At 44.5% G+C, this 72,089-nt stretch overlaps 1 protein-coding gene across 1 annotated transcript; it reads left to right on the top strand.

The window, feature by feature from the left end:
• The first annotated feature begins 1,321 nt into the window (after positions 1-1,321).
• On the top strand, positions 1,322-20,205 carry GPR37 (G protein-coupled receptor 37). The gene is made up of 2 exons (XM_053405867.1): positions 1,322-2,949; positions 17,780-20,205. The coding sequence occupies exons 1-2, from the start codon at positions 1,927-1,929 to the stop codon at positions 18,596-18,598; spliced, it is 1,842 nt and encodes a 613-aa protein (XP_053261842.1). The 5' UTR covers positions 1,322-1,926; the 3' UTR covers positions 18,599-20,205.
• The last annotated feature ends 51,884 nt before the right edge of the window (positions 20,206-72,089 follow it).

The raw sequence follows: 72,089 nt of genomic DNA on the forward strand, positions 1-72,089 counted from the left end.
TGACCATTAGGTCCAGTCGTGACCGACTCGGGGGTTGCGGCGCTCATCTCGCTTTATTGGCCAAGGGAGCCGGCGTACAGCTTCCAGGTCATGTGGCCAGCATGACTATGCCACTTCTGGCGAACCAGAGCAGCTCACGGAAACGCCATTTACTTCCCCACCAGTGAAGGTAGACCTATTTATCTACTTGCACTTTGACGTGCTTTCAAACTGCTAGGTTGGCAGGAGCAGGGACCGAGCAACGGGAGCTCACCCCGTCGCGGGGATTCGAACCGCGACCTTCTGATCGGCAAGTCCTAGGCTCTGTGGTTTAGTAGGAAAATGAGAGTACCCCTAAACATTTTTTAAAGAAAAAAAGCACTGGGTGATGACCTATTTTGGATAGCAGTTCTTATGTTGGGGGGGTGTAGAACTGAGTTTTCTGTGACGCAATTGGTCAGTTAGCTAAGTATTTCTATTTATTTACTTGATTTGGGGGGCAACTACCCCCTGGCTAAGCCCATGGGCAGCCTCCTCAAATATTTTATGGGGGAGGGAGTCGAATGCCCTAAGTCTACATGTCATCTTCATCCCTGTTCCCAGGAGAGCATCCGCCCAAGAGAGAGAGAGGAAGAGAAATAGGCGCCATGAAAAGAAACGCACGCGAGGCGCCTCTGGCTCGCTCCTCTTAGGATCTGGGGCGAGAGGGACAAACGCCGCTCGCCCCGGACCCCTGGGGGAGAGGCGCGTGCGCACTGCCGCTCGCCTCTCTTCCCGCCCCCCCTTCTCTCTTCTCGCTACAGAAGCCACCACAAAGCGCGCAAGGAAGGGGAGCTCGCGTGAGCGCTTGGCGGAGGAGAGCGTAAGCCGCCAGGGGAAGCCGTGCGCTCGCGCCTGGTAGCCCGGAGGCGGGGAGAGAGAGAGAGAGGGAAGAGCCCAAGCTAAGAAAGCAGAGCCGAGCAGCGTCTCCCTCAGAGGCTTCCCAGAGCCGCGCACGGACAGCAGCAGCGGCGGCGGGTCTCTTCCTCTCCATCCGCCCAGCCGCTTAGACTGGAGGGAGCAGCAACACGTTGCTGTGGGCGCCGCTGCCAGCCAACTTGGCGCCGCTACCCGAGGCAACTTTGCGGGCGCCGGTGGGGCGGGAAGCCGCTCTCGTCTCATTGTTCTTTTGATTCTGAAATGCTTCGTTCGGTGGCCGCCGCAGCTCCGCCTCAGCTCCTTCGCCGGCGCAGCCGTGGGGCTTCTCCTCCTTCCCAGGCGCACGGAGCGCCTTGATCGCGCGCGCCCCGGCGACCCACTCGTGTCTGCCATCAGCTGGGAGCGGCGACGATGGAGCGCTTGGCCCCGGGGATCGCGCCCCGACGGCGGGCCAGCGGCTGAGGGCGATCTCGGGAGGGCGCGAGCAAAACGCCCCCAGGCAACCGTCGCTGGGAAAGGCGGAGCGCGGGGTGGCTTTCCGTGCGCGGGTCCAGCAGGACCGTCTGCGCTTGCAGTCTCCATTCGCGATCGGGGTTGATGCAACTTTTGCAGACCTGTCCCGAGAGGCTGCAGGAGGGGGTGGAAAACACACCTACCCACCCCTCTCTCCTGGGCAAGGAGATTTCTTTCTTTTAATTTTCTGGGTGAGGTTGGGCTCTTCTCTGTCTCCAAATCGTGGATACATTTGCTGAGGACATGAGTCGAACTTGAAGCCTGTGCAAACGAAGGAACCGTATGGTTTATTATCCATCATTCTCCGGATCATTTTTTTCAGGTCAGCTCAGTGCTGTTTTTCTAGACCCTTGTTCTCTTATCATGGCAGTGGTGCTCATCTGAGCGTTGCTGGGACTGGAAAGGAGTCCTGAGTCCAAGTTATGGGTGAAATGGGTGTGACTGGCAGCTCCACCAGCTTGGGCAGTGGGTGTTACTAAAGGAGCACTGGAGGGCACCCAGCTCCTACCCTAAACCATGCAGCTTGTCAAGACAACACCCCTTGGCTTGGCTTGGCTCCTGGGCGCCCTGTCTGCCTTTGCCCATGGAGTATCGCCCCAGGTGCCAGTGAAAGGAGATGGCCTTGATGTTGGCAGAAAGGGCAGGGAGTGTGGATCGTGGTGCCAGGCAGCCACTCCACTGCCCTGGCGAGTGGTGGCACCCAGGACTATGGGTGTCTCCCCTTTGGGGAGTGTTGCTCGGGCTTCCCTGCAGAAAGGGCATTTAGCCAGATCCAAGGCTACAGCTTTGGGGGACTGGGGTCCCTTGGAGAATTATGATCGTGCCAGGGGCTGGACTGCAGCAGAAACTGGCCAACAAAGAACTCACCCACTGAAAGCCACACATCAATCCAATGGCCCTTTGGAAGGAGGTGGCGAGAGCCAGCTGAATAAAGACCTTTCTGTAGTCTTGGAGGTTGGGAGATACTCTGATCTCCCTGGGGCACAGGTACAGAAGAAGGAAAGCAGTAGAGACCCAGGAAGCATTCGTTCCAAAAGGCATACAAGAAGCAAGAGGGGAGCTGGGCAGCCCCAGGACGGAGGGAGATCAGGAGAAGTCAAGGCTCTCGCAGATAGTCTTGTAAGGAACTTCAGTGACTCAATGGACAGCCAGATGACTCCTTCTCCTGGGCCAGAAAATGATTTCCCCCAGGCGTTGCCTTTGAATGGATCCACAGCTGGCTCTTTCAGGAATGGTACATTCCGACCAGCCCGGGTCAAGAACCCTTTCTACCCGCTGACTGAGGAATCATATGGTGCCTACGCAGTCATGTGCCTGTCGATAGTGATCTTTGGCATTGGGATAATGGGCAACATGGCAGTGATGTGCATCGTGTGCCACAACTACTACATGAGAAGCATCTCCAACTCCTTGCTGGCCAACCTAGCCTTCTGGGATTTTCTCATCATTTTTTTCTGCTTGCCTTTGGTAATCTTTCAAGAGCTCACCAAAAAGTGGCTGCTGGATGATTTCTCTTGCAAAATTGTACCGTACATCGAGGTAAGCACAATGAATGCAAGAACGTGTAATCTCATTTTTCCTGTTGCTCTTTGATGTCCCATATTTGCTGACAGTTAGTTAAGAATTATCCCTCTCCTGGGGTGAGACTTCTTCCAGGAACGTTCTGTTCACTCCCATCAGTTGTTCTTCATAACCTAATGGTTGGATGTTGTCATGTTTATTTGGAGACGTGAAATATTTCTGCTTGCTTATTTATTTGACTCAGGTGGTGCTTAGCGGCTTCATAATTCTTCCGCCCACCTTTGACTAGTTCAGCGAGAGTATTTATGTTTTGAATTGCTGTAGTCGTGTTGACTTCAATGAGATCAGCACCTTGATTGTAAGCTCATGATGTGAATGTAAGTCGATTGAAGTTGGCTCTGATCCTCGTGCATGGGGACTTCCTTCTCTGCTGCATGTAAGGATTGCTACCTGCACTCGCTTAGGGCTTTTAGTAAGACAAGCTGTGTTTGGAAGATGGGATAACAATTTTTGGATGGTGCACCCCCTACAATTTGATTTCAAAAGCAGATTTGAAGTGGTTGGAATAAACCTTACTTGGAAATATATGTTTTACGGCTTTAAGTTGAACTGACCCCCCCACATAAAAACATTTAGATCGGTGTTTAATAGGCTTAAATCCAAATATTCCGCTTTAATTGATGGGCTGGGCTACCAAAACAAACCACACTGTTAAAGGATGCCAATCCTGCACTCATAATAAAAAGGAACATAGAATCAGGGTACATCTAATTCAAATACATGCATGTATTCACAAGTGTGCATCAACTAGATATGAAAGTACTTGATGTTCAAGAAGCCACACATAGTGTGGGGAGAGAAGTTGCCTATAACTCTTGCTCTTGCCAGATTTACTGCCGAAGATGAAAAATATTTTCATTGGAAAGTAATGGATTGAAGGATGTGGCTTGATAGTCAGAAAACCATCAAACTGATGGATACATTATTAATGTAACTGGTTAGTTCCAAATCCCACGCTTCTGTCTTCTTTTCTTTAAATGCCTCAGGTTCCACTTAAATCCTTGCTTCTTGGCAAGAGCACAGATACTCTGCCAGGCCTTCAGCCAGCTGGCCAGAATCCTACCACCATTCAGGTTGTGTGTTTTATTTATTTACTGGGGTGCGCACACACACACACACCACACACAGACACTAAAGCTGGCTGATAGTGCTGTAGAGTAATTCTGGCAGGCTATACTACTCTGTGTGTGAGAGAAAGACAATATCCATCTACCATATTTTTCGCTCTATAAGACGCACCAGACCACAAGATGCACCTAGTTTTTGGAGGAGGAAAACAAGAAAAAAAATATTCTGAATCTCAGAAGCCAGAACAACAAGAGGGATCGCTGCACAGTGAAAGCAGGAATCCCTCTTGCTGTTCTGGCTTCTGGGATAGCTGCGCAGCCTGCTTTCGCTCCATAAGACGCACACACATTTCCCCTTACTTTTTAGGAGGGAAAAAGTGAGTCTTATAGAGCAAAAAATACGGTAACCAACAGCAGTGGGGTAAGTGAAGATAAAAAACCCCCACACTTCTCATTATATTTTAAGAAGGAGGTCCTGTTTGTTAAACATGAAACTATTCATTGAATTGTATTTAAATCTGACTGGCATGGGGATGGAAGAGTGGGTGTGAACTTTCTCTCTTTCTTCGCAATCCTGTTGTACTGGGAGGCGCACCGGCATGAAAATGCAGTGCCCAACAACTTGTAACTGTCACAGCTTTGATTTGTGACGTATAAATGCTCTCCTTTAGGGTATAGCCCTAAACTGCATCACTCCTCATACAACACAGCTGTATTGAATAAATGTATCCCTTTTCACTGTGGAACCAGAGCTGTTTATAAAGTTAGATGTCCCAATAACAACTGCCAGTGTTCCTTTACTGTAGGTCTAGTCATTGTCAGGCAATCGTCAATGAAATCCATATCTGGATTTTAACTGTGTAGTTGCTACGTTTGGTTTTGTTGTGGTTTCTTCACCGTAAGTCAATTCTGGGAGGATCTGTGATCCGGAAAAGCAGCACAGAGATTGTTTAAATGAGTGGCATGAAATTGTAAACCTGCAACGATGTGGGCAAACTCTCCCCTGTTCCTTACAAGGTCAGTGTTTCGCTTTTTTATTTTAAAGGTGCATTTATGGTATTAAGATTGTAAGATATGGATGGGGGAACCTGTAGCCCTTCAGATGTTATTGAATTCCAGCTCCCATCAACCCAGCCAACAAGACCAATGGTGAAGGATGATGGGAGTTGTAGCTGAGCAGTGTCTGGAGAGTTGCAAGTTTTCCATCTCTAAGAAAAGTCCCAATGGATCATGCTGAGGACTTATATCATATCATTCTGTTTCCAACCATGTCCAACCAATTATTTCCAGGAAACCAATGGATATGAAGCCAACTGTGTATGTTGGATGACGAGTACCTTATTTACCTGTCCTGACCCTATTGCCAATAAATATTTATTAGATGATCAACATTACAGAAGAGAGTAAACTATCTTTTCCCATTCACTTCCTCTGTATCATTCTTAATTACAACATATCCCTCTTTGTCCTCTGTTTTTCTAAAGCTGGTTTGGGGGGGAAACCCCATGCTAAAGCAGAACTGGGCTTACTGTGCCCCATTTAGGTATTAGAACAGGCTTCCTCAACCTCGGCCCTCCAGATGTTTTGAGACTACAATTCCCATCATCATAGAATCATAGAATCATAGAATCATAGAGTTGGAAGAGACCACAAGGGCCATCGAGTCCAACCCCCTGCCAAGCAGGAAACACCATCAGAGCACTCCTGACATATGGTTGTCAAGCCTCTGCTTAAAGACCTCCAAAGAAGGAGACTCCACCACACTCCTTGGCAGCAAATTCCACTGTCGAACAGCTCTTACTGTCAGGAAGTTCTTCCTAATGTTTAGGTGGAATCTTCTTTCTTGTAGTTTGGATCCATTGCTCCGTGTCCGCTTCTCTGGAGCAGCAGAAAACAACCTTTCTCCCTCCTCTATGTGACATCCTTTTATATATTTGAACATGGCTATCATATCACCCCTTAACCTCCTCTTCTCCAGGCTAAACATGCCCAGCTCCCTTAGCCGTTCCTCATAAGGCATCGTTTCCAGGCCTTTGACCATTTTGGTTGCCCTCCTCTGGACACGTTCCAGTTTGTCAATGTCCTTCTTGAACTGTGGTGCCCAGAACTGGACACAGTACTCCAGGTGAGGTCTGACCAGAGCAGAATACAGTGGCACTATTACTTCCCTTGATCTAGATGCTATACTCCTATTGATGCAGCCCAGAATTGCATTGGCTTTTTTAGCTGCCGCGTCACACTGTTGGCTCATGTCAAGTTTGTGGTCAACCAAGACTCCTAGATCCTTTTCACATGTAGTGCTCTCAAGCCAGGTGTCACCCATCTTGTATTTGTGCCTCTCATTTTTTTTGCCCAAGTGCAATACTTTACATTTCTCCCTGTTAAAATTCATCTTGTTTGTTTTGGCCCAGTTCTCTAATCTGTCAAGGTCATTTTGAAGTGTGATCCTGTCCTCTGGGGTGTTAGCCACCCCTCCCAGTTTGGTGTCATCTGCAAATTTGATCAGGATGCCCTTGAGTCCATCATCCAAGTCGTTGATAAAGATGTTGAATAAGACCGGGCCCAAGACAGAACCCTGTGGCACCCCACTAGTCACTCTTCTCCAGGATGAAGAGGAACCATTGATGAGCACCCTTTGGGTTCGGTCAGTCAGCCAGTTACAAATCCACTGAGTGGTAGCATAGTCAAGACCGCATTTTACCAGCTTCTTTACAAGAATATCATGGGGCACCTTGTCAAATGCCTTGCTGAAATCAAGGTAGGCTACATCCACTGCGTTCCCTTCATCTACCAGGCTTGTAATTCTGTCAAAAAACGAGATCAGGTTAGTCTGACATGACTTATTTTTCAGAAATCCATGCTGACTATTGGTGATCACAGCATTCCTTTCTAGGTGCTCACAGACTGTTTGCTTAATGATCTGCTCCAGAATCTTCCCTGGTATTGATGTCAGACTGACTGGGCGGTAATTATTTGGGTCCTCTCTTTTCCCCTTTTTGAAAATAGGGACAACATTTGCCCTCCTCCAGTCTGCCCATCCCCGACCACTGGTCCTGATAGCTAGGGATCATGGGAGTTGTAGTCCCAAAACAGCTGGAGGGGCGAGGTTGAGGAAGCCTGTATTGGAGTTTCCCCATGAATCTGGTATACTTGGAGCAGTGTTTCTGAGCCACCCGATTTAAGAGACTCTGATGTTATAAGTGAATAGAGGCTGGACAAATTGCCAGCTTTGACCCTCTTAAGTAAGCGAGGTTCCCATCCTGCTTTGTGGGAGAGATCGGTGTTCATTCAGAGAAAACTCCCATGAATGACCTATGTTCTATAGCCTCCAGAGTGTACAAAGGCAGTAACCTAGCGCACTGTTGCTCAACCCATGCTCATGTTGCTGCATGCTCCTGTGCAGGTGAAGCAATTGGGTTATCGCTGGCAATTTAACTGTTGAGCCAAGTACTTCTCATCCTGCTGTGTTAAAAGAGTTGTTCTCTGAAGTCCAACCCGTATTTCATCTTTGAGGTATGATTGCCATTTCTCCCTTCCGGCTAGTTCCCATGTCATCAGTAATATATGGATATTTTTATCATGTAGGTGGGCTCAGTCACCTGAATGCTTCCCACCCAAGCATCACCGGTGGCCTTGAAGGAAAAAGAAGGCTGGTAGGCACGATCACCTGAACTCTCATCTTATCTATATGCTCAAAAGATCCATTCATTACCAGTATGTCATGGGTGCTGGCTGAAGGGGAGAAGCTTTGTGGTGAGACCACACTCAAATCTTTATATCAGTCAGCCCGAATCAGTTCTTATCAAGGAGTAGACTACTAAAATGCAGCCATGCAATGTTTTCAAAGGTCTAAACAAAGATTTATGAAGAGTTTAACCAAGCTTGCCCCAACCTCTGCAGTATTCATGCCAAATAAATTATGGATTTCATGTTCGTTTCATGCCACAAAATCATGAAGATTTATTAAGGCCTTGGGCTTCTGGCATGTTTCCAGTATGAATCTTTAAGCTCCACTTGGGACAAGTTGTTAGGAACATTTGGGTGTGGTCTATTCTGTTGCATTAGTTTCGTCAAGTCTCTGGACCATAAACAAAAGCATTTTGCTGTGAGAGGAATTCTCTTTAAAGACTTAAAATCCAATTTTATGTTAATTTGCCTTTAGCTAATAAAAAAAACCACACACAATGGAAAGCAGCTATTTAATTTCCAGTGTTTTCTCCTGAATTTATTCCCAAACTTTAATTTACTATGGAAACAGTATTATTCATATGCTGCATTTGCATTTTTCATTTGAAATCTCTTTTGTTAGTGCTGTAATGGGAAGTCTGCTTAAAAACAAAACAACTGAAAACTGTATACAGTTTAAATTGTGTATACCAAGTAAAATGACCATGCTGTTTGGAAAATGTATTGTTTGTGTTCTTCAGACAGTTTGCATATATTGTAAATTAGTAAGGGACTGCAAGAAATTGCTTCTCATAGCTGCAGCCTTGATGCATTTTCTATGGAGGTGTGCCCTTGATTTCTTTGGGAGTATTCCTGTGGAATGAAACTTGCAGCCTTAAATAGAGCCAAAAAATAACAACAACATGCAACATTTAAGCTGCAGTCGTGGGTTAAAGCCTCAGCGCCTAGGACTTGCCGATCGAAAGGTCGGCGGTTCGAATCCCCGCGGCGGGGTGCGCTCCCGCTGCTCGGTCCCAGCGCCTGCCAACCTAGCAGTTCGAAAGCACCTCCGGGTGCAAGTAGATAAATAGGGACCGCTTACTGGCGGGAAGGTAAACGGCGTTTCTGTGTGCTGCGCTGGCTCGCCAGATGCAGCTTTGTCACGCTGGCCACGTGACCCGGAAGTGTCTGCGGACAGCGCTGGCTCCCGGCCTATAGAGTGAGATGAGCGCACAACCCTAGAGTCTGGCAAGACTGGCCCGTACGGGCAGGGGTACCTTTACCTTTACCTAGATCCAGGGAATAATTCATATAATAATAATAATAAAAATAAAAATAAAAATAAAAATAATAAAAATAAATTTTATTTATATCTCAGAGCGGCTAACATCAAATGTATAACACATTAACATAAAATCAGACAATCAATTAAAATACATCCTCAAATCAGATCAGGATCAGAATAAAATCCAATCAGATGGCAACCCGCAGATTAGGGTTGGGGACCTTAAATGCTCACCAGGCCCAACTCTTTGTGCTGAACTTATATGGGCCTGTGAGAAAAATATAGATTGCAAACAGGTACAAATGGTTGTGACATGTTTTCACTCTAAAGGTATTATGCTATTCTGATCGTGTTTGGTAAGGTAGTTATTTACAGGCCACTTCCACTGATAAAGGCCCCTTGGCTCACACTCACGCAAATTTAAGTGATCTATAAATGACTCCTTTGGTGAGAGTTTTATTGATGCTGAATACATAACAGTACTTGTTAAGAGGCACATCTCCTAGTAGATGGATCAGATTATGAGCCTGCAAGTTAACCAACCAATTGCACCATAAGCAGGTGTATTTTACTTAGGGAGGGTCTTCACTAATCCAAATTAACAATACTGCGTTTTCCCCAGTGCAGCCATTTGTGTTTTAATTACCCATCAGTGCAGCTGAGTAGGTGCTAATTATGCAGAAAATTAGTAATGAATACATGCAAAAAAAAGTACAAAATTTTATATATCTTTCTGCGCTATATATTGTTAAAATGTTCTTTGCAATTGCAGGCAACTCCCAATTTACAGGGGGTTTACATTGCAAGGGACCACATTTTTATGGGAAAGCGTGTATATTTGAAACGCCACTGAAAAAGCTTGCGGACACCCCATTCTGCCCTCCCCCTGCCCCCACTGTCTTCCACCCCTTTTATGACATTTTGGGGTCACTTCCAGGTTTGGTGGGACACACATATCGAAGCGCCTAAAACGGTCGCTGCCTGTATTGTTTTCTTCAGATATCTTCTAAAAGTCTGGTAGTTGTTTTTCTCTTTGACATCTGGTGGGAGGGCATTCCACAGGGCGGGTGCCACTACCGAGAAGGCCCTCTGCCTGGTTCCTTGTAACTTGGCTTCTCGCAGTGAGGGAACCGCCAGAAGGCCCTTGGAGCTGGACCTCAGTGTCCGGGCAGAACGATGGGGGTGGAGACGCTCCTTCAGGTATACTGGACCGAGGCCGTTTAGGGCTTTAAAGGTCAGCACCAACACTTTGAATTGTGCCCGGAAACGTACTGCGAGCCAGTGTAGGTCTTTCAAGACTGGTGTTATATGGTCTTGGCAGCCGCTCCCAGCCACCAGTGTAGCTGCCGCATTCTGGATTTGTTGTAGTTTCCAGGTCACCTTCAAAGGTAGCCCCACATAGAGCGCATTGCAGTAGTCCAAGTGAGAGATAACTAGAGCATGCACCACTCTGGCGAGACAGTCCATGGGCAGGTAGGGTCTCAGCATGTGTACCAGATGGAGCTGGTAGACAGCCGCCCTGGACACAGAATTGACCTGCACCTCCATGGACAGCTGTGAGTCCAGAATGACTCCCAGGCTGCACATCTGGTCCTTCAGGGGCACAGTTACCCCATTCAGGACCAGGAAGTCCTCCACACCCGCCCACCTCCTGCCTCCCAAAAACAGTACTTCTGTCTTGTCAGGATTCAACCTCAATCTGTTAGCCGCCATCCATCCTCCAACCGCCTCCAGACAATTCCTTGCAACCAGTTATACAAACAGAAGCAGTGTACTTCCTTAGTCCACCTTCTAACTTAAATTGCTTTGTGTCTTCTTCTTCTACTACTACTACTACTAATTTATTGTTTATACCCTGCCCATCTGGCTGGGTTTCCCCAGCCACTCTGGGTGGTTTCCTACTCATGGCACCTTTGTAGTGTGGGGAGGACTGGAGCATAGTTACTCAGTGCTCCACAATACTAAAGTATTTGTTGAAGTGGTTCAAAGCGAATTTGGCGGAGAAAATTGGATTGGGCTTCCAGTACAGGTCGGCAAGTTGTGTGTGTCATAAGATCGATAGGTACACGGCTAATGTAGTTGGCTAATACTACGTCGCACATTTTCTTTTCTTAAAAAGCCTGAAGTTCCATTTAAATCCTTGCTTCCTGGCAAGCATTCCAAGTGTTCTGCCAGCCAAGCTTTTGACCAGCTGGTAAGATTTGTTTTTGATCATTCAGATATTAGAAAGGCTTGTGTCTCTCACTGTTCATTTCCCAGTTCCCTCCCTGCATCTTAAAAGATGTGAGTGCGGAAAAAGTAACAGCGGAGCTGGCTCTTTGTGATCCACAAATACTTGTATCGGGCTTAAACTCTGAATGTTGAGATTTCAAAACAGAAAGGGATTTGTCTTAGACTTGGCAGAAAACAGAGGTCAGCAATATTTGGGGAGTAAAAAAGCTACATTTGTTATCTCTGTGCTACAGAATTAGTTCTGCCTGTGCTGGCCTTGGCATTAAGCTCCCTTCTGAGTTTACATAGTATTGGACGGCAGGATTGCTCTTTAAATTTGAGAAGGAACATCGGAAGCTGTACATAGGAGTCCAACCAGCGATCTATCTAGCTCAGTGTTATCTCCCTAGGGTTTCAGACGGTGGTCTTTTCCCAGCCTTACCTGGGGATTCTGGGAATTGAACCTGGCACATTCTGACACGCAGAGCAGATGCTGTATTACTGCCCTTCCTGTAGCACAAAAACAGCAAGGCAACAGTACCAATAGCATCATGATGCTAGTTTGAAGGAGCTTGTATGCCAACAGCTTGCAAGACCTCAGTACGACTTCTGACGCCAACTTGGCAAGTTGGTCAAAGCATCTACGTGCAGCCAGTCCACCAACAGAATCCCTGGTCTTAGGTGCCCTGTAGATGTCACTCCAGCTGTGTGTAAGCTACGTGCCAATTCTGTGGAAAAGATGGCCCGCCCCACATAGTTGTATCATACAGACACAGCTGCAAGTTGCAGCACGTCTCTGTTAATGGGAAAGCAGCTCCAACGCTCTTGAAGAAAAAGAGTTTGGATTTCATATCCCGCTTTATCACTATCCGAAGGAGTTTCAAAGCGGCTAACATTCTCCTTTCCCTTCTGCCCTCACAACAAACACTCTGTGAGGTGAGTGGGGCTGAGAGACTTCAGAGAAGTGTGACTAGCCCAAGGTCACCCAGCAGCTGCATGTGGAGGAGCGGAGATGTGAACCCGGTTCACCAGATTACGAGTCCACCGCTCTTAACCACTACACCACACTGGCTCTTGAGGCCACGTCTAACACAAATGCGATATCGAATGAACTGGGAAGGGGCAATTCATAGTACAGACCAGGGGTCCTCAACCCTTCTATCCCTAGGGCCAAGTTGAGATGGCTGAAAAGACCCACAGCTCACAAAATGGTCACAGTCACAGAATACTGGCACGGAGGTAGATTTTGGCATATTCAGTTGGCAGTTACTGACTTCACTTTCTACTGATATCTAATCCACCTTTGGAAATTTACTTTACAGGCAAGGTGTTCCATAGTGCAGCTTTCCTCATGCTTAACTGCAGACATTTGCCCTGTAGCTAATGTGACTCAGACACTCCATTTTAGTCAGAAGCTGCTGATCCAGAAACTATAAGCAGAGCGAGCTTTTTCTTTTATATTTTCCCTTCCTCACATGCTTCTTACCAATCTCCTGTAATTTCGTCTCCTTTTCTCCTTTCCCACTCAGCTTGCACTTTATCCTCACCCTCAAACTGCCAGATTCTTTCATTCCTCCTCCCTGTTCTTTTCACATTCACTTCTTCCTCCTCTAGCACCCTTCTTCCCTTATCTCCTTCTTTCCAATTCCCAATGTATTTATCAATCTTGTTGTTGCTAGTAGTATAATAATAAAAATAACAGGGGCCATTTCATCTCACTTGCCAGTTTCCTTCAACACCTCCACTGACTCTTTTCCCTTAGAGGAGGAAAACCTTCCTTTCTGTCCTTCCTCCCTGGATTTTTCTGCCTCCCAGACACCTTCACTCAGCATTCAGGGGGGTTCTGGTGCTGGCATTGGCTTGTTACCATGTAAATATGTGGTAAAAAATTAAGAAATGGGCCCTGAAACACATGTTTGTCCTAGGTCTGAAAAGGTTGAAAATAACCAAGTTTAAATCAATTTATTTTGTTTTTGTAAATTACCAACTACTCTGTCTTTTCATAAACTGTCTCCTGTTTTCACTTGTCCTATAGTCAGTTCCCAAAGAAACCATTGGAACAAATGCTAATTTAAGAGTGGACCAATCTATCTCATTCTTGTGTGTGTGTGTGTGTGTATTCACAGTTTTATTTTGTTGATATTTTACAGTTATGTGAACTTTCTTGAATAACCCAGGCTGCATTCATATGGCAGTTTATTCTGTTTTCGTGGTGTCTCCCTAACTGTAGGGACTCTAACGGAAGACAGGGCAAGTTTAGTGCTCATTTTTTGCTTCCACAAAAGAATGTTTGCAAATAATATGGGGATGAGTGCTAATCTTGTACTATATTCCGCCAAGGTAACAGCTCTGTAGTTAACAACTTGATGCAAACCGGTCTTTCTTGTTTTTGTAAAAAAATATGGAACTTTGGGGATTCCTAGACCGGGGGTCAGCAACCTTTTTCACCATCCCTCAGACCATGTGGTGAGCCGGACTATATTTTTGGGGGGAAATGAATGAATTCCTATGCCCCACAAATAACCCTGAGGTGCATTTTAAATAAAAGGACACATTCTACTCATGTAAAAACACCAGGCAGGCCCCACAGATAACCCAGAGATGCATTTAAAAGGACACATTCTACTCATGTAAAAACACACTGATTCCCGGACCGCCTGCGGGCCAGATTGAGAAGGCGATTGGGCCGCATCTGGCCCCCGGACCTTAGGTTGCCTACTCCTGTCCTAGACCTTTTCTGCCCCATTCCTGAGTCAGGGGTGTTCTAATGAAACATTTCTCTTGCTCTCATCCAGCGCTAGACATTTCAGAATCCTGACTATATTAGGGCAGCTTTATCTTCAAGCGTGATCTTAGGAGTTACAGGCAAGAAAGAATTCAATACAGGACATTGGGCTGGCAGAGAAGAGAGGGAGCACCTTCTCTATTCCCAGCCTAGAAATCTAGCAGGCTATTGCAGAAGAGAGCAGCGTCTAACTTGCCTCTTCTGCCAGCAGGCTAGTAATTTCTGTGGACTTATTTACAAGGCTGTGTTTGAGGCAGGTGGGTGGAGTCACTGCACATAAGGCATTCATAGGTCCCGGATTCTGTTGCTTTAGCAATACAGTGGTACCTCGGGTTAAGTACTTACTTTGTTCCGGTGGTCTGTTCTTAACCTGAAACTGTTCTTAACCTGAAGCACCACTTTAGCTAATGGGGCCTCCTGCTGCCGCCGCGCCGCCGGAGCACGTTTTCTGTTCTCATCCTGAAGCAAAGTTCTTAACCTGAAGTACTATTTCTGGGTTAGTGGAGTCTGTAATCTGAAGTGTATGTAACCTGAAGCGTATGTAACCCAAGGTACCACTGTAAAAAGGAATGCAATATAATGAAATGATGACAATAATTAATACAGTTTTTTTAAGAAAACCTGCAGTTGATAAGACTTTCTGTACTGTCACACAAAACTTTAATATGGGGCACAGCAATAGTTAGTACTTACTTCAGCACTTACATCAGGTCACTGGTATATCACTCACAATGTGTCTTTTGAAGTGGGTTAAAAAAATTACCGGTTATCTCATTCTGTCATAAGAACTACTCAGTGAGGTTTTAAGCAATTGTTCAATTTGTGTTTCAGAGCCCAGAGACTGAAACTGAGAGATGATTGAAACTTGGCCTTGATGTCAGTTGAGCTAATAGTTAAATGTATGGGAATATGCTATTAAGAATTTACTGGTTTTGAAGCCAAGGTTACAAGACTTAATTTTTTCTGTTTTAGTAGCTCCGTGATGTTGTAAAAAAAAAAAACCACAACCAACTTATTTGTTAGCTATTTTAGCCCTGGCCCGTTCTTTTGACCTAAGTTTTACTACCTCAGAATGAGGGCATATGTTTTCCCCTTCTCAATTAAACTACACATTTGGTTTGTGTTTGCTAAGCTTTTTCCTTCGACTGTATCCCTGACAGTTTAACTCACCAAATTAATAGATTTGCCTACCAAAAAAAATAATATTTACCGTTCTTCAGCTGTGGCATAATTAAGTGTGTCTCTCATTGCAGGGCTCCATGATTCTTGAGAAGAAATATCAGAATTGCTCAGTTGAGCTAGAGTTTACCAGGTTTTATCCTAAGTGCCTCATATTTCGCAAGGATATTGACTTTTAGCAATCAGATATGCCCATTAAATGCTGAAGGCCAATGTGTGGGATACATTTCTATAATTGCATATAATTACACACTCTGTCCTTGCGGAACTTTTTATGAGATGTACATAAACAAGAATATTTCAAAATTATGATGGGATTCTGCCTTCCTTTTTAAATGTGCCTGCTATAGAATCTTAATTATCTCAGCAAACATTAAATAAGCAAAAAATTACAGTCAGCTGCCCAATATTTTAAGGGTGTTCTTTTTTAAAAAACTGATGTACTATGTGGATGCTGGGCTAATTTATAATAAAGGCAATCCTCTGGGGGAGGGGGAGAAGAAAAATCTTTAGCAGTTCCTGTTTGTATTCCATCAAAGCTCCAGTGCATCTTGACAGAGATTTATTTTAAAAAAACAACCTTCGGAAGAGCCACCTTTCAGTATTAAAACCTATGGGAAATTTGCATAGAGTAAACCAGAAACAATAAGAGCACATGCAAAAGGTCTAGGCCTGGGTGGTGTATCAATATATCGCTTGAAACCAAATTGCGAGAGTGGTTTTAGAATTTCCGGTCACGCAATGTATCGAGAATCCCCAACACGTCACAGTGACCACCTGGCAGCCTGCAAAGGCAGTTTGCGTCTCCTGAGCCTAAAAGTTCAGGCTAGCATAGGGTTACCAGACGTCCCTGGTTCCCGGGGACAGTCCCCGGATTTGCAAATCTGTCCCTGGACAAATTCCATCCCTGGAATATCCCCAGATTTGCAAATCTGTTCCTGGGAAACGTGGCAGCGGCAGCCTCAGCAGCTTGGAGCCAGCCCAGTAGCACAGTTGGCTCTGGCTGGCTTCAGGAGCTGCTCACTGCCGTGGCGCCTGCCATTTTTCCTCACCGGAAGTCCCCCTGTGATGTGTCTGGTGTGCATATTATGTGTCTTGCGCGATCTCCTGTTCCCTTCCCCCTTTGTTTTGACTGATCGGGGGAGGCTCGGGAGTGGCGGCCGGCCAGCCATTGCCCAGTTTTTTTAAAAACTGTGCATTTATGTTTCACAGGGTGCGAAAGAAGGGCTTTGCACCTTTATAGAATATACATGTATGCTTGGGTCCAGGGTCTTTTGCCTCACCATCCCCACTACTGACTCCTTGCTGCTACTCAGCTTAAAAAAAAAAAAGTGTCCCTGGATTCATTGAAAAAAAATCTGGTAACCATAGGCTAGCAGTGAGGTTCGGGCACCGTGTTTCCATTTACCTGCCAGGGACAAATACAAAGCGCACTAGCCCAATAAATCTCCAGAGCAAAGGGCAGGAAGTGGCGCACTCAGGGACGGAACAGTGGCTCTTGGTAGCTGCCGCTTGTATGCTGAGAGATTGTTGCAACGAGCCATGGCTGGCGGTTTCAGGGAGGCCAGAGGCTCCACAGTGCCCTGCCATGCGGTGCCGCAGCTGATGCTCTCTGCCATGATCTCTTAGATGATGCTGGCATTAGTCTGTCGTAGTTTGTATGTTAATTATGCCTGTTGAAGGATATCTATATTTCTACAATAGAGAAATAACTGGCTTGCGGGTCAGGCTAGCAGCCATCTTGAAATCTAGTACTGAATATTGTGTGCCTTTAAGTGAGGGGTAGCCAAAGTGGAGCCCTCCCGGTGTTAGTGGACTTTGTTGTTGTTTAGTCGCTTAGATGTGCCCGACTCTTCGTGTCCCCATGGACCAGAGCACGCCAGGCACTCCTGTCTTCCGCTGCCTCCCACAGTTTGGTCAAACTCATGCTGGTAGCTTCAAGAACACTATCCAACCATCTCGTCCTCTGTCGTCCCCTTCTCCTTGTGCCCTCCATCTTTCCCAGCATCAGGGTCTTTTCCAGGGAGTCTTCTCTTCTCATGAGGTGGCCAAGGTATTGGAGCCTCAGCTTCAGGATCTGTCCTTCCAGTGAGCACTCAGGGCTGATTTCCTTCAGAATGGATAGGTTTGATCTTCTTGCAGTCCATGGGACTCTCAAGAGTCTCCTCCAGCACCATAATTCAAAAGCATCAACTCCCATTATACCATACTCTCTTGGCCATACTATGATGATGCTGATGATAATGATGATGATCTTATTATGTGTACCCTGCCCATCTGGCTGGGTTTCCCCAGCCACTCTGGGCGACTCCCAACAGAATTAAAAGCACAATAAAACATCAGACATGAAAATTTTCCCTAAACAGGGCTGCCTTCAGATGTCTTCTAAAAGTCAGATAGTTGTTTATTTCCTTGACATCTGATGGGAGGGCGTTCCACAGGGCGTGCAGCACTACCGAGAAGGCCCTGCGAGTTGAGACTGATGGGAGTTGAAGACTGGAGCACATCATATTGACTGTCTCTGCTCTCTATTAAGGTGCATATTTCAAGTCCTCGTTCATATTTAAACTCACTTTTGTATTTCTCCCTACCCAGGTGGCGTCCCTTGGAGTAACTACCTTCACGTTATGTGCCCTCTGCATAGACCGTTTCCGTGCTGCCACGAACGTGCAGATGTATTATGAGATGATTGAAAACTGTACGTCAACAACCGCCAAGCTGGCTGTTATATGGGTCGGGGCTCTGTTGCTGGCGCTCCCTGAGGTGGTTCTGCGCCAATTGACTAAGGAGAACTCTGAAGCCAGTGGGAGCCCTCCTGTGGAAAGGTGTATGGTGAAGATCTCTCCCCACTTGCCTGACACCATCTACGTTTTAGCCCTCACGTACGACGGTGCAAGGCTCTGGTGGTATTTTGGCTGTTACTTTTGCTTGCCTACTCTCTTTACCATTACTTGCTCTTTGGTGACGGCACGGAAAATCCGAAAGGTGGAGAAGGCCTGTACGAGGGGAAACAAGCGACAAATTCAGCTGGAAAGCCAGATGAACTGCACGGTCGTGGCTCTGACCATTTTATATGGTTTCTGCATCATTCCTGAAAACATCTGCAATATTGTCACCGCCTACATGTCCACGGGGGTGTCTCAGCAGACTATGGACCTCCTGCACCTTATTAGCCAGTTTCTGTTGTTCTTCAAATCCTGTGTGACTCCGGTTCTCCTTTTCTGTCTTTGTAAACCATTCAGCCGAGCCTTTATGGAGTGTTGCTGTTGCTGCTGTGACGAGTGCATCCAGAAATCCTCAACCGTGACAAGTGATGATAATGACAATGAATATACTACAGAGCTTGAACTCTCTCCTTTCAGTACTATACGTCGTGAGATGTCCACATTTGCCTCTGTTGGGACTCACTGTTAGCTCACCCTTTTGATCAACACGCAGGTCCAACTTGCAAAAATCTGTCGGGGTTGTTCTGTTGACTTCAGTGGGATCCTGGGTTTTGCAATTTGATTTGATTTCAACATAGTTTATGTTGAGAAACGAGAAGCAAATGGAAGTCCTGTAAGGCCGACTGTAAACTGGTTTGCATATTAACATATTTGCTTTGAGAAATAAGTTTTAATCACTAAAAACAAAGACGTACTGCCAATGTGGAGTTATAAATCATTTCATATATGGTGCTAGCGCTCTGTGTCTGAAGGGAAGGTAGAAGCCACTCCTATGTATCATTTAATTTAATTTTCTGCTAGATATTATTTTGGCTGCTAAAACAAAAAACTACATTGAGAATGATCCAGCTTATGGTAAGCGTTTCTGTTGTCCCAGGGAATGGTGCATGAAGCCATCACCTTGGTGAAGCTATGGAGGTCTGATTCTAAGTCAGTTCCTGGATGAACGACCGTGTGGGAACCATACTTACGTTGCCTTCAGTTCCATGTTGGAAAAAAGATGGGAAATAAATGAAGGAGAGGAAGAAATAATGCTTGAATCCTAATCACAGTTAACCTAAGAACCTTCACTGAACACAGTGAAGTTGCTTGTGCGTAATTGTGCATATGATTCTGCAGTTGTGCCATCGGTTCCCCTGTAGCAATTAGTGGTCGACAAATACTAATAATCCCATTGATTTCAGTGGGAGAAAATGAAGCATATTCTTAAATCTCCTTCAGGACTTGAAATTGTTTAACATAGGCTGAACCAGGCACATTGTTTTCCCTATCCCCCCCCCCAAAAAAAACCTAAGTTTTATGGAAATATATGGTTTGAAGTATTTAAGAATAGTTTGAAGCCCCTTTTATGGGACATTAATTGGTTATTTTAAAAATAGTATAAAATACTTGAGTTTCATACTTTGCTGAGCAGCTTTTTAACGGCTCTACCAAATTATTTCCACAATGAGGAAAGCCGTCATTTGTTTCTTTGCATTAACTGCAAAACTGAATGAGTCATAATTGCATAGCACTCTTGGCGATAACTTGTCTTGATAGCAGAAGGCTGCTTCTCTCTTCCTATATGAGTAGCAATTGTTTATTTTTATTTTAAAACAGCACTAGTGCAGACTATATTTACAAATGTATGCCTGGCTTCTTGGTGCCTGCCCTTCTCTGGATACCTCTAGTTGCACATTATTGCACTGAATTGGAAGTCAAGAGATATCTGCACAGTGGCTTCCCAATCTTGTATATCTAAAGGAAATAACCTGCGTTATTAAAATGAATCCCATAATTTTTCAATGTACAATGTACAGTCAGAAGATTTGATATTTCTACAATGGGTATTTCCTTTCTAACACATAGATGTAGACTAAGTTATTATGTTCTGTTCAATCTATGGAATTTCCACTCCCGTCAGGGTGTATTGCCTGTAATTCCATTATTTTCTTTTTACAGTTTTTTTTTTTTTACACTAAGGGTATGTCCTCAGTCTGTGTGTATAATTCCTGCTGTAAGTGATGGTGGTGTTGTAGGGGGTGAGATGTAAGAATTTGCTACAGAATTAGTGACAATAAATTTGAAGGCTTGCAATGTGTGGTGCATAATTTCCGCCCTTCACTCCCGGTTTTCATTAAAAACATAAATTGAGTCAAATTTCAGAAAATTTGATAGACTGTTTTGCTGGCTGTCTCATGTCTTATGCAAAATCTCTACTAAGCTGGCACCATCTATTTACTACTACAATGAAGAGAAATGGAAAAAGTCAGGGGTTTTTTCATTCAGTAACTGGATACAACTTGAGTGGAATACAAGCATTCCACCTGTGGGGGAATAGTGTGGCAGACAGAAAGATCCCCTCTCCACTCTTCTGTGTGCTATTCTGAAAGTTCTTCCAGCCCCTCGAATCCAATTTGGGGGGCATGCGGGGAGGCGAGATCCATTACACAAGACTTCTGATGGGGCTTGTTAGCTGAATTCCACCTTTTATATTTGGGCCATCTTGAAGTATATATATATATAGAGAGAGAGAGAGAGAGAGAGAGAGAACTTATTGAATTTGTGAATAATACACCTATCGTTTCCATGAGATGCGTTTAATGTTCACCTGGCAAGGAATGGGGTGGTGGTGTCATTGTCCTTGGTCCTTAAGATTAAAAATGCAAGGTTTTTTTGAACTATTTATGTTCCTGATGCACTTCATTCATAGATTTCTTATTCAATCACTTCCAGGTGTGCTAAAAAATAACTAAAAGGACATGACTTAACAGCAGCAAGGAAGCCAGAATAATGTGACTCAAAATTAGGCAAAACTAGGACAAAGTTTTACAAAAGATTGCCAGTTTTTTTTTTATTTTCTGCAGCCTCTTAAAGGACAACCAGGCACACAGCAATTAAACTGGTGTAACTTTTACACCTTAAATCCATGCCGGAAAAGGCTTTTTTGTGTCGCTTCGCCGTTAAGAGCAAAAAAATAAAGGCCACTTATTGTTGAATTCAGTTGGTAGTGGAAAAAGATAAAAATGGGTGAGGTTGCACAGTCAGCAAGAGGTACTTGAAGCATAGTATCATGTTTCATGAAGCTTGGGGCTCGGGGAGGTGGTGAATACGGTCAGTCCGACTTTCTTCTGGGCAAGCCAAGTCAGGCCATAGCTAAATGGTAGAGCACCTGCTTTGCATGCAGAAGGTACTGGGTTCAATCCCTGGCATCTCCAGGTAGGACTGGAATGCTCCCTGTCTGAAACTTGAGAGCCACTGCTTGTCATTGTAGACAACATTGACTCCATATAAAGCAGCATCCTATGTTCCCATGTCAGGTTTCTTTAGCAGAGGGATTTCAGGACCACGGACAGCTCTTGGTGGGTCCTGCCTGCTGGAGCTCTGGGTCCTATTGCAACTAACGGAGGAACGTTGCCTCTGCAGACATCTGAAGCTATCTGAAATCTTTTGTAGGCTTTTGGATGCCTGTTCTGTAACTGGCCCCACCTTTCTGAGGGAGGTGCTGGCTTGGTTTACTAAAGGGTACAGTGGTACCTCAGGTTAAGAACTTAATTCGTTCTGGAGGTCCGTTCTTAACCTGAAACTGTTCTTAACCTGAGGTACCACTTTAGCTAATGTGGGCCTCCCGCTGCCACCGCGCCGTTAGAGCACGATTTCTGTTCTCTCTCTCTCTATATATATATACACATTTTTATTAATTTTTAACATACTAATTATCATTCATACAACAAAACTCATCTTATACAATAATTTTTGGACTTCCGTCAACACCTCTGATGATTTTCCATTCTTATCACTTATTATGCATTTCTTAATTTCATATTACCTTTAATTATCTTTAATTAAAAATTCTCATCTTTTTTGCAATATTTCAAATAATTCACCTTACACAACTTCTTGCAAACCTACTAGCGTAATCTGTTCATCACAATTACTTTTCAAATAGTCCATAAATTTACTCCAGTCTTCTGAGAATCTCTGGTCCCTCAGGTTTCAAATTCTTCCTGTAAGTTTATCTAATTTTGCAAAGTCCATCATTTTCATCCTCCATTCTTCTTTCATCGGTAATTCTTCTTGCTTCCAATTTTGTGCCAATAATATTCTTGCTGCTGTCATTGCAAGCACGATTTCTGTTCTCATCCTGAAGCAAAGTTCTTAACCTGAGGTACATTTCTGGGTTAGCGGAGTCTGTAACCTGAAGCGTCTGTAACCTGAAGCGTCTGTAACCTGAGGTTCCACTGTATTTGCCTGTATCCATTGGCTTCTGTGAGGTTGTTGGGTTGGAGGTGCTCTTTGGGACCCATATTATGAGTCCAAGGTTAGAACCATATCCTCTGGCAGATAGGGGATGGGAGAAAGTACAGAAGGTTTCCCCCTCAGTGGAGCAGCCTGTACCTCAGCCTCCGAATCTCTCTGGGTATTAGAGGCCCCTAGCATTGGGGGCTATGATACATAGATGCCATTGTACAGTAGTACATATAGCTATAAACACTTCAGCGGTACCCAGGAGACACATATTTAGGGCAGGTCTGTACTTATCTGGAAACTGACTTGCTTAGAACAAGTAGGTATACATGTGCCCTCTTAGATGAAACATATATGTTACACACCATTTCTTATTTCCTGTTGTCCTTTATGAAGTTCAATGATGCTTTTACTTTAAGTCCTATATGTCTTTGTAACAAAGACTTGGGATTGTTTAGGTCCCCCAGTGCTATTTGAATCACATTTTGGAAAGAATTCCTTAAGGAGGAGAAGGAGAACCTGTCACCTTTTCCTAATCATAATCCTGCTATTGTCCGCTGATGTTGTTAGAATTATTATTATTATTTTAATATGGGTGGGATATATTATCCCCACTACAATCTGTGAGAATTGGTTGTTTCTAAGGTGTGTTAGCACTTAATACGTGTGATTACCTGGTTTAGTCCATAAAATTATTTTACCCCAAATTAAAATTGGTTACCGTATTTTTCGCTCTATAGGACTCACTTTTTCCCCTCTAAAAATTAAGGGGAAATGTGTGTGCATCCTATGGAGCGAATGCTCTCCTGGCTTCAGCGAAAGGAACCCGAAGTCTATGGAGCTCAGCGCGAGGTCCCGCTGAGCTCCAAAGGCTTCAGGCAGCTACCCCTGAAGCCTTTGGAGCGCAGCGGGAACTCGCGCTGTGCTCCAAAGGCTTTGCAACCTTGCCGCCGCTCCCGGACCTGTTTCCCTGCCCCAGCCCTGCGGCTACAACTGAAGCCAAGACAGCGAGCGGGATCCATCTTGCTCGCTGTCTTGGCTTCTGCCAAAGCTGCACACAGCCTCTCCCGGCTGGAGAGGTTGCGCGTGGCTAAATAGGAAGCCAAGGCAGTCAGCGGGATGGATCCCGCTTGCTGTCTTGGCTTCTTTGCTCTTTGGGGCTGGGGGGGAAATAAGATTTGTTTTCTTGATTCCCCCCCCTTAAAAACTAGGTGTGCCTTATGGTCCGGTGTGCCTTATGGAGTGAAAAATACGGTACTTTTTAAGCTTGATAATGAGACAACAGTTTCAACAAGTGAGAAGGTAAATTACCAAACTGCTGTGAACTGTTAATACTAATGTTTCCTCAGCTAAAAATATTTGTGTTGGGAGTCTATGCACGGCTTGTTTCTCTTGCCTCCTTGAGCACCTTTGATTTGTTCTGGGTGAAAAGATTTTCTATTACCCGCCCCCCCTTAACGCATGATGCTTTTAAAAAAAATGAAACGAGAAACCTTCCCACTTTTGCACACTCCATTAATTAGAAAGTGCACAAAACTAAGATCTTAGGCTCATTACCCAATTTAGTTACAAGTACATCAGTAGCCAAATTGTTTTCCACCTTAGTAAACAGGGAAAGTTTAAAATAGTTGAATATTGCTGAACCAAGCTGTCCCTTAATTCAGCGAGGGCTGTCCATCCAGGAGGGGAAGTTAATGGCAGATGCTGCAGATGGATATCACAAGTTGCTTGGAATGTACCTTCAGCCTTACTTACTCAGAGTAGTCAAAGTGGGGCTCTCTAGATGTTGGATCATAATTCCCATCATCCCTGACAATTGGCCATGCTGGCTGTAGCTGAGGGGACTTGCGATCTGACAACAGCTGGAATGATATTGGCTACTATTGTCCTAGATAGTTGAGGACTCAAGACTGCTTTGTGCAGCCTCAGATTGGCAAAAAGCAACAACAACCCAGGAGAGCTTTAAACTTTTGAATGTGGGAAGAGAGCTGATTTAGGATTTTGGCATACAGTGGTACCTCAGGTTAAGAACTTAATTTGTTCTGGAGATCCGTTCTTAACCTGAAACTGTTCTTAACCTGAGGTATCACTTTAGCTAATGGGGCCTCCCGCTGCTGCTGTGCTGGAATGAAATACTTTCAAAAACCGAGGTTCCAAGGTAAAATGGCCTAGGTATTTCTTAATTTCACAGTGGAACCTCGGTTTCTGAAAGTATTCTGTTCCAGAAGATCGTTTGACAATGGGTGGTCGGCAAAATCCATTGAAAAAATATGCAGCAGAAGGCATTCGACTTAATATGTGTGTTCGAAAATGGAAGCAATTCTGGGGTTTTGACGTTCAGGTTCTGAACTGAAGTTCCACTGTATCAGCAAAGAATACAAAACAAACAAACAAAAAACCCATGAGGGGGGGAGAGCAAGGCAGTCAGGAGAAGATTGGGGTGGAAATGCAATAAACAAATAACACTTTGGTTGGTCCTTGGAAGAAGAAGAAAAAAGTCTTTGAAAGAAACATATAAATAATTACAAATAATTGCTTCCTTGGTGATTACTGGCAACAAAGTAGTTAACAATGCTAGCATTTAATTCTGGTACCACTGACATTTATAGATGAATGAGTGTAATTCATGACTCTTTCAGTCCTATTGTTCCACTTTTCCAGGCTCAAGGCAACATTATGAACAGCGCAGAGCCTTGAGAATCGAATTTTTGCAGGGAGAGGGGGGAGCTCTCCCTCCCCCTGGGGAAAGTTTCTATGTAAAATATGCGGGTTTTTATCAATATCATCAGTTCATTTTAATCCTGTGGCCACTTAATTTGTTTAGGAAATCTGCTCTCTGTTAATACTATCCGAGAGCGGTTACACTGCTGTTTTTTTGCTGGGCAAAGTGACCCCCAAGTTGTGTCGTGTTTCTGGATCCTATCCATACTCTCCTACAAAGCTTGAAGTCAGCAGACTCAGTCAGACAGAAACCACATTTAATCCCTTTGATCACAGATATTAAAGGTGACTCTTTCGCTTTGTAAAATGGCCAAAGAAAAAAGATGGGCAGCGGTGTTATTTGTTTATTTATTTTATTTATTTCATAAAAAAATTTAACTGCTTGCTTGTTTTTTTTAAAAAAAACACACCTCAAAACGGTTTACAAAGAGAAGAAAGCAATAAAATTATCAGTGAAAAACCCTAAACAACTCTTTAAATCAATCAAAACATAAAAGCAGCAATAGAAAAACAGATTAAAACATGCATTCGCGTTCTACATGTCTGAAAAACACATTAAAATGTATCCAGCCTACGGAGGCCTATGGAATTGTCCTCATCTGAAGTGTATGCTGAGCTTAGGAAATGAACCTTGGAAAACTGGACGTGATTCTGTTCATGTTCACGTAGCTAGGAGTGGGTATATTATATGGGTTTACTCAGAGGGTCGTCTCACCCTGCAATCATCATCTGAGGCCCTTCTTCATGTGCCTCCTCTACAAGAGGTCCAGAGGGTGGCAACACAAGAACAGACCTTTTCTGTGGTGGCTCCCTGCTTGTGGAATGCTCTTCCTAGGTAGGGTTCCCTGGTGATTTGGTTACATATCTTTAGGCACCAGACAAAAACATATTCTTCTTCTCCCAGTCCGTTGGCTAATCAGCCAATCTATGGCCTTTTAAACTGGGGTAGGGGAAAGAGTTATTATATTCTTTTGTTCCCATGTTATGTATTTTTGCGTTTTTTATTGTAAACCACCCTGTGATCGTCGGATAAAGGGTGGTATAGAAATTTAATAAATAAAATAAGATAAATAAATTTTTAAGACACTAACCTGGGCATTCCTCTCAGCAGCACCTTGTGATTTCTGATGCACCTTTTACACTACTCGACCATAGGCACATCTTGCCATCCCAAGAATTTTAGTAATCAATAGATGCCATCTCGTAAGTGTTTGATTCCTTATCATCTTAAAACAGTGGTAGTAAACCTTTGGCCTTCCAGATGTTGGATTTCCATGATATATGACCAGCATGACCATTGAACAGGGATGATAGAGCTGTAGTCTGGCAACATCTGGAGAACCCCAACTTAAAGTAAAGGTAAAGGGACCCCTGACCATTAGGTCCAGTCGTGGCCGACTCTGGGGTTGCAGCACTCATCTCGCTTTATTGGCCGAGGGAGCCAGTGTACAGCTTCCTGGTCATGTGGCCAGCATGACTAAGCCGCTTCTGGTGAACCAGAGCAGCGCACAGAAACGCCGTTTACCTTCCCACCAGAGCGGTACCTATTTATCTACTTGCACTTTGATGTGCTTTCAAACTGCTAGGTTGGCAGGGGCAGGGACCGAGCAACAGGAGCTCACCCCGTCGCGGGGATTCGAACAGCCAACCTTCTGTTTTTGTTTTTTTTATAAGATATTTATTAAAATTTTTAGAGGTACAAAAAGAAAAAACAAAAAACATTTTAAACAAAAAGAGATAAAATACAAAAAATAAAAAATAAAAATAAAAAAGAAAGAGCAGAGAATTAAAATCCATTAAGCAAAAAACAAAAACAAAAATCAAGGAAAAATACAGCAAATCTTCTCATTACTTATCTTTCATTAGCTTATTTCCCTGACCTCCTCACACCTCCCTTTTTTGTATTCTAAGTCAATTATCCATTTCAGCAAATCCTTTCCCTCTTTTCAAATTTTTGTCCTGTAAATTTATCTTGATATTAATATAACTTTACTTTCCCTCCTTTCACCAATTAACAGTCTGTTTTTTCCTAAATCTTTGTAGCATTTCTACTAAAATCACATAAATTCATTCCAACATCATTCTAACATTCATTAATTTTGCAATGTTTCTGTAAATAGTCTTTAAATTTCTTCCAATCTTCCTCCACCAACTCTTCTCCCTGGTCTCGGATTCTGCCAGTCATTTCCGCCAGTTCCATGTAGTCCATCACCTTCATCTGCCATTCTTCCAGGGTGGGTAGATCTTGTGTCTTCCAATACTTTGCAATAAACGAACGGCCAACCTTCTGATCGGCAAGTCCTAGGCTCTGTGGTTTAACCCACAGGACCACCCGCGTAACTTAAAAGGACTATCTAGTAATAGCTATTTCTAATCTGGAATCCTGTAGCCAATCATTCTATTTTCTCCAGCCTGTTTTTTCTTGAAAAAAGGATGGTGTACTGCATCTGTACAGTATTTTACAATTTTGAGTAGCTATCATACATCACTACTTTTCATTGTTCATATATTAAGCCTCTTGTTAGCTCAGGGTAGTTATTTTTGCTTCTAATAATTGCCTCCTAAGTGCCTTCAGATCGTATCTGTAATTATGCCATCAAAGTTTATTTTGCAGATAATCTAGACAATAAGACTTTAAGTTGGTATGTAATAGCCAGTAGTGTATTAGCTGCAAACCTTTATCTAGAGTCCCTCCAGACATCATTTGTGCATTTATGATGATTTGTGCTCATGATTGAATCAGAGTGGTTATATGCGATCTGTTTTCTTTTGCATCTGCAAAGTTTTCAGGATGGACCTACTGCTTTGAATCCAGTTACCTTATGTCCTCTAGCTTCCTGCTGAAATCCTGCAGCTTTTCATACCACAAATGTTGAAGAGCGGGTTTGGTGGTGATTTCGTGGTGCAAGGATGTCTTGCAGATTGCGATAACGAGGAAGCATCACAGAACAACCAATAAAGTGGAATGATGTGAACGGTCCAGTATAAATCCACTATTATTATGTCAATGACATCTGGCAGAATAACACTTAAAGTAAAGGGACCCCTGACCATTAGGTCCAGTTGTGACCGACTCTGGGGTTGCGGCGCTCATCTCGCTTTATTGGCTGAGGGAGCCAGCGTACAGCTTCTGGGTCATGTGGCCAGCATGACTAAGCTGCTTCTGGCGAACCAGAGCAACACACGGAAACACCGTTTACCTTTCTGCCAGAGCGGTACCTATTTATCTACTTGCACTCTGATGTGCTTTCAAACTACTAGGTTGGCAGGAGCTGGGACAGAGGAATGGGAGCTCACCCCGTCATGGGGATTCGAACCGCCGACCTTCTGATCGGCAGGTCCTAGGCTCTGTGGCTTAACCCACAGCGCCACCCGGGTCCCTTATACACTTACCCCCCCTCAAAAAAAACACAGCCCACAAAAAAACCCATCAGACGCACAAGTCAATGTTATCTGCTCTTTTGTTGTCTTGCAAAGGAATCCTGCTTGAGATCTACTAATGAGAACAAATGTGGTTGATAGTAGGGCTTCGCATGGGCCTCCCCAATCCAATTCCAGGCCCAGCCCAGATCCAGACCTCAACCCACTCCAACTGAATCCTGTGTCAACCTGAATTGGCCTGATTTGATTCAGGATTCAGCCAGAGTGATTGCACAACTGCAGTTGATGGGTGCGTATTAACGCTACTACGTCACCACTGTGATTATTATTGCATGTAGAAACCATAACAAAATGTGCTGGTCTCCTTATATGAGCTCTCACTAGCTCATTTCTTGTTTCTTTTCCCTGCCCCTTTCTCTGACATTCTCTTCCTCACTTCTGGCTACAACTCCCAATGCGTTCCTCTATCTTCCTTTGCTCCTCTGCATTCTGTTGCTCATTCTTCTTCCACTTGGCCTCTGTTCTCATCTTCTCTGCCTAAATAGTGCTGCTGGTGGAAGGTAGTTCAGCATTGTTGTTTAGTCGAATCCGACTCTTTGTGACCCCATGGACCAGAGCACGCCAGGCACTCCTGTCTTCCACTGCCTCCCGCAGTTTGGTCAAACTCATGCTGGTAGCTTCGAGAACACTATCCAACCATCTCATCCTCTGTCGTCCCCTTCTCCTTGTGCCCTCCATCTTTCCCAGCATCAGGGCCTTTTCCAGGGAGTCTTCTCTTTTAATGAGGTGGCCAAAGTATTCAGCATAGTGCCCCTCATTTATTTAATATGGCACTGGCTGCTACAGCCATCAAACTGTCTATCAGATTAATTTTAAATGATATTTCTGAGGCTATCGCACAGCTCACCATTTCCTTGCCACAAATCCTTATCTTCCTTGAGCTAAACTACTGGTCTCCTTACTTCGCATTCATTTGCCACAGCTGATTTCTCTGTTTGCCTCTTCGACCCCCTCAAACTACGAACGTGAACTCAGTGAGATATACGAGACACTGTCGTGGAAGTTATTGATGATTAAATTTTTGATCCTGCAATGAGCAGCGATGAAAGTCTGGTTCTCTTCCAGCCAATTCAACCTGCTGGGTTGTCAGTAGATTATTTTGATTTTGAGTTGTCTTCCCCAACCCCCTCACCCCATTTCTGAAAAGCCACCCATCTCGTTTTCCCATAGAAAAAATTCTGCTTGAATTGCTATATCGAGATGCTTGTTAGTGTAGAATAATTTAAGGCACACAAATACTGTACATCCTGACATGAAACCAGTCAACTCTGTCATTCCTCCTGCTGTCCTGTGCCACAGGCAATTTCACTGTTTCGTTGCTGTGGCACAATGTCACAGCACCTTTCGGTTTTGTCTTCATTTCCCTCCGCAGTTCACACATTCAGGTTATCTGACCAGCAGAACAAAACAACCAAAAGCATGCTTTTTGTTGTTTCGTAGTCCAGTCCTGTGGGAGATGGTCAGGATGCAAAGAAGGAGAAGGCAGCTCAAATAATATTAAAGTGCCACTTCTCAAAGGCAACCAAACAATTAAACCCCTGTGTTGCAAACAATTATCAGTAATATCCAAGGCAACACAATGACCAAGTACAACAATGTGATGTCAATATAAACTCTATATAATCTATACAGAGCATTGAACAGTATGAAATATATGAAATGCACTCTCTGCAAAACCAAATAAACAGAAATCTTATAAATCTCTGAAAGTCATAAAATATGCACTCTTGATGGATTCTCTTGAAAACATAGAACCAAATGAAAATATTATAAGTCTCTGAAAGTCTTTGTAGACTATGCAAGTCTCTGAAAGAAGCAATGGGTCAGATTCTTATCTGGTGAAAACAAGCCGTATAGCTTTTGTTTTATGATGTCCAACATGGCCAAAGTAGTCCGCAAACAGACATAGTGAACAGTGATTCTGGAAATATCCACTGTTTCGTGGAATTCTTCTTCAGCACAGCAGAAGGATACAGAAATGCTTCATAAACTGCAAATGAATTATTGAAACGATGACCTGCATATGCATGGTAACTTACAATAACTCAAATTATTATAAGCTGTAAGCATGAGCTATAATGTCAATTCAATATGAAATAAAACCAAAAGTACATACCCCATCTATATGGTGAATGGAATTGTATAACAACAATTGCTATGGAGTAGTGGTCATAAAGTTATGTAACCACTGCTACTGACTGCATGTTGCAAGCATCTTCTCAAAGGCAGCCAGACCTAGGATAAACAAATACCAAAGCTGCAAGTAGCATATGATGGCCCTTTAACCCAGTGCTGCTAATCAGGATGAGGTCAAGCTTTGGGTTTGCGCCCCGAGGCCCCCAAGCCCTTTCCCAGGAAATAACTTCATAAACTGGACCGAAGCCAGCAAATTAGAGGTGGGGCAGCCCCCACAATGAAAGGAAACAATCAAGAGGCAAGGAATGGGATTATACTGTGTATCCGAAGCAGAAGGGCAATGGAGGGTGATGAGAATATCAAATACAGTTCTAAGTGGAGGCAAGGGACACCCGCAGAGAAAATGAGAAGGAATAAGGTAACCTAGGACTAGGAAGCCACAGGTGGGAAGTGGGAGAAGGGGGGGGGGAGGCTCACAAAACGAGGAAGGTTTGTGGAAGGTCTGGGTGGGGGTGGGGTTGATTTTAGGGAGCTGAAGAAGAGATCGAGAACCTAAGGAGAGGGTCAGAAGGAAGCAAGGACAGGGCAATGATGAGGGCAATGGTGGGCATAGCTACGGCCTTGAACAATGTACCAGATGATAGTCTCAGCTCAGTTCGGCAGGACGAAGTGAGTGCCCCACCCCCGTCGAGCTGCTGCATCTATAGGTTCCCAAACAGCTAAGCGCGACCCCGGGGCCCAACAGACAAGGCTTGGGCCACGCCCTGTGGGGGTGGCTTAAGGCATAGCTGTCAAGTGTCCCTTATTTGAAGGGACAGCCCCTTATTCCAGCGCCATGTCCCGCTGCTGTCCCTTATTGATGGATGTCCCTTAAATGTCCCTTAAATGATGTCCCTTAAATTTCAAAGGAAGCAGCTCCCCTTCCTCCCTCCCTGCCGGCCAGGGAGGAGGGAGGCTCCAACTGTGTTGCTTGGCTGAGGTGCTCACCCAATAAGAAGTCTAAGAACGACTGGGGGGTGGAGCTTGCATGCCTTGTGTGTGGCTAGTTAATGCAAGCTGAGGGGGTTTTTGAATGCTGGATGCCATTTTGTTGCACGTGCTGCTGCAAACTTTGCAGTGCAAAGCCAGGCTGGGGAGCCATCTTAAGTTGAGGCTGCATAGGCCTTGTGGTGCATGTGATTCAGATTCTATTCAGTTGAACATCTGGTTACAAAGTTGGTTGGACAGTGTTCTCAAAGCTACCCAGCATGAGTTTGACCAGACTGCAGGAGGACAGGAAGACTGGAGTGCCTGGAACAGGTGAGGCTGCAGGTCTCTTATTTTGGCTGCTGGTCCCTTATTTTCAAGGCTGCTGGTCCCTTATTTTCAAATCTGTAAGTTGACAGCTATGGCTTAAGGGTCCCGAGCACAACCAGGACCCTCGATTTAGGAGAGTCCCATTTGCTCTGAAAATGTAACCAATTTGGGTAATAAGTGGCAGCTCAACTGAGGGCTGCTTTCCCATCAGTCTGAGCTGTTCTGTCCTGTGCCTCTGGAGAACCTGAACCATTATAGTAGTAGTAGTAGTAGTAGTAATCTGGCTGGGTTTCCCCAGTCACTCTGTGGGGCTCCCAAGAGAATATTAAAAATGCGATAAAACATCAAACAATAAAAACTTCCCTAAGCACGGCTGCCTTCAGATGTCTTCTAAAAGTCAGAAAGTTGTTTATTTCCTTGACACATGATGGGAGGGTGTTCCACAGGGCGGGAGCCACTACCTAGAAGGCCCTCTGCCTGGTTCACTTCTCACAACGAGGGAACCGCCAGAAGGCCCTCGGAGCTGGACCTCAGTGTCCGGGCAGAACAATAGGGGTGGAGACGCTCCTTCAGGTATCATCAATTGCCAGGAGACATTTCCTATCCATAACTCCCATGCATGACTTTGATTTGTTTAGTAAGAGCTGTTCGACATAGGAACGGTCTCCCTCGGGACATAGTGGACTCTCTTTCATTAGAGGTTTTTGAGCAGAGGTTGGATGGCCATCTGTCATGGATGCTGTGGCTGAGATTTCTGCATTGCAAGGGCTTGGACCAGATGATCCTTGGGATTCCCTTCCAGCTCTACAATTCTATGATTTATTTCACTCATGAATTTCTTCCCACTAAACATCTGGGAGCAACTGAACAAGAAAGAAGAACCAGCAAAATAATATGTATAAAAACAATTTCAAATAAGACCGGAATAAAAATCTCTGATTAAGAGACTTGTTGGAAAAGGAAGATGGAAGATAATAGATGCAGCATCTATCTTATACGGTAGGGAATTCTAAAGGGCAGATGCTCAACGCTCAAGGCCTCTTTCCTGCATTGTATGGAATGGAGGTCCTGATGAGATGGTATCTGCAGGAGGCCCTATCCCACAGAGCTCAGCAATCAGTTGGCTATATAAGGGGCAACAGGTTTTTTTTAGCTATTTTGCTCTCAAGCCGTACAGAGCTTTCTATGCTGCTACCAAGACCTTGAGCTTAGTCTGGTAGTTAATTTTATCATGGTATTTTTGTGTGCATTTTCACTCTAAACCACACTGAGAGCCAATTTTTGCTTTAAAAAAACAACAACACAAGGATCACAGATACAGGAAGGAAGGAAGGAAGGAAGGGAGGAAGGAAATGCCAATTCCTTGGTCTTATGAGGTGGAAAATAAAAAGATCCCCACACTTGTCTAGTTCAGATGGCTCTCTCTCCTCACATTAATTCACACACACTTCTTTCTTTCCTTCTTTCTTTCTTTCTTTCTTTCTTTCTTTCTTTCTTTCTTTCTTTCTCTCTCTCTCTCCCTCCAACCCAAACAAACTCTCATTCTCAATTAGGCTTGTATAAATACATTTGGGAATAGAGGTGAGTGACACTAGGGCAGAACCATTATAGTAACAAATCAATATGTGGACCTAACTGACAGCTCTGAACCAGGCCATAACAGCAGCTGTTGGCCCTGTGTCACCACATATGAAATGGTTATGTAGTCTTAAACTGAGGTGTAAATTATTTCTATTATTCACTATGCATCCACTTGAGTTTTCTGCCTTATTTCAAGCACTCAGGTGGGATACGGTATGAATAATGATCAATTACACTTATGGTATTCGTTCATTCTCTCTCCTTCAGGCTGCAGAAGGCTACAAAGGAATAACTCATCAGCTCCTAACACAAAATTCAGCTGAAGCAATCTTTGAGCATAAGGGAGAGAAGGTTCCTAATAGAGGATTGGGCAGCCTAAATCTCAAATACATCCCAGCTCAACCAGATTATGTATCTGTCTGGGGTTTTATGTAAATTATGGGAAATTGGGTCCTCCCTTAAAGAGGTGTTTGCGGTGAGACCTGGCAACCAAACCCTGTGTTGTGGGTGGGTAAGATTGGCTAGCTACAACACCCGATTGGTAGGTCCCTTGATGCAGGGTTTAATCAGGCCAATGGGACACAGGCTAAAACGGATCAAGGGACCTGTATATACCTATGCACGTGACCCAGAGCTTCCTCTTTCAGTGCATGAATCGGAACACCTGCCCACCTCTCCCTATATTTAGGGCTTTGCGCTTGACTTGCTATGCCATCATGTGTCGTCTGTCATTGGGACTGGGGCACGGCAGGAATTTCCCCCACTTGGCTGGTGCCATTTGGGTTTTGCCTGTCACATAGCAAATCATCACAACTTGTAAGGTTGTGGATAGGCTCTGGTTCAGGTGATAGGGATGGCTCTTGCCATCCCTATGTGAAGGGTATTCCATTAAAGGAATCCAGGGACTCAATGGTTTGGTCAACCCTGTGGGGGGGTTGTGCCCGTGCCTGAGTCCAGGGGGACATCTGGGTGGTGGACATAGCCTGTTCCTGGCTTTCCACCTATCTGGGTGTTCACCCTTGGCTGACCTATGCTGGTGCCCTGAATCAGCGCTACCTGCAACAGTGCAGGGAGCTAGTCGAACCAGAGCCTATGCAACCACTCACTTGCTGTAATCAATAAAGTTGTGGCCTAAATTCTGCCAAAAACCAAACCAAAATTTGAGTTTTGTCTGAATTTATTTAAGGGGGAGGTTTAAAGGTCTGAACACGCAAAAGGAACTGAAGTCTAGAAGAATCCAGTGACACATGCCTAACTATCTATCCGAACTGTTCTCTTTGAATTTGTGAATTTGTAATATCTCGCCGTGCCTCTGTGATGTGCCATGCTAGGCCTCTCCTTGCTTACTGTTATGTCTGGATATGTGGAGGTCCTTAAACATGAATGCCGGTCATAACCAAAGGCTATAAAGCTCTGTTTTGATTTCACACTTACGGAATTGTTCATGTACTTCTCATATGGCCAAAAGGAACAGAATCCAGAGTTCCACATTGTGCCTTTCCTGCTCTCCTATGTCTGTAGCGTGTTTGGAAATCCTGTTATCTTCACTGTCTTACTGGAATGGAGAGAGCTGGAGTAATTGAATACTGGCTAACTTCCTGAAGATGAGTAAATGTCCTACATTTGCCACTACGTGTTTACAATCCGTACTCCTCTTAGGTTTCAATCCCACCTTACTTTTGAATATATACCTGTTCCCTGACCATTTCCTTTAAAATTGTTTTAAATAGCAATTCTCCGCTGCATTGCTGTAAGGATAAAGTCACTGCATCTGCCTCTTACCAGGGATGTGTGAATATTTCGATTTCAGTTGTTCTTGGTTTCTTCTTTCTCCAGGATTAAGTTCAGTCTGCTGCATTTCCAAATGTGTTTGTGGTTTTTTTAAAAAAGAAAAGTCTGCATGAATATTCATGCATTTTTGTGTACATTTTGTGGTACATAATTTTGTATATTCAATGCTTTTTTAAAAAAAAACGTTTCCCCTAATGCAATGCATTTTCTATTTCATTTTCAATACAATGCACATTTTGTGTGCATTGCAATACACATTTTGTGTGTGTGTTTCCCCTGATGCATGGTTTTTTGGGTATACATATGGTGGTTGGAGAACTGTATTACAAAACTGTGAATTTTGCAAGGTATCTGCATTTTGTCACACACAGGAGCCAACTGCTAGGGGCCGTAGGGGCTTCAGCCTTCGCAATAAAACAGCAATAATAGGAAAGAAATCTGTGTTTACTTATCCAGACCGATAATAATAGCATGTGTCAGCGCTGCCCAAGGTCCCAGCTCACACAAGACCAACGCTGCTTCTTCCTCAAGTAAAAAAGTCTTTATTGAAGTTCAGTTTCATTTCCAGACGCGCAGCGCGCAACGCTACGTCTATGCCTTAGACCGTAGAAGTTCCATCTGAATCTCCTCCCCCCTGACACCAGCTTAAGATTCTAGCCTTACTCCACCTCTTCCTCTGTTCCTTCTTTCTCTGGGTCCTCCTGCTAGTCGGAGTCTCAGCCCTCCTAGATTCCTCTGACGCTGAGTCCCCTGACTCTTCTCCCCCCCTCCTTCGGGCTTTAGGACCTGGCTCCCAATCCGGGTTTTCTGCTGTCCCGCGCTCCTCCACATTTGAACTTGGCGCGCGCGCGCAGCCTCCCACTTTCCTTCTGACCGTTACACTTGTGTCACTGCTCCCTCTTTCGGGGAGGCTAGCTGGACCTGGCCTTCCCTCCGTTTCCCCACTTCCCGATGGGGGCGTGGTTACCCCTGACTCATCTTCTCTCCCCGCTGGAGGAGAAGCTGGTCCTGACTCATGTGACTCTTCCCCCCCACTGTGCTCTGGTGGGGGAACTGGTCCTGATCCTCCGCTACTCCCTTGGGAGTCCCCTCTCGTCCCTTGTTTATGGAGCGTCCCCCCTGGGACCCCCCCTCGCCCTTACCATAGGCGCCCCCTCCTGGGAATCTTCTGATTCGCTGGAGAAGCTCATGGAATCTCTCGGGTCACTGTCATATTCCCCTACGCTCCCCTCTGATTCCTCTCCTCCGCTCTCTATTTGCTCTCTCCCCTGCTCTTCTGCTCCTGAGCCTCTGACAGCATGTATCTGTTGCTCACTGTTAAGCGAAAATATGGTCTTGCCATTTCTATTAAGCCATTCTTTCATTATAAAGCTTCTGAAATATCTGTTTCAGGAAGGGCTGTGTGCCTGCAGTTCTCACTATCTTGAAAGCATTTTAGAAGACGTATGTCTTTATCTATATTGCGTGGAGGTTGTGAAGCCCATGTTTTGGCTGATTGGGTATTACAAAATAGAACCTTCAGGAACTCTTCAACTTCCTTCAGCTTCCATGCAGGATGGAAAGGTGCTGGGCCTCAGGTAGACCATGGAGGAAGGCAGGGTTTGTGGGAGGGGCCAAGGACTGGGAAGAGATCTTAGAGAGCCCCCCAGGGGCAACGTGACTTCACTCAAACTGGTGGGGCAGAAGGCAGAGAGAATGACAGTAGGTGGAGAGCCAATTGATTCTAGTTTTGTGCCCATCCTCTTCCATATTGAGTTGTGCCATGGCAACACCAAGACTAAGGAGAAGGAAGTTGATAGCCAATCCTACCATCACCTGGTCTGGATGTGACAAGGCAGGCAGGTGGGTACAAGCTGAGGTCAGGCTGAGGGTGGTGGGGCAGTCCTAACGGACTGTCAAGGAGCTGTCAAGGAGCCAGGTCATCCACAGGAACGCACACAGAAGGCATGGAAGGCCATTAGCTTTTTATTTGCAGAAAAGCAACAGCACAGCAATGTCCATGGGTCGTCTTAACTCAGCAAAGGTGTTGCTGAAACAAAGCTCTAGGTATCCCTCTCCCCTCTAGCCTCTCACTCCGGATCCCTCCTAAGCCGATGAAGGCTGCATCTGTTGAGAATTTCCATTCCACCTTAAGGAGCAGACAGGGAACTGTTGCCTGTCACATGTCTGTTTACATTCCAGCACAGTCTGCTGGGAACTTCAGTTGTGTATATAACTTTTGTTTTTCTCTGTCTCTCTGAGAAGGCAAAGAGAGAGACGACATGTTTCTTTGTCCTGATTTATGATTAATAAATCCGTAGTTGTAGCATGCTTCCACAAGCCTCATGCCTATTCTGTGTGTGCAGTTCGATCTGCTGAAATAGTGTGCCCTGGCTTTGAAGCCCGGGTCACTGATTTACTTTGGAGCAGAGGCCGATTGGTCTTCACAGCGGGATGGCTGGAAGGAGACGACCCAGCTGGGGCTAGCCAGCTGGCCTTGTGACCCTCCACATGCCGACAGCATTGGGGAGGTGTGGGTGAGCTCCTCCTCTGGACTTGTCTGAAGTGTTGCTCAGAGGGAGAGGAGAGTCAGTAGGATTGGGATTGTCAGCACACACGCTGTGACTCAGCTTCTAATCCTACCCTGGAAGGCCCTCCTTCTGACTCCCCTTGATCGCTCAAGTCTCCTGCTTTGATCAGCTTCCAGCTCGTCTCTTCTGCTAACTGCACCTCAATGTCCCAACACTAGGCTCTGAGCTCTAAGGTGTCATCTTTGGAGCCCTCCCTGGTGGGCTCTTGGGCTGGCGGCTCCTACCACTCTTCATCCAGCCGGTCCCTAACATAAACCAGCCTCAACTGTGGACTGAGCTAGAGGTAAAGGACAAAGGCATCAAGGAACTGAAGTGGGAGAAACCTGACAGCGCTGAAGATAAGGAGTGGATATATGCCAATATGGTTCTCCAGATGTGGTTGAATTACAACTCCCATCAGCCCTGACCATTGGCCATGCAGGATGGAGCTGCTGTGAGTTTTAGCCCAACAATATATGGAGGGCAACATGTTGGTTACCCCTGATGTACACTAACAAGAGTCCTTGTTCAAGAAGGCATAGATAAGAGCTTAGATCCACATTTATTTTAATTGCCATGATCTAGACACAATGGATCCCACCCCCCAAAAAAAGCATTCTACTCGGATTGTAAACCTATTTCTACAGATAACACACTTTTTAAAATTGCCTTCAGCTTCCCAGGTGCCAGATGAGATCATCTTTAAAAATCTGTGCTCTTTGAGCAGTTATGTTCTTTCTACAGATTGCCTGACATTTGTCAGCATTAGAGAAAAACACACAGCTCTGCCTCCGAAAGCTGGTAACCAAGAGCAAAAATATGATATTAAAAATGGACAGCTAAGCAGTAGAAATGAAATTGTAAAATGACTCAGTAGCTACTAGGCAGCCAGTGCAATTCTTTCAAAAATGATGTGATAGGTGCATAGTCTAAGACTCTACCCAGTATCCAGATTTCCCACCTAAACTTTGCCTTCTTTTACAAGCAATGTGTACTTCAGAGGCCAAAGTTAACGTTTCAACAAACCAGATTTCAATTTCCAGGCTAATGTGTGTGTGTGTGTGTAATCTTTGGCTTTTACGAGCTTGTAGTACCAGATAGTTGACAATATGCATGATACAACTAAGCACACCAAGATTCAGTAAATGCTCAAACACTCTTTGGAGATAGTCAATCATTGAATTTGTGGATTTTAACGAACAAGAATGGTAACATTTTTATTTTATTTTTTAGCTACTTCTGACCAACAATTTTTCAGGAGGACTGCACAGCAGCATGATACGTGTGTGAGATGAGCCTCAATCTTCCACAATTTGAGTGAGTAGGAAAAGGTAATTTAGCATGAGCCATTGATATGCAAGAGAACATCTTGTATCTGTTTTAGGCTCAGATTGTCTAATTATTTAGGCATATCTCTTAAGACCAGGTTCCAGTTCGGAGACTTGATTGCACTTTCAGATTCTGAGCTTCATTTATACTTGAATGAATCGCAACGTGGTGCTTCCTCTTTCATTAAAGAAGGATATGGAGGAATTGTCCTCCTAGTTATGGTGCTAAAAATTGGGAAATAAATTATATCAACCAATCAACTCAAACTGAGCAGACATCTGCCCTAAAGGGAATGGTGCACCTGAATGTGCAAATTTGATTAGCAGTGAGATCATATTTTCTTTATAACTTTCTGAAAAGTTCATAGGAGATGTTGGGAGTTCAAAAAGGGGATGAAGTCATACACCTAGCTTTCCTTCCCAGATGTTCCAATAAAGTTCTTCCCCCTCCTGCTCCCTTCATTTGTAAAAAGGAAACAGACCAAACAGATGGCCTCTAGTGTATAAAAGGATCAAAGTTTGTTAACCAACATTTCTCTAGATGTCCATTGCAGAATTAATTGGAAGCCAAAAAATAAATGCATGATGGGGATTTTGACATTGCTTCCAGCAGTGAAACACTATGCAATTGTAGATAGATAATTTCCAATATCTCCTTCATGAATCACTGCCTTGTTGTGGCAAAGGGGCTTAAATAACTCAGAGAAGCTATGAGCTATGCCATGCAGGGCCACCCAAGATGGACAGGTCATAGTGGAGAGTATTGACTAAACGTGAGAAAAGCAATGACAAACCTAGGCAGCATCTTGAAAAGCCTAGGCAGCATCACCTTGCCGACAAAGGTCCGTATAGTTAAAGCTATGGTTTTCCCAGTAGTGATGTATGGAAGTGAGAGCTGGACCATAAAGAAGGCTGATCACCAAAGAATTGATGTTTTTGAATTATAGTGCTAGAGGAGACTCTTGAGAGTCCCATGGACTGACTGCAAGAAGATCAAACCTATCCATTCTGAAGGAAATCAGCCCTGACCGCTCACTGGAAGGACAGATCCTGAAGCTGAGGCTCCAGTTCTTTGGCCACTTCATGAGAAGACAAGACTCCCTGGAAAAGACCCTGATGTTGGGAAAGATGGAGGGCACAAGGAGAAGGGGACGATAGAGGACAAGATGGCTGGACAGTGTTCTTGAAGCTACCAGCATGAGTTTGACCAAACTGTGGGAGGCAGTGGAAGACAGGAGTGCCTGGCATGCTCTGGTCCATGGGGTCACGAAGAGTCGGACATGACTAAACAACAGCAACAATTTCCAATGTAATCAAGCCATCTCCCTTGCTTAGAAGAGGCTGCTTAAGAGCTTATCTGAGTAAAAAGACTGCAGGCCAAGGAAAAGATAACTTGGGAATCATTGATTAGGATCTTTTTGTTTTGTTTTGCTTTGTTTTGTTTTAAGCAGCTACAAGGAAGAGGGAAACTCCCCCCTTTCCCCGTTTTATCATTTCCCCAATATCCCCACCCCATTCCAGTGGTTACATTCTTTTGTGGGGGGAAATGTGCAAGTATTTGTAATTTCCCCCTAAATGAGGGATGAAGAATCTCAGGACTGGGGTACAAGGAGGCAGTTCAGCTCGTGCAATTTTTGCTGATTCCCCCTTCCTGCTGGAAGTTCCTGTTCAACATCTCACACTGTTCCTGCGCATGGTTGTAGCCAGGATTTCTGTTAATGGGGGGAGGCAGCCAAAGTTGTTGAGATTTATTTTTTTTAGGAAATCACAGGTAAAATCACAGGCAAGCTTTAGCAGGGGAAAGGGAAGGAATCTACTGAGGGGGCAGAACCACAATTAACGGAGTACTTCCTGTGCTGTTCAATAATTTTTGTGGATCTGGAGGGGGGCAGATGTTGGGGGCCCTTAGTCGCCCCCCTTGGCTGCGCCCATGTTCCTGAGGCAGGGCCGGATTTAAGCTACTGAAGGTAACAATGCCCTTTATATGTCCAGCTGACCTTTGTCAACAACAAATTGTCACTGTTTTTGTGTTGAATATATGCTATATGGTAATTTATGCACCTAACAGGTATCTAAAGCCATTTGCACATAACTAAATATGTATTTTGTCAAAGTAATTGTTGAACTGCAATACGATTAAGAAGTATATTAATAGTGAAATAATTATTAAGCTGTAACTTAAAATGATTTTTTTATTCATAACTAAATTAATAATGCGAACACATTGGCAATAACAAAAGTTCCTTTAGAAACACAATTTACAAAGACTCATAGTCTCTAGAAACTTGCTATAACATGAAATAAATATAAATAATAAATATATGATGCAAACTACTAATAATTATAAATAGCAGAATGTAGGCACCCTATATATAGAAATGAGCAAACCAGTGATATTTTAGGGAGCAGGCTAGCAGGCGGGGCCCATTACTTACATCACTGGAGCCTACACAACACAAAACACTGCTGCTGTATGCAGGTTTTATTTTATTTGTTTTTTATCTTATATTTTGGAAATGTAGATACAGTTTTTCCCCCTTTAAATAGTTTTGGGGGCCCCAAGAGAGTGGGACCCTAAGCTATAGCTTGTTTAGCTTATACATAAATCCGGCACTGTCCTGAGGTTCACCAGAACCTTTTGAAGTGCAGTTACAGGAGACACAGCGTTCTGCAGTGGGAAGGTGGCAGTGAATGAGCTCAGTTCCGTGAGCACAATTCTGCTCAAACAGGAACCACGAATCCAATCCACGTTTATCAAACATCTTGAATCACCTCCTACCTCTGATTGCCCATGCTGATAGGTCCTAAGTGGAGAAGAAGTGGAGAATACGGCAGCCCTGATTTTGTTAATAAGCCTCTCAGGCATGCTGAATGGTTTAAGAGCATCTCAATCTGTACCTTAAAGTGTGTCTGTTGTAAAGGTGCATAAAAATGTAGAGAAGCGTTAATGTGGGCAGGTATAAAACTACAGCCTGGGAATTATCAACATGGATAAAAATACTATATGGGGTTAAAAAAGAGAGAGCTCTTAATGATCCTAATGAGAAAAGTAAAAGCGTTTAATGCAAATATCTTTTAGATTTCTTTGACCCCCGAGCATTAATCCAAAACGGTATACATCAATTTAGAAGCTAAAAAGATGATGGTCTTGAATATCAAATCTGAAATAAAATGCTAATGATTTTACTAATACATGAGTCTGCTTGACTTTAATTATTACTTAGTCTCTCTTTTTGAACATGAGGTTAGAGGCTTTCCTTTCAAGCTGTTCTTGAAACATGTAAATTTGGTGTCTAAAGAGCTCAGTTTGTTTGGTTACATTAAATTTATTTCCCCATCGTCATGTTTATTATGGTTGTCTTGGTATATATTTGTCATTTGTTTGAACTTTCAATGTAATGTTTGATCACTAAAAAAAAAAAGGGTGGTGTAGTGGTTAAGAGCGGTAGTCACATAATCTGGGGAACCGGGTTCGCGTCTCCACTCCTCCACATGCAGCTGCTGGGTGACCTTGGGCCAGTCACACTTGAAGTTTCTCAGCCCCACTTACCTCACAGAGTGTTTGTTGTGGGGGAGGAAGGGAAAGGAGATTGTTAGCCGCTTTGAGACTCCTGAAGGGGAGTGAAAGGCGGGATATCAAATCCAAACTCTTCTTCTTCTTCTTCTTAGTGGTTTGTGTGTGTGTTGCACATTAAGGCTGCAAGCCAATATCCACTTTCCTAAGCATAAGCATGACTAAATTCAATGGAAAGTCACTTAGTCCTGAGTAGCATTGGACAAATCTGTCCATTTTGGTTTCTAAGTTTTTCATTTTCCCTATCTTAAATTCAGTTCTCCAGTTCTTCACATTTCTGCAGCAGGAGGAAAAATCCCCACGAAAATTTGTTGGCATTTTTGTGTGATGTTTTTCTAATAAGCCTATTCACCTACCCATTCTTAATGGGCAAATTAAGCAGTAAAATAAATTTTTAAAATATTTTAAAGTGAAAATGCAAACAAAATCCTATTTCTCCTCTAGCTCTTCTCTAGAGCAGACATGTGTAGGATTATACTGCTGAATTAAAATAGATAAATGAAAGGTGAAAATAAATATTATTTGCGGGACTGAGAGATTCAGGTGCTCTCGTCTTCATTTTGGTAGTAGCAGGTTCAGTATCATATTTTTACACAGCTACACTTGTACAAATAATACTGACTGTCATAATACTGACTTCAGAGAGAGGTTATTATTGATAATAAATCATATTTCATTCACATTACAGGCATTATTTTCATAAATCTTTTCACTGGAATCACATCAAAACTGGAGACTTTTAGTCCTGAAGCAAATGTTTTATGCTGACTGTAAAATCTTAGAAATGTGTCGGGACTGATGGATTGTTCCTCATCTCTACAATGTCTACAATTTTTTTTTAAAGCAGTAATATAAAGAACAGTTGCATCGTTTTGACTTTCCTCATATTTCTTTGCCTCCATTTTACATTCAGTGGTACGTGTGGGTTCTAACTATTGGGCTGTGATCATGGGCAGCTGGCTAGTGCCGAATGTCCAGAAGTATCCAGGATGTTCTCCAAGATTCCAGTCAGACAGATGGCAAAAGAAATGAATAGGAGTTAAGGAGGAATAGATTGAGAGGGGTACTCCTAATTTAATATAAGCCACTGCTTTCATGCAGGGTTCTTTCAGTTCTTCACGACGCAGTTTCAGAAAGATTGAACGTTTTCCCTTATTCATCTTACGGCTTCATGGAAGATTTGCAGCAGAGTGAATCTGTTGGATTGATCTCATTTGCATCTTCACCCAAATTCTGATGCAAACTCATATTTTCATGCATTTCTTACAAGCATTTTATGGAACAGATTGGATAAACTGCTGACTAAAACACGGTGAAATACGATGACGGAGGGCTGATGGAACACTAAAGTGTGCCAGGAAATAATTTGAGGGGACTGAGACTGAAACTACCATGCTGAAATTCACAGGCCCAAGAACCAAGACGGGACCAGACTAGACAAGATGCCATTCACGCAATTAGCGGTTGTCACAAATGGGAGCTTTGGTGAAAGCAGCTCCCTTTAGTAAGATGACAAGGTGCAAGTTCCTTGAACACATTAGCAAACAAACACTTTCCAGGATTGTGCTAACTGGCTGCTTCTCGATGTAGCTTGCTATCACAGTTTTTCTCTGAGAAAATGTTCACCTCAATCATGTTTGCTTTTCACCTGGGCCGAGCAAATGATCTGGGACTATCCAATATTGCAGTATCGCTGAACCTAAGTAGGTGTGGACCTGTTCAGGAAATTGGTTAGGAGAGCAACTCAAACCTCTATTTAATTCTAAGAATAATGAATAACATATATTAAGAAGTTCAATATGAATCAATGGCAAAGCCAGAAGGCTCTGGGGACAGGGTTGAGAAAGCTGAAGGATTTTGAAAGTGATATTGCAAATGAATCCGTTGACTCAAAACAATAAAGTTGGACTGAATGCAAGCTTTTTCACAGATTTGCTTCTCAGTCCAGCTCAAGCTGTGAAGAAGAATATAGATGAAGCATCTGAACTGTTTTCCCTCAGTCACTCTTCTATACAACATATTACTGGTTGACAGACAACCAATTTTACTTGGTACGAATATTTACCACAATATTATATCTCAAGCAGTCTCTATGGTGTTCAGGTTGGCAAACATGGTGTCAGCTCAGAGGTAGACAATGTGGTGCAGTCTAGATGTCGCTAGATGACAACACCCATCATCCCTGACTATTGGCCATGCTCAATTGCCTCAACAGATGTTGGAAGCCCACATCTGGAGGGTACTACATTGGCTTTAAGGATGGTATCCTTAAAGGAAGTCTGTGCATTATGTTGAGACTTGGGGCCTTATCCAAGGTCGCTAAGTGAGGTTCCTGAGGGAGCAAGGATTTCAACTCAGCTCTTCCTGTTTCACATCCAACATAAAGTGGTACCTCAGGTTAAGAACTTAATTTGTTCTGGAGGCCCGTTCTTAACCTGAAACTGTTCTTAACCTGAAGCACCACTTTAGCTAATGGGGCCTCCCGCTGCCGCCACACCGCCGCTGCGCGATTTCTGTTCTCATCCTGAAACAAAGTTCTTAACCCGAGGTACTATTTCTGGGTTAGTGGAGTCTGTAACCTGAGGTACCACTGTACTATCCACAACAACACCTTTGCTTGTAACCATGTAGTGGATATTTAAACATGGTAAAAGGTAAAGGACTCCTGGATGGTTAAGTCCAGTCAAAGGCGATGTCAGGGAACTGCCATCTGAGACTAAGGAGGTGAAAGGGCTCATGGAGGGTGAGAGAGACCATTCAACGGAGGAGGGGACCAGCAGGGGGAGAAGTGGAGTTCCAAGGGAAAGTGAGTCGGAGGGAGGGCTCAGAGACACTTCAAGCGGGAGCAGCGGGGAGATTTCAGGACCTCCTGTAGGGACACCCACTCCTCGGCGGAAACTGTCACGCCGAGAGTCCAGAAGACGCGTTTCCGTTAAGGAGCTTTTATGCTGGAAGAAGTTCCGTAAACGCCCACTGTCCGATTCAACGAGCGATTGATGGAGTCATGTTTAAGGAGCTCCATCACAGACAGAGGTTTGGGGACTTAGCCAAACTCTGAGGGATTAGGATTTTACGCACAAGCAGCTCATCATCCCATCACAGCAATCGGACAGTCCCTGAAAGCAGCTTGTGCAGAGAGGCATCATGAGTAACCCAGCCGGAGCCGGAGGAGCAGCAGGAGCTGGAGAGGGTCCAAGCCTGGAAGAAAGGTACAGAGTGTTGGAACTCCAGCTAGCAATGCAAACGGCGAGGCTAGAAGAAAGGAGGGCGCAGGATGCAGAAAAGGCAAAAGGCGCTACACTAGCAAGAAAGATGCCAGGAATGGTGCAGAAGTTTGGGGGGGACCCCAGGAACTACCAAGCCTTTAGGACAGAGATGCAGTATGCTCTTGAACTGCAGTTTAATGACTTTCCCGACGAGGCATCGAGAGTGGCGTTTGTGATTGGCCATCTCGAAGGAGGGGCGAGAGATTGGGTCAGACCCCTGATGGCAGGGAATAGTGACATGCTGAAGGACGCGAGGAAGTTTTTTCGCGCCATGGATTTGATGTTTTCCAGCGAGATTGAACAGGGGCTGGTGCGCAGACAATTGATGGCGTGCAAACAGGGGAGCCGATCGGTTCGTGAGTACTGGACTGAGTTTACAATGTTGATACATAGATTGGGGTGGGACCTTTCGGGGGAACCCATTCAAATGCTCTTTGAAGAGGGGCTTTCTTCGGCGGTGAAAGATGAACTTTCCCGGGCGCCCAGGGCGGAGTCTATGGACCAGCTGACCAAATCAGCGCTGACCATTGGAGCACGCCAGGAGGCAAGAGCCTTGGAGAAGCGGGAGGGGAAAGGAGAGCGTTGGAGGGATTTCCGCATTCCAGAGATTCCAGAACCAAGTTTCCCGCCAGGAGAGCCGATGGAAGTTGGAACAGCGCGCGCGCACGCAGTTTCAAATCCCAGTGAAGGGAGGAAGAAGGAGGGAAAGAGCGCCAAGAAATGTTATCTCTGCCAGCAGCCAGGTCACTTTGCCAGAGTCTGCCCGCAAAGAAAGGAATGGCAAGGGATGGCGGGAGCTGTTGGGGGGAAGGAGGAGGAAGTCCAGGAGCCAGTAAAAGCCAACGCCTGTCTGCCTCTGTCAGGGCACTGCAGACAGGCCAAGGAGCAGTAAAAGTGCCCACTCCGGAACCTCCAAGACCAGCCCTAGTAATAGAGGTGTTGCTAGAGCTGGCAAACGGATACCCACTAAAGACTAAGGCGCTGCTGGACTCAGGCAGCTCCTGTAATTTTATGAGCAAGGAGTTTGCAGCTGAACACCAGATACAGACACTCCCTTTAAGCAACCCCCTGCAGGTCACCACGATCGATGGGAGGGAGCTGCTGGGAGGAGAAGTCAGCCTACAAACCGTCCCAATGGTTATGAGGGTGGCCAGGCACACTGAGAGGATAGCGTTCAATGTAGCCACCCTGGGAGGGGCTCCAGTCATTTTGGGAATGAGCTGGCTAGCGTTGCATGACCCACTAGTGGGCTGGCATCAGAGAGTGGTCTCCTTTGGGTCAGCACATTGTCTGGAACACTGCAGAGAGGGAAAGGTGCCAGAAGGGGCAAAAGCCTCTCTAGCAGGGACGGAAGTGGCGGACAAAGGGAAGGTGCCCAAACAATACGCTGACCTGAGCAAGGTCTTCAGTGAAAGGGAAGCAGATAAATTACCACCGCACAGAGACTTTGACTGCCAAATTAATCTGGTCCCTGGGGCCCAGCTCCCCGTGGGCAAGCTGTACGCCATGTCAGACAGGGAAATGCAGGAGTTAAGGGAGTTTATTGATAAAAACCTGAAGAGGGGCTTCATCAGAGAGTCCAGAGCGGTGGGGGGGAGCCCAGTGTTTTTTGTGGACAAAAAACACACGGATAAACCGAGATTGGTCGTGGACTACCGGGCCCTAAATGCCGTGTCAGAACCAGTGACTTTCCCCATGCCCAGGATTGATGACATTTTGACCAGGGTGAGGAAGGGAAAGATATTCACGAAACTGGACCTGAGAGGAGCATACAACCTGATACGAATAAAGAAGGGGGATGAATGGAAAACCACCATGTTCACCCCTTTGGGGGCGTTTGAATATCTCGTTATGCCATTCAGATTACAATCAGGCTCCGCCTGTTTTCAATCGCTCATGAACCACGTACTGGGACCTTTGCTCTACAAGAATTGCGTGGCCTTCCTCGATGACGTGCTGATATATTCAGAGAATGAGGAGCAGCATGTAAAGGATGTCAGGGAAGTGCTGAGCCAGCTGCAAGCAAACCAGTTGTGGGTGAAATTGGAGAAGTGTCAGTTCCACACCAAGGAGGTGGAATTCCTGGGGTACCGCTTATCAGACAAGGGATTAGCCATGGATCCAGGCAAGGTCCAGGCGGTGCTGGAATGGAAGACACCGAAAACGAAAAAAGATGTGCAAAGGTTCTTAGGGTTTGGGAACTTTTACCATAAATTCATCAAGAACTTTGCCCACTTAACGGCTCCCATCACGGACTGTCTAAGCAGCAAGAAGAAATTCGTTTGGACGGCGGAGGCGGAGCATGCTTTTGAGGAATTGAAAAGGGCATTCGCTTCGGAAGAACAGCTCCTGCATGTGGATTTACAAAAACCCATGAGAGTGGAAACTGATGCCTCAGACAGGGCGGTGGGGGCGGTGCTGCTTCAGCCAGGGAGCAATAAGTCGGAATGGAGACCGTGTGCCTTCTTTTCGCGTAAGCTGAACAAATCCGAGAGGAACTACACGGTATATGACCGAGAACTACTCGCCATTCACGAAGCGTTCCGGAGATGGAGACACTTACTAATTGGCGCACAACATAAGGTGCAAGTGTGTACGGACCACAAGAATTTGGAGTATTGGAGAACGGCACGGGTGCTCAACCAACGACAAGTGAGATGGGCCCAGGAGTTCTCCAAATTCCATTTTGAAATTTGCTATGTGCCAGGTCCAGAAAACATCAGAGCGGACGCTCTCTCTCGCAAACCTGAATATTTGGAGGGGGAGGGAGCGCCGGAAGAGAGACATATTATCCCAGAGGACCACTGGGTGTGTGGTGCGGCCTGGGTGGGGCAAAGAGAACTGGTAGAGGGAACGGTAAATGATGAGTACGCCCAGGACAAGCTCAGAGGTCTAAGGAGAGAGGGAGAAGACCCCGGGGGTTTTGAAGAAAGAAACGGGGCATTGTATTACAGAGGGGCGCTATATATACCCGAAGGGGAATTGAGGGGGAGAGTACTCAAACAGCTGCACGACAATCCCACAGCGGGGCATTTTGGGCAACACAAGACCATGTGGTTGGTGACCAGGGAGTTTTGGTGGCCCAAGGTGAGGGAGGATGTACGGGAGTATGTGAGAAGGTGTGACCAATGCCAGAGAGCCAAAGGAGAAAGGCGGGCACCAGCGGGGTTATTAGAACCGTTACCCACACCAGAACGACCGTGGGAGGCGGTGTCGATAGATTTTATGACTGATCTGCCCAAATCCCAGGGGAAAACCGCCATACTAGTCGTAGTAGACCTGTTAACTAAGATGGGTCACTTTGTAGCTTGCTCACATGCAGTCACGGCGGAAGAAACAGCGAAATTGTTTGTAGAACATATTTTCAGACTGCATGGCGCCCCCTTGAGGGTGGTTTCCGACAGAGGGAAACAGTTCACGTCCAGATTCTGGAGGAAACTTATGAGCTTATTGCACGTAGAGGTCAACTTTTCGACTGCCAGGCACCCTGAGACCAATGGGCAGGCGGAGAGAGCAAACGGTATTCTCCAACAATACCTGAGGTGTTATGTCAATGACAGAGAGAACGATTGGGTCGAAAAGTTGGCACTAGCGGAATTTGCTTACAATAATGCTGAGAATGTGTCCACCGGGATGAGCCCCTTTTTGGCTAATTATGGGTGCCACCCCAGGGCGTTTCCAGGGGAAGGAGGGGAAAGATGGAGTGTTCCGGCCGCAGAACTTTTTGTAGAAGAAATGGAAGCGATCCATCGTCAACTCCAACTCAACTTAGAAAGGGCCAAGGAAGAATATAAGAGGCAGGCAGACAAGAGCAGAAGGGAAGGTGAAACAATTAGGGTGGGGAGTCGGGTCTGGCTATCAACCCAAGGGTTGCCGTTCAAGGGGGGTTGCAAGAAATTGAGACCCAAAAGATTGGGACCATTTGAGGTCATCCAACAGGTCAACCCAGTGGCGTTCAGACTCCGGTTACCGAACCACATGAAACTGCACCCAGTATTCCACAGGTCATTACTGTCACCATACAGGGGGGAAGGTGAAGGGGTATCCACACGGGGGCCAGCCATAGAAGAAAGGGAAAGCCGCAACCATGTGGCGGAAATCATCGACTCCAGGTGGAAGGGTAATCAGGTGGAGTATTTGGTCGCGTGGGAAGGGGAACCGGAGTCGGAAAACACCTGGGTGAAGGCAGAGGAGGTCCGTGACGAGATCTTGATCGAAACGTTCCACCAAAGGTTCCCCAGGAAACCTCAGCCAGTAGCGAGGTTCCGGAGGGAGTACTTTGGCACCACCGACGACGAGGAGGAACTGGAGGGATTCAGGGAATCGGAGTTGGAAGGAGGAACAGACTCCGATGAGGAGGAGTACTTGGAAACCGGAGACAGCAAAAGGTGGAGGGAAGTGTTCGAAACTTCGGAAGATGAGGGAGGTTCCTTCAGGGGTTTTGCTCCCTCGCCTCCCGCAGAGGAGGGGAGGGAAGGGGGTGAAGGGGGCCCTGGAGGGGAGGTGGATGTCAGGGAACTGCCATCTGAGACTAAGGAGGTGAAAGGGCTCATGGAGGGTGAGAGAGACCATTCAGCGGAGGAGGGGACCAGCAGGGGGAGAAGTGGAGTTCCAAGGGAAAGTGAGTCGGAGGGAGGGCTCAGAGACACTTCAAGCGGGAGCAGCGGGGAGATTTCAGGACCTCCTGTAGGGACACCCACTCCTCGGCGGAAACTGTCACGCCGAGAGTCCAGAAGACGCGTTTCCGTTAAGGAGCTTTTATGCTGGAAGAAGTTCCGTAAACGCCCACTGTCCGATTCAACGAGCGATTGATGGAGTCATGTTTAAGGAGCTCCATCACAGACAGAGGTTTGGGGACTTAGCCAAACTCTGAGGGATTAGGATTTTACGCACAAGCAGCTCATCATCCCATCACAGGCGACTATGGGGTTGCGGTGCTCATCTTGCTTTCAGGCCAAGGAAGTTGGTGTTTATCCACAGACAGCTTTCCGGGTCATGTGGCCAGCATGACAAAACCACATCTGGCTCAATGGAACACCATGACAGAAAAAAGAGTGCATGGAAACACCGTTTACCTTCCTGCTGCAGCGGTACCTATTTATCAACTTGCACTGGCATGCTTTTGAACTGCTAGGTTGGCAGGAGCTGGAACAGTGCAACAGGAACTCACCACATCACAGGGATTTGAACCGCTGACATTCTGTCATAAGCATGGTGTGCCACCATACAGTTAAGTTTACATAAGGTAAAAATAGGGAACTGGGTGGCGCTGTGGTGTAGACCACTGAGTCTCTTGGGCTTGCCGATCCAGCAAGGCAATTCTAGTTGTCCACCTGTTCCCTCTCAATCACAGTCACTAAGGCCTTCTTTTGTCAGCAGTATGGGACCCAATAATTTGCAAGGGCTCAGTATACCTTTGAATGTACTTTGAAGCTTGTTACAAGTTTCACACGGAGAAGAGTGATTCGTACTATTAACGAAAGCAATTTAGGTAGCCCTAACTTCCACGACCAGCTTACTCCTCTGATCCGTACGAGGTCAGGGCCCCTGGAAGCTGTGAACCTGGGTAGATAACAGCAGGCTTTTCTTTTCCGCTTGGTACATTATGCTCCTTTCCCTCCATCTGCACATTTTGCATGGAAAAAGTGACACTTTGTATGAATGGCTGAGTTCACTTGACTTCCTCTGTTAAAGGCAGCGAGAGGGTGGGAAAACCAGGGAAAGATAACATTTTCACACAAAGAGGGGGAAAGACAAGCAGGAGTTAGCTCAAGAATGTCATCACAGATTTTGTCCTTCAGGAGGTTGCTAGCTGGTGGTAGGATTGAGCCCCCTGATTTCAGAGGGAGTTAAGCAGGCCAAGGCATTTATTTCCTCGCCACTTCTGTTCTGCCCTTTTAACACATACACATATTCCAGGGTGGCTTACATTGAACAATAAAATATCAATCAGTACAATTAAACACAACATTACAGCCACAGAACCCAACAGTATGAATTAAAAGCTAATTGAATTAGATGCAAGCCAATGCATTAAAAGTAGCTGTGGCAACATATACCAACAGCACGGCCCTGGTATCTGTTACAATTCCTGCTCTGTGATTGCAGTCATGGGATTTTTGTCTATCACATGATTTTGTATGTTTTGACTCCACATAGTGGGAAGTGACGGAGACAGGGTGTTTGTGTTACTGTGTTCCGTGAAGTGGGGCTATTGTCCTTTGTTCCTTTTCTCTTTGCTGTCTGATGCTAGAGAGAGAGGGAGCCATGTTGCAGTGCTCCGTGTGTGTTTATATGTAAATAAAGTAGATTAGCCGAAATGCTGAGTTACTGAGGTCTGTTACGCAAACTGTGAACACTCTGCGCATCCCTAAGTATGCCGGTGTCTGTTGGCATTGGTTACTGTGATGTTCGGGCAGAAGAAAGCTTTTGAAGCTCCTGAACGAATGACCAGCAGGGAGAGAACATGCCAGTTGGGCATGTGTCTCTGCCAGGGTCCTACTCAAGTGTAGGACGAGCTCCTGACAGTATGCCCACTTGTCATTGGGCTGCTTTGAGAACAGCTCTTTCTTAAAGGGACTTTGTTTGTTTGGTCCTTCTGCAAACCTTGTAATTCCCCCAAGGCTGTTGAAAGCTTGTTTTTTTTAATTCAGGGACTGGGGAGCCCTTGCACTACAAGGGCCACATTCCCTCAGAGGCAAGATTCTGCTGGCTGCATACAGGTGATAGGCATGGCATTTCCGAGCACAAGTCAAAGTGTTGGTGCTAACCTTTAAAGCCCTAAACAGCCTCAGCCCAGTATACCTGAAGGAGTGTCTCCACCCCCATTGTTCAGCCCGGACACTGAGGTCCAGCTCCAAGGGCCTTCTGGCTGTTCCCTCACCACGATAAGTGAGGTTACAGGGAACCAGGCAGAGGTTCTTCTCGGTAGTGGTGCCCGCCCAGTTGAACGCCCTCCCATCAGATGTCAAGGAAATAAACAACAATCTGACATTTAGAAGGCATCTGGAAGCAGACCTGTTCTGGGAAGTTTGTAATGTTTGCTTGAAGCTGGTAAAAGGCAGTTGTACCCACTACTTGTCCTACTTTGGCCACCTCATGAGAAGGGAAGGCTCCCTGGAAAAGACCCTGATATTGGGGGAAATGGAGGGCACAAGGAGAAGGCGACAACAGAGGACGAGATGGTTGGACAGTGTTCTTGAAGGTACTAACTTGAGCTTGACCAAACTGTGGGAGGCAGTGGAAGACAGGAGTGCCTGGCGTGCTCTGGTCCATGGGGTCACGAAGAGTCGGACATGACTAAACGACTAAACAACAAAAACAACCCACTGAGGTCACCTGGGCCTCTAGGAATGGAGATGGGACCAGGAGCAACCCCCATACCTTGTACCTGCCCCTTTAGGGGGAGTGTGACCCCATCCAAAGCAGGCAATTGAACAATTATCCAGATTCAAGAACCACCCACCCACAGCACTTCCATTTTGCAAGAATTCAGAGTAAGCTGATTGGCTCTCATCCAGCCCACCACTGAAGATAGGCACCAGCCCAGGGCTTCTACAGCCTCGTCCCATTCAGATGTCATACAGAGAGATATCTGGGTAACATCCTACACGGATGACATCTCATGTCATCCTCCTACTGATGGTTTCCAATATATTTGAGGACAAAGTCCAGCCAGGCAAAAGCACTTGCCTCTGGGAAGTAGAGCAGAACCAGTGAAAGGATGTTTCATGGGAAAGGGTGTGGCCTGGAGAGAGACCAAGGGCTGGATAGCAAGCACTGGGAGGCTAAGGTTCTCTACTCCTGCTTTAGTTCACCAGTGATGTTGCTTTCCCTGCATACAAATCTACACTGGAGAATGAATTTGCCTATTTGAATATCGGAGATAAAAGAGCCACTGCTCATTGTTCCTCTGTTTTGCTTAATTTATAAAGAGAAGTACCCTTCTTCCATGCAATTACCCTCTCTTGATTCTCATTTAAACATCAATTACCTGAAAAGTGCAGGTTGAATGCCTGGACCACTCCTATCTTGCAAGGTACTTAGAAATACAAAGTGTTGGGGGGTTTGCCCATGTTTTCGATTAAAGCAAATTAGGTTACAGTGCAGAATAGGTGGCGCAGAGTCCATAGCACACAATCATCACAAAAGTTGCAGATTTGTTGTTACGGAGCAGCCTGCCTCCTTGGCAAATCGCCACATCCCAGGAACAGATTCCTCTCTCCGGAAAACTTAATAAAACAGATTACAAAGTCAGCTTGCTCACACATGGTGAGGTTTGGAGGAGACCCTGTCAATGTATCCATTGCTTCAAGCTACACTTTCACATTGAGAATTATCGCAGCATTCAAATTCAGGTGTTGTACGATTTTAAAAATGTATGAGGATAAGGAAGACCAAAAAAAAAAAAAGTAAATACAATCTCTCTGTGTGTTTCATTAAATATGAGACAGCCGTATCAGCAATCTTTCTTGCCCTTGGAAGGAGAAAGTCACATTAGAACAGATAGAAATGGTTGCAATTAAAGCGTGGAATTCTTCACTCACTGTTCTTACTAGAAGTAGAGTGAATGGGCTAGATGCCCATTTGAAATGAGTATACAGTGGTACCTCTGGTTACGTACTTAATTCGTTCCGGAGGTCCGTTCTTAACCTGAAACTGTTCTTAATCTGAAGCACCACTTTAGCTAATGGGGCCTCCTGCTGCCACCGCGCTATCAGAGCACGATTTCTGTTCTCATCCTGAAGCAAAGTTCTTAACCCGAGGTACTATTTCTGGGTTAGCGGAGTCTGTAACCTGAAGCATATGTAACCTGAAGCGTATGTAACCCGAGGTACCACTGTAAATAGAACAGATTGTAATGTAACACAGTCTCAACTCAGGTGCCATCTCCTACGTTCAGCATCACCTTAAAGCCCTTAGTTTTCTAATAAAATGAAAAGAAAAGCATGAACAAGAAAGACAGGATCATTTATACTGAGAAATGTGGATGCTGGTTGTCATTCTTAGCACCAAAAGTTGCCAGGGGGCCTAAGTCCTGCTCTAGGAAGTTCCACAGAGCAATATCGTTCCTCAGCATTTTCCAGCATTTTCCAGAAGAGTAGCAACCTTTGGACCCCTATCCCAGAAATCCATTTATGCCATACTTTGATTCTAAGAGATCAGGTGCCACTTCCATGTTGTTGTTTAGTCGTTTAGTCGTGTCTGACTCTTCGTGACCCCATGGACCAGAGCACGCCAGGCACCTCTGTCCTCCACTACCTCCCGCAGTTTGGTCAAACTCATGCTGGTAACCTCGAAAACACTATCCAACCATCTCGTCCTCTGTCGTCCCCTTCTCCTTGTGCCCTCCATCTTTCCCAGCATCAGTGTCTTCTCCAGGGAGTCTTCTCTTCTCATGAGGTGGCCAAAGTACTGTAGCCTCAGCTTCACGATCTGTCCTTCCAGTGAGCACTCAGGGCTGATTTCCTTCACAATGGAGAGGTTTGATCTTCTTGCAGTCCATGGGACTCTCAAGAGTCTTCTCCAGCACCATAATTCAAAAGCATCAATTCTTCGGCGATCAGCCTTCTTTATGGTCCAGCTCTCACTTCCATACATCACTACTGGGAAAACCCATGGCTTTAACTATACGGACCTTTGTTGTCAAGGTGACGTCTCTACTTCTCAAGATGCTATCTAGGCCTGTCATTGCCCTTCTCCCAAGAAGCAGGCGTCTACCCTCCAACATTTCTCCGATGAAAATAGGGATGTCTTATTCCATAGCAGCAGCAGCAGCAACAACAACAACAACAACAACAATTTTATTACTTATACCCTGCCCATCTAACTGGGTTGTCCCAGCCACTCTGGGTAGCTTCCAACATACATAAAAACATAACAAAGCATTAAACATGTGTGTGGGGGGGACACAACTTCCATATTCAGGGCTGCCTTCAGAAGTCTTCTAAAGGTTGTATGGTTACTTCATACCCTCCAACATTTCTCCATTGAAAAAAGAGATGTCCTAAGAAAAAGCAGGACATCCTGGGATCAAATCGGAAACTGAGACTGCTTCTGTAAATCCAGGACTGTCCCTGGAAAATAGGGACACTCGGAGGTTCTGCACGTCCTACGTTCAGCTTCACCTAAAATGGTGGTGCATCACATGGTCCCTGTAATGGAGTCAAATATGTATCATTTGCAGACTGAAAACAGCAGCAACATCAAATACTGTTTTCCATTCTGGGCATGAATAAGCAAACATTGGAAAATTCTGTTTCCATTTTCTGCATAATTCTTGGACACCCCTAACGATAAAGGTAAAGGTAAAGGGACCCCTGACCATTAGGTCCAGTCGCGGACGACTCTGGGGTTGCGGCGCTCATCTTGCTTTATTTGCAGAGGGAGCTGGCGTACAGCTTCCGAGTCATGTAGCTAGCATGACTAAGCCGCTTCTGGTGAAACCAGAGCAGCACATGGAAATGCCATTTACCTTCCCTCCGGAGCGGTACCTATTTATCTACTTGCACTTTGATGTGCTTTCAAACTGCTAGGTTGGCAGGAGCAGGGACCGAGCAACGGGAGTTCACTCCATCGCGGGGATTCGAACCGCTGACCTTCTGATCAGCAAGCCCTAGGCTCTGTGGTTTAACCCACAGCGCCACCCACACCCCACCTTGGACAGTAACAAGTAATTGTAACTGATGTCAAAGCAGACCGATATTTACTTATGAATTATCTTGAGATGATTTCTTGTTTCATACAAAGACTCCTGTGTAAGAGAATATCAGAAAAAAGATCCTATACATGCACTGGATTTCCTCTTATTTGCTGTATTATACTCTCCTTTTCCCTCCTCACAACATGCGTGAAAGTGTTAGGAAATTTCCCACATGTTCATAGTTTCACAAGCTCACCTGATGACACAGACTCCCCGTATGCTCAACTCTGCCCCTTATGTATGTTCTTCTAACTAGATACAGCAAATGTGAACAAGGTAGCATCGAAATGATGGCAACAGGCTCCACCCCAACTTATGTGCATCATTTAAATGTAGGAAGAGGTCCTAACTGCTAATAGGTACATTGGGATCTTCACCGGAGTTTGGGAACCCTTCAAATGCATTTAAGATGAGGACAGAACACATTTCTGCAATGTGCACCTTCTTGAAACCTTCATTGTCATTGCTCAGAATATCTATAAGGGGCTCTTGTGCCAGTTTCAGATTCTGGAGACAGAGAAAACTCTGGGAGTTGTTGTTGTTTTTTTTGCTGTCTCCATTGATTTCAGCCACATTTTTTGCCACTTAAAAATCAAAAAAACTTTTGTGCTTCAGGAGAGAAGCAACAAGTACAACACAACATGCAACATAACTAGTAGAAAGTTCTAAAGCTGGAGAGATGGAGGAGAGAAAGGTCTGAATGAAAGCCGCTCTGTTACCCTGGCAACACTTCCATCCGCCAGAGTAGACTCTCTCTGCTCCCAATCATCCCCTTTCTATGAACACAATCTTTTGTTTAATGTCATTTTTTGGAGTTATTCCCATTGCTTTCAAAGTTACCATCTCCCACCTGCTAGGTGGGAGGAACAGAAAATGGTCCTTGATGAGGGCACTGTCCAATAACAAAGAATGAGGGGGAAGGAAGGGCGAGATAGCTTTCTGAAGCCCTGAACTCTGCGAGAGTATTAGATTCAAACTATTATTCAGCCATGGGGACTAAAATAATTAAGTGCAAGGAAGACAGAGGCTGTCTGAAGGAGAAAAATGGAAAATGCATGAGAAACTAGGTGAAAGCAACAGCAACAAAGTCTCGTTCTTAAGAGATGTGTTCAGATTGAGGCAAGGCCGGCCCTAGCATTAGATGGAGTGATATGGTCGCCTCAGGTAGCAGATACTGGGGAACAGAGAGTAGCATAGAGGTATTAGAGACTATATGTGCCATGTGACTTGTAGGGATGGAATTCCAAGGAAAATGGGAACAGGAAGGTTCTTATCTGAGAGATGTTGTTTGCAGATGATGCAGCCTTGAGAGCACACTTTGAGGAAACTCAACAAAGACTCACCAACCTTTTTACACAAGCCTGCAAGGAGTTTGGCCTTACCATCAGCCTGACAAAGACCAGCATCCTGGGTCAGGACATTGCCAGCACTCCATGCATCAGCAATGGTGGCCACATGTTTGAGGTGGTAGATGATATTGTCTACTTGGGTTCAACCATTACCAGCAACCTCTCCATCGATGCTGGACAAGCATATTGGCAAGGCAGCTACCGCAATGGCTCGCCTCTCCAGAAAGGTATGGGAGAATGTGATGCTAACATTAAATACCAAGGTGAAGGTCTACCAGAAGTAGAGATTATTGTTAGCTTCCAAGCTTTAGTCAACCTACAGGAAGGCTAGACCTTTGCTGTATGTTCTATACCAGAATCTATTGACCGGGACAACTGACTATAGGATTCATTGAGACAACTATTTTGACTGCAACAAACGTATTACTAGCCCCCCCCCCACTGTGTAGATGTACCACTAAATACTTTGAATTAATTGTCTGACCTCCATGAAAACAGATCAGGATGAATGCTTAATAAACCGGTTTTCTGGAAGCAGCCCCAGTTATCTGAGTGCAATTGTATTTGGCTGCAGAGAGATGTTTACAGTCAGAATGCCACTTACATTCTCAGAAGACTCTGGTACGCCAATGGAAAGCCATACCATCCAACAATTCTCTGATGAAAATAGGGACGTTCTATTCCATCATCATCATTTTATTATTTATATCCCACCCATCTTCCTGGTTTGCCCCAGCCACTCTGGATGGTTTCCAACATATATAAAAACATGATAAAACATTAAACATTAAAAAACTACCCAATAAAGGGCTGCCTTCAGATGTCCTCTAAAGGTTGGATAGTTACTTGTCTTTTGACTTGGGGGTTGGGTTGCATAACTCCATACTCTCCAACATTTCTCCAATTAAAATAGGGACACCCTAAGGAAAAGCGGAACATTCCAGGATCAAACCAGAAACTGAGATGGCTTCTGTAAATTTGGGACTGTCCCTGGAAAATAGGGACATTTGGAGGGTCTGTTGGAAAGCTCCAATTACCTAGATGGTCCATTGTTGGTGGCCATGGTAAAAACAGAGTGTTCTGAGGGGGGAAGTATGTCAAGTTCACCCATGGGCCTGCAGGATCTAAAGTGCTCTTGTTCCCTCAGTATGTCCATAAAATTGGCCCCAAACCTGATGTAACTGTTTCCCTCTCATTTAAGTCATTGGGAAGAAAAATTTTCTCTGCATTATCTTCCAAGCCACTTTCCTGCCCTGATTCCGGAGTCAGCAGGGCTGTAGGTGTAAGCAGTTGTTCCACCAAATCAGGATAGGATTGTTCTGCCTGTGTAGGATTTCCACTTAAGAATTAACCCAAGTGGGATTGGTGGAGCGGGAGGGGAGACTCACAAGAACGATTGTAAAGCGAAATGTTGTTGAGGGGAGACAAGAAAGTCAAAGAGAATAGGAACACGAGCAGGAAAATAGAAGTGATGCTGAAGGAAAACAGAAGCAATATAAAATGTAGTATGGCGTTCCTGATACAATACACATTGTAATTATAATAATATGAGACACCCTGGTGCCAGATTCTTCTGCAATCATGCATCTACCTGGCTTGCTTTCTGACTCTAAGGAAATTTGACAGTCAGATCACGTAGGGAGGCTTTGAGCAGCCCCTAGATGTGAACTAACAAATCTTACCACGTTGAGAATGAATTTCTAGTTACACCCCTGCTGTGGTAGATAAGTTTACGGAGGGCTGTGTGTAAAATTTGGCTGTGTGCAACAGTCCTCAAAATTTCTAATTTCTTGCCTATGGTGGGGTTGCAGCTGAGATTTACATTTCTCCTTAGCTGTGGTGGAGAAATTAGGTCTAGATAAATGAAGGCCAGTATAAACTTGGTCCATCCAGTTTTTCATTCATGCTTTAACTAATTACAAGTCGTTTTAAGAAAGACTACCAAGAACCATTCACAATTGGAATCCCCCAGTAGAACCACTCCCCTTGCTAAGATCAGTCTTCTCCTTATTAAAAATGGTAGAAATGATGTCACCTCCATAATTTACAACCTTTCTAGTGATCTGACTGGAAGCAGCATAGTTGTGAGTGAATCTGAAGACTGGTTCCAAATTATGTAGTATTTCTCCATGGAAGGAAACCTGTAGAGATCACCTTTGAAAGCCAGTGTGGATTTTTGTACACCATCAATCCTTTTCACATCTATTCTGTACAGGGGCTGATGTGGACACAACATGGCTTTGTCTCATTCCTGGGAAGAAGAAGAAGAAGAAGAAGAAGAAGAAGAAGAAGAAGAAGAAGAAGAAGAAGAAGAAGAAGAAGAAGAAGAAGAAGAAGAAATAATAATAATAATAATAATAATAATAATAATAATAATAATAATAATAATAATATAGTAGTAGTAGTAGTAGTATTTATACCCCGCCCATCTGGCTGGGTTTCCCCAGCCACTCTGGGTGGCTCCCAACAGAATTAAAAGCACAATAAGACATAAGTCATTTCTAATATGACCTCCTTAGTGAGAATAAAATAGAAAACAGTGTTGTGCCTCCACAAGCAAGCGGAGTGGGGTGGGAAATCCCATACACTTTTTAATAGCTTTTTACCATTCTCTCTTCCCTCTGCTCCTTTCTTTCTGACTTCTTTCTTCCTCGCTCCGTCTTTCTACCAGGGCCTCCAGGGAAAAACATCTGAGGAAAAACAAACTTGAGAAGTGACTAAGGATACAACACAGCCCATCTTTTAATCATGGCCGGATGAACCGTGGGATCATTCATCTCCTCTCCAAAAGCCTTACTTTTCAGGGGAAAAAATGCCTCCAGTCTCCCCTCACAAATGGTAACCACTTGACTATAGTTCTTGCAGAGTATTTTATTATTCTGTTTCAAATTGCCTTGTAAGCATTAAACAAGGGTTATGACAGTATTGGCAGAAACCTTATCTGCAGTAAGTTGCAGATGGGGATAAGGAATGCATGATCCCATAACCCATGTCCAGTACCTTAAACTATTCTTCAGAGACAGGCAGTGTTATGTGATGTCTGCACTAAACCTATGTCTGAATCCTTCCTAAGTTTGCAAAGACTTCAATGAGACATTGGTAAAATATTCTTTTGTTTAAACACACACAACTCGCTCAAAGTGTTTATGTTACTGCCAGAGACCAAAGAGCCCTTTTGAGAATCTGATCCATATAACCTGATAAAATAGATATATATATTTACCCCAGTTCACATTAGTAAAATTTTAAGCAATTTCACAATTTATTAAGTACAATTTTAAGTGGAAAAACTGATTCACAGGTCCAAATGAGCAGGATAACAACATGGCAAACATTTAGTCATGCGTTACTTTACTATGCATTAAAGTATACTATACACAATATATTTTTGGATGCTTCAGATTATGGAATGGAAGGTTGATAGAACAATACAATACAATACAATACAATACAATACAATACAATACTTATCCCCCATTCAGTGGTGTAGCATTGGGGGCCCCCAGAGGAGGTTACCTCAGGCACAAAATCATTAGGGGCACAACATTTCAACACCCAGTGCTGCCTCAATACAGCCATGTGCTTCTGTTGATGATGGGCTCCATTGAAAGCAGCTCCTCCATGCGAACCAGGAAGTGACCTCTCCAGTCAACAGAATGACTCATGTTTTCTTAACTCTGTGGCTGAGATTTGCTGGGTGACGCGGATGCCTACTCCACCCATTTCCCTCCAGCCCACCCAGCCCTCTCCATGCAGCCCTGGGCACTGGCAACCCATGCTACACCACTGCCCCCCATAAGGGAAGAGAATATTTCATGTGGTGTAACTTGCACAATGAGTTAGACCTTCTGAAATCCTCTCTCCTATACAACGATCAAAACTGCAGGAGCCTGGGGCTCTTTTTCATTGGCTGCCCTGACCCTGAACATGGAAGATGGGAAATGATGGGAACTAAGTGAGAAAGTGGCTTGCCTAACAGCACTCAGTAAGCGCAGGTCAGAGGCAAGATGTGAACTGGGGATTTCTAGATTCACAGCTCAGTCCTTAAGCCACAGTTTTATGCATGTCTACTCAGGACAGAAGTGTTTCACTGAGTTCAAGTGGACTTACTCTCACGTACTTGTGTATAAGATGGCAGCCTGAGTCAGTATGCTACACCAGCTCTTCACCTTATTGAGTCGTCGTAAGGATTATTGAGATAATATATCACATGAAGCACCTTGGACACTCTGAAGTGCTATCAAAATCCTTTATCACTGTCATTCCCATTCAGGTGGGCAATCTTAGGGAAGAACAATGGGCAAGCAATGATTCTCAGTTGCTGTCACGGCTGGCAGTTGGATGGCTGCACAACAAGGCCAACCTAGACGCAACGAGGGAGCTCTGTCATTGGAAATCCCCATGACTTTCCCAGGGCTGACCATGGCATTAGGCAAAGTGAGGTGGCTGCTTTAGGCAGCTGATTCAGGGAGGGAATTTGATTGATATTATTTCTGATATTATTATTGCTATAGTTGTTGACATTACACTGCCCAGGCTTGCAGCTCAGGGAGGGCATTTTGGTGCTGCTAACATAACGGTTTGACTTCACCTCCGAAGGAGCACTTGAGACAGACAGATGCCAACAACTGTTGTTGCTGTTGTTGTTGTTTTGTACTGCCAGAGACAGGAATGTGTGCTTATGGGCTTTTCTGCATTAGGTGCCAAAATAACTGAGTAGCCTTGAGTATCAATACTGATATATAGATACATATTTTAGTACGCACTCTAGTCTTGACTATGTTTCAAACCATTTTTAGTCTTATATTTTTTTTAATTGCTGTAACCTGCCCAGGGCCTTATGGTGAAGGGCGGTAAGAAATCAGATTAATACAGATGGTAATAGTCAGTGCTATTTTTCTAGAAAAAGAGGTGCCGGAACTCACCATGAATGCCTCACTTGTTTTCTTATAGTGGCAATGGCACCCATCTGAAAGATTTCCAGGTTTCCAGTGAGTTCCATCTGAAAAATAGCCCTGATGATAACATGCACCTTAACCTGGGACCTTATGGTGAAGGGGAGATAAGAAATTGGATTAATAAATACAGTGGTACCTCAGGTTACATACGCTTCAGGTTACATATGCTTCAGGTTACAGACTCCGCTAACCCTGAAATAGTGCTTCAGGTTAAGAACTTTGCTTCAGGATGAGAACAGAAATCGTGCTCCCGTGGTGCGGCGGCAGGGGGAGGCCCCATTAGCTAAAGTGGTGCTTCAGGTTAAGAACAGTTTCAGGTTAAGAACAGACCTCTGGAACGAATTAAGTACGTAACCTGAGGTACCACTGTATATCCATATCATACAATCATGGTTCCTCTCCAAAAAAGGAATATTGGGAACTGTAGCTTGTTAGGTGTTTCTTAACAATCCTCAGCTCCCTTAACAAATTACAGTTCCCAGCAGTCTTTAGTGGAAGCATTGACCGCTAAAGTGGTTTAAGAGTGGTTTGAATTTCAGGTTAAGAACAGACCTCCGGAACGAATTAAGTACTTAACCTGAGGCACCACTGTATGGTGATATGCACCTTGATTGGGTGATGTGGTGGAAAGACATTTGTTGCTTGGCTATAAGCAGTAGAACGTGTGTTGTCAATTTTGAGTTCTATTTTGGCGGTACCTTCATGATTTTTTGTACTTGCTTGCTTTTAAATTGCTTTTAGTGGCCTGTATGTTCACAGGGAAAGGAGGGGAAAGGGAGCAGGTGAGTAGACTGAGTAAAAAAATTCCCTCTCTCTCCCTAGACATTTAGGAACATGTTATTAACAAACCATGCATGAAGAGCAGTTTGGAAAGTCCTACAGCGGAGTTATGAAGCAGCAAGCGAGTGGGCTGAGCTGACAAACCTATATTTTAAGGGCACAGCACATAAATTTCCCCAGGAACCACTTCTGCAGGCCACGCTCAAGCTCAGCCCTCAGTGAGATAATTGGGAATTTTATTGGCGTAGCTATAGCAGGGGCGCACTTGCCATGAAAGTCTGCATTACGTTAGGGTCATTTCATACTGCTTTGCTACAAGGTAAAGGTGGCGAAGTGTGAAGGCAGGCTGAAAGTCTCGTTCGCCTCAGCAGATGCCTCATTATACTGAGTAAATAACTTGTCCCTGATATATGGTTTCGTACCAGTGCTGACTGGCAGCTTGTTTAATGAATTATGGGTTATAATGGAGGTGTAGATGCGAACCAAAGTTGATGTTATCTGCTTAATTCCAGCCCGCCTTAGGCCTGCCTTTGAGATCACCTAGGCTACCAAATTGCCTCACAGAGATCATCATTTTTTAAGCTGGCCTTTCCCACAGTCACAGCAAACATGAATTCAGAGACCGTGCCGTCAAACGGCCCTGGCCTTGTTATGTTAACATAACTGCTCGATCAGCTTCAGCGTACCTTTTCGCACCGAGCCATTTAAAACAATAACGTGAGCACAACGTTAACTCGAGAGACCTTAAAATAGCTAAACCGGATAAATGTATGCTTCAGGCCCACACCCCATGGCACAGCCAGTCGTTCAGCAGGAGCGTGAAAACAGCAGGATGGGTTTTGCTGCTTCCCAGCCTGCTTTAAATGCTGTTCTCTGACGTTTGCATACCCTTAAATTAGTCTTCTTGTTAGCATATAATCATTTGATAGTGCAGTGCCGCATTTGCCCATTGCGGTAAAGCTGGTGGGCTTCTTCTGCGCAGAAGAAAACAATGTCGTGATTAGTGTGCCATTATTTCACTAGCTGCTTTGCAATGTGTCTGATCGCGCTTGAATTATGCCTTTTGAAGAATGCACAGCCTCAGCTAAAAAAAGAAAAGAAAATGAATATGAATTAAATTAAAGCATCTTTCAGAATTCACGCCAAGTGACTTTCAAGCAGCAAGGGTGCAAGGCAATTTCTGACGGGAACATAATATGTATAGAGTACCTGATTTTACAATTGTTACCTTGAACAAAATAACACATAAATTTGCGGGGCCAGTGTTCCTCCCTTTTTAAAACCTCCCAGTTTTAGAAACAACCCTTTAGAAATTCAGACTGCTATACACACCGTACCTTTAAAGCAAATTTCCCACCTCAAAGAATTCTGGGCATGGTAGTTTGTTAAGGGTTGCAGGAAATTGTAACTCAGTAAGGGTAAACTATATTGTAGTGCCCAGAATTCTAGGAAGAGGGAATTTGTTTTGAATGTGCTTTAAATGTATATCAGAATTTGTTTAGGAACCTTAATATGTTAAGCCATTGACCAAAAATAAAAAATAACAAAAAATGATGATGTTTCTTCCTGTTACCCAGAAATTATGCAGTTCAGTAAATTTCCCCCTCTCTGGTCTCAGAGAGAGATCCTAAACTTGTTCACATGCTACTACCACGCTGCTGCTACTGGCCATCCCTTGACAAAAATTGCTGTGATGTCAGGTTCCCTCTCCTGTTGCGAGAGACCTGCAGCATGGGTTTCTGGGGTGAATAATCAATGAACCTGAAGACTGAAATGGAAAAACACCAGCCTTCCGCATTTAGCTAGAGTGAAACCTCTCAATGCAAACTTTCACTTAATGCAAATTTTCTGCTTCGCAAATGCAAACTGTTACATAAGCTTTTTTTTCACTTCAGTGCAAACATTACATTTTATGCATATTAAGCATATCTTTAACAGACATGCTCAGGATTTCAGTGTTAATGATATTTTCTATACCTAAATCTGTATGTATAATAGCTGTAATTTTACACATACATTGACTACCATATTTCTTAAAGCCAATCTTCTATTAATGAGCTTTCTCATATCTCGAAATATTTTACGCGACTTCACTGGTGCATGGATACTATGAGATACAATCTTACAAAAGCTATCCTTAAGTGCCGCATTAGTATTACTGTAGTTGCATAAATATAAGTCAATTTTTCCTGAGGAATGGCAATTAAGAGGACCATCTTCCTTTGCTTATTAAATATCTTCCTTTGGGGGTTAATTTCATCAAAATGATATAGATATATGACAATACTGTTCTATGTAATTTGAAATGATTAAATAAATGATTTGTCACAACATTCCTTGTGTGTTCATGTCTTACAGCCTATTTTTCAATAGCATATATTGCTAATATGAAACATTAACTGCTAAGCTCTTTCATTTCACTTCATTTCATCGAAAGTCAGGATTCAGGAACACATGATTATTGATTAAAACATACTTTTCAGTTAATTTAGCTTTCCTCATTACTGAAAAATTACAAACCTTGCTATATTACAAGGAACGTTCAACATTATGAAACGAATAGCTGATAACATGGATAATGTATCCTCCACTTTTCATATCCTTAGTATAGATCACTAGGCAGATGAATATGTACAGCTTCTCACAGTGTGGAGATGTAATGGAATTTCTACTTGTATGCAGTTGTTAAAGTGCCGGGAAAACAGGAAAGTGTTCCGGGCTCTTAATGCTATGGATTTATTTATTCATTTACGCTAGGTGCTCTAATTCCCTTCTTCGGGCCTTGGCTCTTACTGACACACTTTTATCTTTGCAGGAGCACCCCTGGAGCGACAGTTTTCCTCTCAGTGCCCCACTGGTATGCTTCATTCATGACCTGGAAATGTCAATTAGAAGCAGAAAGAGAAAGGCAATGCCGTCTCCAGGCCTGTTCAAGCCTTCCGCATTTGAGCCAAAAGAGGATGACTGTCCGTGAACCCCGGCGTAGGCTTGGACTCCCCACAAGAGACAGGAGGACCGTTCCTGTTTTCAAATCTGTTAACAGGAATTAAGTTTTGCAGCCAAGAACAGTGTGTGCTGGCTACATTACAAACATACGAAGGCCAAGCAGTATTTTTTTTCTTTTCCTTTTTCTCCTAGGCTACTTGTCTTTGAAATAGGCCATTTCTGTCGTCAGCAATGCCTGGAACTTTGCTAGGCTCAGGGAGTTCTCTTGCGAGATGTTCCAGAGCCTAAATTGATGCTTTATTAATAGCTATTTACAGGGGTTATTTCCTTGCCTGTAATAGTTGCAGTTACAAATTAGAAATTAGATGAGACATTAGGAGGCTTATAGGAATTTGATTCAATGGTAAGAGCTCCATTAGTGAAGACTGGAGTGCACACTGCAGCCTTGGAAAGAACAGTTAATTTGTTATGGGGGTGCAGGTAACAGTGTGCAGATTTGCGGCTTTATCAGCATTTGCTACTAGCCATACAATGCTTGAATCATAAAAGTCTAGAGTTGAAAGGGACCCCTAGGATCAACCCTCACAATGCAGGTATCACAGCTAGGAATCATCAGATACTGCTGTGTTTGGGTATCACAATAAACCAAGATTTATTGCAGGGAGGCAGGCATACAAATTAAAAATGAATTGAATGCATTTTAGACATGGGTAAGTATTCCTGGGATTTTTTTGGTATTCCTAGGGCCTGCCAATCAGAAGGTCGGCGGTTTGAATCCCCACGACAGGGTGAGCTCCCTTTGTTCGGTCCCAGCTCCTGCCCACCTAGCAGTTCAAAAGCATGTCAAGTGCAAGTAGATAAATAGGTACCACTCTTGCAGGAAGGTAAATGGCGTTTCCGTGCGCTGCTCTGGTTCACCAGAATCTGCTTAGTCATGTTGGCCACATGACCCAGAAGCTGTACGCCGGCTCCCTCGGCCAATAAAGTGAGATGAGCATCGCAACCACAGAGTCGGTCACAACTGGACCTAATGGTCAGGGGTTACTTTACCTTTTAAAGTATTCCTGTAGTTTTTTGGTATTCCTAGGGCTTGCTGATCAAAAGGTCAGCGGTTCGAATCCCCATGATGGGGTGAGCTCCTGTTGCTCAGTCCCAGCTCCTGCCCACCTAACAGTTTGAAAGCACATCAAAGTGCAAGTAGATAAATAGGTACCACTCCGACGGGAAGGTAAATGGCGTTTCTGTGTGCTGCTCTGGTTTGCTAGAAGTGGCTTAGTCATGCTGGTCACATGACCTGGAAGCTGTCTGTGGACAAACGCCGGCTCCCTTGGCCTATAGAGCAAGATGAACGCGCAACTCTGGAGTCATCCGTGACTGGACCGAATGGTCAGGGGTACCTTTACCTTTACCTTTCTTGTTGTATAGGTAAGGGAAGAATCTTTGTATTAAAAAAGGAAGGAAAAAAAATGCCTATATCTACTGTTTTCTCTTGAAATGCAATGGAGGTGGGGTATTGCCTCAGCAATGGCAAGGCAACTTTCTTGACATTCACTGGAATTGGACTATCAGCCATGATAGCCACAAAAACCAACGAACTGATACAACTTCATTTTCTATAGTTCTTCAACTTATTTGAAGAATAGCTGGAAGGAGATGCAAAAGAAATCGATTGGCAGCATTCTCCTAGGCTCGTCTGCCATTATTATCCCTTTTGGCCATGCACTTTGTGTATGTGTGTTTTCTTTTTATATGTGTGCTTTCATTGAACCTTTCATCAGAACTGCAACAGGTTATGGAGGGGTTCCGAGCTGAATCTAAGCTTTTAAGTCTTCTTTCCCCCCTGATTTCTAACGGTAGGCAAATTGTAACACTGCAATGAGAGATACATTGCTTTAATGCTTCAGGGATTTTTTTTCTTGAACAGTGGTATACAAATTTATTAAATAAATGAACAAAACCCCCTTCTCTTTGCGTATTTCTACCCATGGGATTTCACACAGTATTTCTGTGAATTTGTTCCGAAAGCCCAAGATGTACTTCTGTCTATGGCAAGCTTTTCCTTTCTATGCTATCTCAAATTCCAGTGTGATCCCTCATCTCCTGGAAGATAAAATTGTCAGCCAGGGTGACTCAAGAATTTATTAGACTTTTCATTCTTAGCAGAATTTGGCTTCCAACATATATCAGGGTAGCTGAAGTCTCCCATTACTCTGATGTCTCTCCTCTTTGAAAAACTGATAATCTCATCTACAAAGGTGTTGACCAAGTCTTCTGCCCAGTTTGGTGGTCTTCAGCAGCTTCCCACAACGATATTGCTAATATTTCCTCTCCTGTTATTTCCCCCAGTTGCTTTTAATTGACCTTTCCTTTTGAGATTTATGAATTTCCATGCCTGTGAAATGCAACTGCTCTGCTCCTTTACAACTTCACTTCACCGTATCATAGGCTACTGTTCATGCATATTTAGCATACACTGATAAGCTTGGTCTGGAAATGGTTAATAATAATAATAATAATAATAATAATAATAATAATAATACCCCCACTCATCTGGCTGGGTTACCTCAGCCACCCTGGGTGGCTTCCAACACATATAAAAACATAATAAAATGTCAAACATTAAAAACTTCCTGGCACAGGAACTCAGGTGTCTTCTAAAAGTTCTGTACAGCGGTACCTCAGGTTACAGATGCTTCAGGTTACAGACGCTTCAGGTTACAGACTCCGCTAACCCAGAAATAGTATCTCGGGTTAAGAACTTCGCTTCAGGATGAGAACAGAAATCGTGCTCCGGCGGCACGGTGGCAGCAGGAGGCCCCATTAGCTAAAGTGGTACCTCGGGTTAAGAACAGTTTCAAGTTAAGAACAGACCTCCAGAACAAATTAAGTTCTTAACCCGAGGTACCACTGTAGTTCTTTATCTCCGGATAATCACATGGAATTCCTGGAATTTCACACTGCTGGGGAGATTAGGGTGGCATGTAACAATATTTTTGAAGTTTGCTAAGATACAGCCCATGTCTCCAGGGTTTTCCCACACAAATGAAACTTTGGGCTGTGTGGCTCATGGAGTGAAAAATTAAGGCTTCTGAGGAAGGGAGAAGCAGCTGAAGATTGACTACATAGGTAAAGAATCGTAGCAAAGAGTCAAATGCAAAGCTGAAGAGACTTCGTGTGGATGCAAAGAGAATCAAGGTTAGGAAGGAGAAAAATGAATGGAATGTGGAGGGAGATCGAGAGCGAGAGAGAATGTCAGACAAATAAGATAATTTTGACTGTAACGTGTTGCCTGAGGAGACATGAGATGCAGAGAAACCAGGCTACATTTGATGAGGAGAGACTGGATACAGGAAATGGGCTGGGAGGGAGGAGAGAACTGAGAAAACACTCATACCCTCATATCTTCCTCAAGGGACTTGAAGGGGCAGACATTTTGTGATGAGAGGAAAGAGAAAGAGAAGAAAAAGGAGGAGAGCAGAGGAGAACATCTTCCATGCCACCTTTACAGGACTGCTGCAGAAAAGTCCGTTTAACTCCAGCATCCCCCAGTTCATCCGGAAAGAATGGTTTTCCTTTTCATATTTTTGTTTTATTCCATTTTGCTCCACAGAGATCAGAGCCATTCATAACAGCTGCTACCTCACTACTAGGAAACTTGTATTGTTGATCATCGTGGCAGAGTTTTCCCAGTGCTGCAATAAGTTGTTGTTGATACCCATTAAAAAGTTTCTGGGACTTAAGTTCGTAATAACACTGTCTTTAGTGCCTTCATCTTTTTTAATTTCTTCCATATTTTATATACACCAACAGACTATATTTGTTACCGGTTATTTCTTTGGGGATATTTATGCGCATAAAGGCATCTACAGTTATAGTGCGGGTGGTTTTGTAACGAGACATTTACAGAGTTTACTTTCGCAGTGAAAAACAAGCATGTTTAATATGTGATATACGCGGGTGGTGCTGTGGTGTAAACCACTGAGCCTTGGGCTTGCCGATCGCAAGGTCGGCGGTTCGAATCCCCATGACGGGGTGAGCTCCCGTTGCTCAGTCCCTGCTCCTGCCAACCTAGCAGTTCGATAGCTCGTCAAAGTACAAGTAGATAAATAGGTACCGCTCCAGCGGGAAGGTAAACGCCGTTTCCATGCGCTGCTCTGGTTTCTCCAGAAGCGGCTTAGTCATGCTGGCCACATGACCCGGAAAAACTGTCTGTGGACAAACGTCAGCTCCCTCGGCCTGTAAAGTGAGATGAGCGCTGCAACCTCAGAGTCGTTCGCAACTGGACTTAACTGTCGGGGTCCTTTACCTTTACCTTATACGTGGGTTTGATGCTGGTTTGCATCATGATTAATTGAGATTTGGGAGAGTTGCATTAAGATATATTCTCTGTTTAATAAGCCTTTTCCTGGATGGATGGATGGATGGATGGATGGATGGATGGATGGGACTCACTTTCAGGTGCAGCCCGTCCTGTTTCACCACCTGAGGTAAAATGGCAAAGTATCTCTCACCACTGCCTTCACCTCCCCTGCCAAAGTCTCACTTCATGGGAGTTCCATGAGATCTCATTATATGTCACTGGAATCTGTAGCTTCAGAAGCTTGGTGGCAGGGGCAGGTGGGGCATTGGCGGGTGTGCCGCCCTGCAGGAGTTTGCCACCTGAGGCAGCTGCTTCAGTCTGCCCCATGGGCAGGCTGGCCCTGCACGCTGTGTGAGGAAATTTGTGACAAGTCTGATACCAGGAAGCAGCAGGAGTCACAATCATTGTATTTATTTATGAACAACAGAACAGCAACTCAACATCGCCACTCAGACTTGCAGCCAAGGCAAGGCAAAGGTTCTAGTTAGTTCCCACACATCTATGGAGGGAACCGCAACAAGCATGTCTCTTAAAGAGCCAAGCCACACACACATCACACTTTTTGTGCCCTCCAAGCCTGGTCCTAGTCAGTGCTGGGTTTACGTATAAGCTAAACAAGCTATAGCTTAGGGCCCCACTCACTTGGGGGCTCCCAAAAAAATTAAAGGAAAAAAACTGGATGTACATTTCCAAAATATAAGATAAAAAACAAATAAAATAAAACCTACAGACAGCAACAGTGTTTTGTGTTGTGTAGGCTCCTATGATGGTAAGTAATGGGCCCTACGTGTTATATCATGTCCAGGGCGTTTTTTCCAGCCGCAGCTCGCCGGAACTCAGCTGCCATTATAAGAGAACAAGGGAGGCATTCATGGTGACTTCCAACACCTCTTTTCCTAGAAAAATAGCACTGATTGTGTCCCCAAAGACCTTTGCCTTCTTATTTATATATGTG

The sequence above is a fragment of the Podarcis raffonei genome, chromosome 10, assembly GCF_027172205.1.
Source record: "Podarcis raffonei isolate rPodRaf1 chromosome 10, rPodRaf1.pri, whole genome shotgun sequence".
Taxonomy (NCBI): Eukaryota; Metazoa; Chordata; class Lepidosauria; order Squamata; family Lacertidae; genus Podarcis; species Podarcis raffonei.

What these genes read in the sequence shown, in the direction of transcription:
- GPR37 (XM_053405867.1), top strand. Translation starts at nt 1,927, where the DNA reads ATGCAGCTTGTCAAGACAACACCCCTTGGCTTGGCTTGGCTCCTGGGC. An exon ending in AAATTGTACCGTACATCGAG is followed by an intron (nt 2,950 to 17,779) that starts GTAAGCACAATG and finishes CTCCCTACCCAG; the next exon opens with GTGGCGTCCCTTGGAGTAAC.